Source organism: Morone saxatilis, unplaced genomic scaffold (genome assembly GCF_004916995.1).
Source record: "Morone saxatilis isolate NCDOM2014 unplaced genomic scaffold, NCSU_SB_2.0 Contig19, whole genome shotgun sequence".
NCBI classification, from domain to species: Eukaryota; Metazoa; Chordata; class Actinopteri; family Moronidae; genus Morone; species Morone saxatilis.
In genome coordinates, this window is record NW_023339751.1 from 13,983,333 (window position 1) to 14,040,046 (window position 56,714).

The window sequence follows — 56,714 nt, forward strand, 5'->3', positions numbered from 1 at the left end:
TGCAATATGATTCATGATTAGTGGGAATGATAATTTTTGCAATCACAATTTTGAATTCTTTAAAAAAAAAAAAAAGACATTTATTGGGGTCTGTATCAAACAAACATGTTTTCCTACATCTGGAGAACACCATTTTAAGGCCAGAGAATCTCTACTACTTTATCAAAAAATATCGCACATAATATTGCGAATAATTGTGCAGCCCTAGTTAGAGTCACATTTACAGAAAGTTAAGAACCATAATTATTATGCCACAATTTTAATAAAACCTTTTCTCCTCCCTCAGTGGTTGGCTCTTGTGCATTTAGTAAATATAACATGAGCATGTGGGAAAACACAAAAAGACACACAGTGGCCTGAAAGTATTTCAGTGGGGACTTTTTCTTGGTGCTTTATTCCTGATTCCTTGCTGCAAGTGTGAAATCAATAAGGTTGGCGGTTCCTTTTAATTTCGGACAATGTCCAGTCATATCCATTTAAGAGCAGTTAATGACCCAAAGCCCCCCGGCAGTTGATCCCCAGTTCAACTCGCCAGAAATATTGGTGATTCACGAGAAGTAATTTTGAGTATTTAGTGAAGAATTCTTAATGTGCATTGACTTCTGAAATTCTGTAAACTCTTTAACCTCTTTTCAACAGCATTTATAATTTTATTCTAGTCATGTGACCGGACCCCCCCCCTTTTTCTCCTTCCCCACCAGAGTCGGTCCTTTAACGGCTGGATGCTCACATGGCCAGTGATGCCTGCAGAGCCAGACAGGCAGGACGGACGCCTTATGAAAGCCAGCGACTCCTCCCCCTGGGGGATGAAGAGGACCCACACCGTTTTACTAGCACAGAAGGGCAATAAGTGCTAAAGGAAAACAATTATACCCCAATCATTTCCGATTCTTTGGCAGTCATGGGCTGAAACAGCCTGAGGATGAAGGTTACAGGGCAACATAGGGCAACTATGAACAGTGACCAAAGTGTTCAAAAGGGGAGTTATGCTTAAAAACTGAACTTACAAACACAAACATTAGGCACTAATGAAGAAAATGATGCTTTTTACATTTCTGTGTTTTGGAGGACCATGTTATATGGCAAGATAACAAAATCAGAAACACAAGTCTCCCAGTAGGGGAACAAAAATGGCTCAAAATGATAATGCTTCCTCCAACAAAATATTTTCCCAGCTGAGTAGTTGTTCGCTCAAGCCAATAGCTGACTAGTCATTTATTCACACATTCATGATATTAATAAAATAAACTGTTAAATGATAACAGAAAAAGCACTAATGATTCTGAATGTGACAGAACAACCAGCAAGGAGACTGAACATGTAGTTATAATTTACGTCAACACAACAGGACACAGTTTCTTACAAATTAACTCGCTACAAACTTGCTCTCCTCCAGTTTGATGCCTCTCCTGTCCCCGCCTGAACCGCGCTGTCTTCAGAATGCTGGTTTGGGCCGGTGTACATCACCTGGCCTCCATCGGTGTCGTAGGCTGTGAGCCTGGTTCTGCTGCCCACTTTACCTTGCTCCGGTTCTGGTGCTCATTCTGGCCCCGCTCCCTGGTAGCATTCCCCACTGAGTCCTCCGCCCCAGGCCTGAAAACCCCCTCTCGGCAGCCCAAAGCTCCTATGATAGTAGTGTAAACAAACCTTTAAGAAAAAAGCATTTTAAGAGGTTAATAGGAATCTCCTTTTACTTTTACTATCCACAAATGCCAGTACATTTATACAAATATATATAGTTGTGGCTAATTTCAATAAAGTAATTATAAAGAGCATATTGGATTCCTGTTCATTGTGCAGGGTTAAAATAAAACACAGGTGAGCTGTCGCCTGAACATATTTAGGTCTTTATTTGAGTCAGTGGTCACGCTCAGTGTCAGGAGTGAAGCTGCTCTGGGGAAGCTCGAGCGTGGATCAACAGTAATCCTCCTCCCATGGAGGTCACAGTCTAGTTATAGGAGGCAAAGGTTCCCTCCGCTGTTTTCAGCCCAACTTCCATTAGCAATCTGTTAGTCGCAGTCCATTGAGAGGGAGGACTGGAGCACGAGCTCCCGGGAGCACACAAACATACAAAGACACACACACATGCTCACGGCACAGACCTTGTTTGATGAAAAAGAACAATTAAGGGAGAAATGAGGGAGAATCATCAGGGGAAATGGCTGATGAAGCCTTTATTGATTAGAGCAGCTTCACTGATCCAGCTCTCACTGTAGCAATTACCACCAGCCAGTGGGGGCTTCGTGGTGCAGGGCCCCATTTGAAGACCACCACTTCACAAGAACTGAAGAAGCATTTTGGACTATATCTGACAAACCAACAAGCCTTAACATTAACTGTGTATTTTTTATTGCACTAAAGCACAATTACATGATTGTTAGACTAAATATTCAGCTTTTTAATAACATTGTATTTGAATACCAGTATCAGCTACAGAATAAGATTCAAATAATAAAGACAAAATGGTAATGAATGCACCTCTGGGCTCAGGGGAAATGACTTTTCTGTTGATTCCTGTTCTGGTGGATGGAGGGTAGCATAATGTATACTGTGTAGGATCTGCTCTTTACTATCATGAATAATTATTGTTATCCTGTTTTCACCACATTTGACTTGACCTTGTATATACACATACATACACATGCAGCAGAGCAGGCTTAGATCTTACATCTTTTTGTCTCTCTCTCTCTCTCCCTCTGCTCTTTTCATCTCTCTCTCTCTCTCTCAACACACACACACACACATCAATGATTAATTCAAATCCCTCGTGAATAAAGCAATAAAATCTAATGGGGGCACATCTGAGTCAACATACCCACATACCTACCACAGAGGCCAGTCTGATCATTCGTTTGTTTGCTCAGCTAAAACAGCTTGGTATTTGTATTTAAATCAGACTGTTGACCAAAGACGCTGTTAGGAAATTGATTTTGAATTGAAGTTGACTTATCAATGCAGTTGTTTGGATTGCAGATAATCGCATGTGTGGGTGACTTTACATGGTGTATGTTGTTAAATTGTATTTAGTATAAATGTAACCGTTGCCTGCTGACAAGACATGACATAGTCAGAATGTCTCTATGAGAGGCAATCGGTTGCATGTCATGTGATTTAGTCATCATGCACTGAAAAGCAAGTGATTGATCTTGATTAAAACATGCAAGTTCTTCCCTGTGGCCGAGTTACCAAGTTCAAAGGTCAGATGTGGTGACCTTGGGAGAACATTCATATAATTAAAGGTGAAGGGCCAAGATTTAATCTGAAATGTGGCCTAGTGCTCTGTATAAGGGGGTGTAGACTGACCCCAAAAACAACGTAGTTGTAGTAGTAGACTAAAATTAAGATTTTTTGGTATACCTGAAACACATCAAAACACAAATTATATATTATTATATAAAACTAGAAATTAACTAAAACAGTTCACTTGTAAAACTCCCCCAAAAGTTAAGTTCTGATTTTTCTATGTACATGTAAAAAAATGAGTTATTTTTACTGAATGGTAACTCCTGTTTTTTAACTTCAACATATTGAAACATGGCCTGCAAGGCCTCTATATGAGCACCTCTTACTCACGTTAAAAATAAAATCGAATGTTAAATATTTTACTAAAAAGTTCCTGGGGAAAAAAGTTACTATTTAGGATTATTATGGGCTAATTGGTTTATTTTATATGTGCGGTATAAAAAAACCGTCTCAGCTAAGGATGCGTTGTACAAAATATATACTGTAACTACATAAAAACATCCATTCTTCACTTAAAAAAGTATATCTTCATATCACATCATTTTTCTACTGAACTAGAAACGAAACAGATAACAACAAAATATCTATATTAAAACTAAAACTACCAAACTCATGCTGATAATTGATCAAACCTAAACAGCAACAGACATTTTTAAATCTAAGATCCAAAAAAGAGATCATTGCTCAGTCATAAAAGGAGCACCTCTGTTGGGCTTTAATGTTATCATTTCAGACTGGGGGTGGATGACAAGAAACCAGTCCTCCCAGTAACATCTACCATTGCGGAGCCACTGTGCTCTCATTCTGCAGCTCACAAACTACAGCCTCACACTTGCACAACCTTGTGCACTATTTGGCAAGGGCACAGAAATGAAAAAGAGATAATGGTCAATGGAGAAATATAAAGGGACAAACACAATCTGTTTCTGCACTAGATGGAGATGAATGGGGCATAATCCATTGCCTTCCATCACACCTACCCAGCCTGCACCATGGCTGCTCCCCGCTTAACCGCAATGATGATTAATCCTACACCCACTATTTATATTTCCTAATTGTAATTAGCACGAATTATCAATTACGGTTAGTGCCTAATTGCCCTTCATAAAGACAGCTCCCCAGGTTTAAACGGGTCCATTTAAATAATGTAACTAATAGCTCTTGCCTTTACGTTGCGGATACATCTTCATTGTTCCACGCGTGAACCGTGATGGTTGCTCGTAATTTAACAGGGCAATCGAGAGAAGGAGTGCAGGTGGCACTGCGGGACTAATTATTGTTAATGAATTATGATGTGACCTTCTCAGAACAATGGCTAATCAATGCTCACGTTGAGTGACAGTGCGCTCTGTGCAGATGCTGGAGACCACAGAGCCATTACTAGCAGGGCCTCAGTCCTGTGGAAAACAGGCAGCTGCAGCAGTTTTCTCTTGGTTTCTCACAATATGTACACCACAACACTCACCTCCCTGTGGCTGATATTGTTTTTTTTTCTTCTGTGGAGAAGACAGGCTGGCCAAAATATCTGTGTCGCCTAATTTACAGACAAAACAATTTGAAGCTATAGGCAGGGCATTAACCCAAGAGCTTTAACTACACAGTGCTTATACCCTGGGAAGACAAAATGCTGATTGTTTTGTAGTCTTTCACTAAGAGTAATCCGTGCTATTAGCATTTAATGGTCTTTATGATTTTAACTGAGCCCCCAGTTTACGGAATGGAAATGAGATCAAATGCTCTGATCCTTGGTCCATCACCCACAGCTATCTCACAACTGAGGATCGTGATTTTCATTGATTTCTGGACCCATGTATACCTGCAAAGCCATGTGAATGCCTGGGGAAACTAATGCATATTGTGTGTGTCATTAATAGGACAAGATGCAGGACAAATCACTGTGTTCCTTTTGTGCTGACATGGAAACCGAAAATGACTAAAGCTCTGCACTCCACATCTCCTCTGATGCACACAAGACAGAATTGTAGGTTTGCACAAGTACATCCAGCTTTAAGGAGGGTTTTCACATGAAGACAAATTGGAACAAGGCTCGAAGAGATGCGATAAACTTTGTACTAAACATCTCCAGTCAGTATGCAGTAGAAAGTTTGTGTACTTTACTGACACGACCACACTGTGCTGGTTGTTAGTTGACAGCTCAACGTTTGAACTGACCTTTACCTTGTTGTGACAGGGGCGCAGTATGACTGACAATGTCCCTCAGCATAATTTACCCCCACCCCACATTGCCCTCCATCTCCTCTGTGATGCAGTTGACCCCTTTACAAATCACCCCCAACTTTACACATCTGCTGCCTGTCAGCATCTGCCAGGCGCACTCACCCGTCCCGCCCATAATGAAAAACTCTCATTACTCGCCTCCACCCAACAGGTATACAGGCCGTTAGGACAATTACTGGGCAATGCCACTGACCTTGTTGTCAGAGAGAGTCAAACAAACACAGAGGTCTAACTGAAAGGAGGCCTGGCAGCAAAAACCCCGTAGGCATGCAGTGCAGACAGGAGACTTGGCAAAATGAGGGAAGCTTTATGCCCGTTAAGAAAGATTGTAGTGTATTGATCTACAGCTGCACTGGCACACATCAGTGCCAACTGCCTCTGAGTGCAGAGTAGAAACCCAGGTAGTAGTACAGAAGTAGTGTTAAACAACCGAACTGGAGGTTTTGTGTGTTGTAGAACATTAACAACAAGTGCAGGTTGTAAATAAAAAATATATTTTGTGTGCCAATTGAGTATTGTATCAAAGGTTATAATTCTGGTATTGTGACAACCTTAGTCAGGAAATCAACTCGCAGAGACTAAAGCTGTGTAAGATTGTTAATGCAAGAGTTTTCCTTGTCTTTGTTTTTTGTCAAAGCTGCATGCAAGTTTTACATATTAACTGCCAAACACAAGCTGCGTGAGAAAGAAACAAAAGTGTGAAGTCAAGCAAGTTGTAGATCTCTGCAAGTTGATACTCATCCTGGAATTAATGGAGACAAACAGAAAGGTAGAAACTCAGCCTAGTTTGGTAATTTTTTTAGGACAGGCAACCACCAATGGAAAGTGTACAATTACAATTATGAGCCAAAACATAGTGTGCTGTTCACTGGTGTCACTGTATCTTAGAAACCCCTACAACTACAAAGTTTAGGAATCTGGCACAGAGGATCTAACAGCCTCTCTTAATGGTTCACCGGACACTTGCTGATCCTTTGAGTCCCACTTTACAGGAGAGTTAGGGAGACAGTGGAGGACTTTAGAGAAAACAATAGACACTACAGTCTGTGAGTAGAACTGCAGCTAATAATGCCGCTCCAGCCATTAGACAAATTATCTGACGTTTAGCAGACTGGGGGCAGCCTCCCCGTGAGGTGATGACTTTATTGACCCTGTAGGGGGGTCTTGGATGGAAGTGTGTCTCTTTGGCTCCCTGCGGTGTCCGACATGGAACACTCCTCCTCTCTCAAATCTTGCTTGGGCCCATGCAGACTCCGAGCTGAGCCAGCTGCTGTTCCCGCTCTCTGAAGTCTACCTGAGGGCCTCTTTGTCCTCGGGGCTTGTCCCTTTGTCCCTCTGACCCACACAAACAGATGTCCAGCCACTGGGCTTTCTCGTAGGAAGTTGTAAACCTCCAGCGTGCACTGGGCTCTATTCATATGGAGGGACTACAGTAATGGCCGTGCAAGTACCATACACATGCAAATGTAGACATGCAGACACCCTGTAGGGGCGTCTTTAACAAATGTTTGACTATGTAACTACTGCAGACCATGCCAGTCCAACAGACTATGACTAGGTAGCAATGAAAGCTCCATGTAGCAGAGTAATCACCCTGAACTGTATAAGTAACACAGGAAATTGTGTAGGGAGGCCTTTAACAGTGTGTAAACATAATCGCATCCCCCATGTCACTTACACCAGACACAACTACAAACAGAGAAAAGGCCCTCATGCCTTCTGTCTGTCTCATCCACATACAATGTAGACCTCACAGACTTAGATGGTAAAATATGTTAATGCAAAAAAAAGCACCACACCACAGCTATCCTTAGAAAAAAAGAACATTTTTACCACCTATTTGAAGTGATTGTAGTTCTATAAAAATGTAAATTATTAATCTGATAAGAAACAATAACTGACAATGCAAATAGTTTAGCAGGTTCAAGGACTGAGGAGGTAAAGCAAGTGTCAAACAAGCCCTCATGTTCTGTTGCAGTTACTGGTTTGGCCTTCCAGTATCCAAAATGACTGTCTGTAGCCATCAGGTTTTATCTGTATTGGACACCTGCTGAGAATATTGATCCTGTGCTGGTTTCACCATTTTAGCCATCACCAGGCATCAAGCTTTAAACAACCCTATGTCACTTCATATTGAATACTAATAGCAAAGACTTGGGAGCTGACTGATTGTGAATATAAATCTATCACCTTAGGTGAGAAAACAATCAGTTGCTTTCATTGTACCCCTGCAATTTAGCTGTGAATGCTTTAAAATAGCATCTAGAGTAGTGATTTATCCCGAATACTTTTAGTCCTCCTTATTTAGTTCTCTCTAATAAGCAAGTCGAAGTTATTTGGTATCGATTGTTACAATGCTAGTGCAAGCAGATGGGGAATTGATGCCTTTTTCCATATCAAAATATTGCAAACCTTGCCATTCCAAGGATTATTTTCTGTTATTTAACTGTATGAAAGTTGCTGCTGCATAGTGCAATGCAGTGCAAATAATATTAGAAATGTTATACTGATATTATTATCACGGTTTCATGAAAACAACAATTAATGAATAAAATGAACAACAGAGGACATGCAATTATGAGTAAGTAGAACATCTAAAAGATAGAGGGGCCATAAGCACTAGTTGTCTTCATAGCTGTATTTACTGAATTATATTATAAATGTAGCTCCCACCGCATCTAAAGTGTTAATGAAACACCATAGCTTCATAAATAATCATACAATGCTTTTCTATTTCAGTTATTGTACATCTACTAACATCTGTGTTTAATATTTACTGCTGCATTCAATATTGTCGCCGTTAAAATGGTGAGAGTGTAATTCCAATGCGTTTATATTTTTACATCTTAATATAAAACGTTTTTATTTGTACTAATAGGAATCGTTATGCTGCAACATTCCCATGAACAGACAACAGTCAATAGGCATAAACCGTTTGGTTTCGATTAAGAGAAAGTTTTTCTGCAGCTCAAGGGACACGAATATTCCCTTCTTGACAGTAACGCTTCTAAAAGAGTCCAATTTGGGGAGACGGGGCGATCTCCGATATGGATCAAGTGCCATCTGTGCCCAATTTACTCTCGGGTCGTGGATTATTGAATTTAATGATATGGGTGATTATCGACAAATGCTTTGAGCGCATTAGGTGGTCTTGTGAAACACTAATAGTGTTTGTGTCACGTGTCTGGCTGAGAGACTGGGGGGACAGATGCTTTAAAGACCGCGCTCCGGTCATCTCATTCACGCTGCAAGACTGACAGACAGAAGCAGAGGAGTCCACACTCCGAGGGATCATCAACACTGATCCGGTCTGATGAAGCTCGAAGACAGGAAGTAGGCTAAACTATGAGAAGTTCCTCTCCACACGCGTAATTACGCACGTCAGCCCTTTCCCCTTATTTAAAGGTCTTTCTCGATAAAGGATGCTGGACCCCAAGGACTGTGGAGTGACAATGACGTCCAGCCATAAGATTTCCTTTTCTATAATTGATATATTGGATCCGAAGAAATTCAACAGCAAAAGGGTAAATGAACTTTCAATCATCGCGGAGAAGTTTCCTGTGCCAAATGCAGAGGGAACAAGTCTGGACTCGGACAGCACTGCAGGCGGAGACTTCAGAGTTGAGCGCACGGAATCAGGTAGAGAAAACAGACAATTTTAGAATATGACTCAGCCTGTAAAACAAACGTTTACGTGTCATTATTTAGCTTTTTTATTGCATATACAAATTATTTCGAAACATCCAGACTTAAATAAATGCGTATGCATACATTCTCATATCTTAACATTATAAACTAAGAGCGCATGAATAAAATAAAAAATCTAAATTGTGAAATCTCACCATAAAACCTTTGTAGCTCCAGGCTACACACCAGCAAGTGAGACGCTATTTTCTATCAGATTTATTGTCATCTCTGTATGACCTTCCCTTAATTTCCAAGGCTGCGTTTCCTTTCAAGGAAGCCACAAAGGCTTGCTCCCAGAGCCCCAGCGTGTGATTGGCACTGGGACAGGCAGGCTAGATAATTGTTTAAATCGTCCCATTGAGGATGCCTCTGCGCGCTTTGATCGATATCCCATTACTGCATCCTGCATATCTCCCTCTAGCACCTTGCAGGTACAAACTTCACACCCCATCCATGTCTGATCCTAAATATCGTTCGATTAAAACTTCCCTTTAAATAGATGACATTTATCGACCCACCCGCAAATATGAAACTCCATTAGCACGTCATGGCTGAGGTGGCGGAGCTGGATTTAGACGGGATTTCTTTCCGCAACATGACATTTGAGGCGCTGTGTGGTTTATAAATTATTTAAGGATTAGTGACCAAGTCTCCCTCTCCTCTGAATCTATGCTCCGCTCCGCTCCAGCGACCTCCGGATCCTAATCAAACACTTTACAGATGTCAACTTTAGGCCTTCTGTGTTTGGTATTTACACTGCAGTTCAAAAAGGAACATCACTGCACAATGAAGGAAAAACTCTCTTAGGCGAGGGTGGGCCCTCCACCTTTTGATATTTGACACATGACTTCTGTCTTGTCAGGAGCTGTCCTTTCAGCACCACGACCAATTTAGTCCATTTAGCAAGCTTTTAGGCTTTTTGGCCTATTACTCAAAACACACTCATCAAAAGGTCCAATCAAATATTAGATATCTCTTCAAAAATGTAGTTTTGGAAATTGCTGTGAAAATTCAGTCAACTAGACAGTTATATTTTTAAGAACCATCAGGGAAGCCAAGCCTTGATGTTCAATAGTTGCCATTTGGATATGAGTGGATAAGGACAGTTTCAATGTTTTACTGGAAAATTAATTAATATGACTCTAATATGACAATTCCTTATATTATACGTTAAATGCTGCAGAGGTTTACAGGATGTGAGCTCACTCTTCTTCTTTATTCACAGGAGAGGAGACAGGAGATGAACCCTCCTCAGCCTCCAGGCATCACACAGTTGATACAGACCCCCTTCTGCTCTCCCCTCTGGCTGAAACAGAGCCCTGTCTCACAGGAGAGCAGGACGATGGAGAGTCAGAGTCCCTGCAGGACCCATCACCGCACAAGCGGCGGCGCCCAGAGCAGGCCTGTGCCAAACCACGGCGTGCCAGAACAGCATTCACTTACGAGCAACTGGTAGCTCTGGAAAACAAGTTCCGCACAACTCGGTACCTGTCCGTGTGCGAGAGACTAAACCTGGCCCTGTCCTTGAGTCTGACCGAAACCCAGGTGAAAATTTGGTTCCAAAACAGGAGGACCAAATGGAAAAAGCAGAACCCCGGGGCGGACAGCACCTTGCAGCCCGGCTCCAACTCCCTGGTCAATGTCAGTCCAAACCCGCCCACGTGTGGGTCAAGCCCCGCCAGCTTCCACCAAACTTTCCCCAACTTCACCTCTGGGAATGTGATCTTCCACACAGCCGGTGCTGTTCCGCTTTCATCCACTGGAGGGCTCTTGCATCCCTTCATGTCCAGCGGTTTCGTCCAGCCGACTTATTTTAATCCACATCTATGAAAGAAGCCAAGACTGATATGACAAATCTTTACGGGAACAAAAAAGCAACTGAACATTAAGCCTACTGCCCAGAATCATTGTAACTGTTGCATTGATGCCATATCATGTTCTACCAACTGACGGATAAAGGAGGCCCCTGTCAGTTACCATTACCATTTTCCCTACTGGGGTACCTTTAAAGAAGTTGAAAGCTTCCTTATAAACCTCCCAATAAGCTGTTGACTGTCTTTAATCTTTTGTCATAGACTTTTTCCAAAACTTGAATATCATAACAAAAGGCCAAATAAGTGATCTGTGACTGAGCCAAACAATTATTTAAACATTAGTGCTCCTTAATAGCTCTGTTTAAAGACTGCACCACTATGCACTGATTGTCTGTCCTTGTGTTTGCTGAAACACCTGCTCACACTGTGTATTTGACAGCTCATACAGTATCATTTTCTGCATCTCTGTATTGTCTTTGTGTCAAATTGTGGCATATTGCAACCATCCAATACCCAGCTGTGTTTCTACCTCTCCCGGGCTTGCACAGCTTATGTCTGCTGCCATTTATACAGCATTATCAGTGTAAGTTAATTAAAAAAAACATAAAACATCTGTGTGTGTCTCATGTATTACAAAGTAAAAACATTTCATTTTTTTCAATGAATTGCGTGACATTTAAATGTTGCATCAGTAATAGGTTTGTAATCGTGGTAGATCATTTTCTTGTCAAAGGGCCCATTGATCCTGCATCTCCTGGGCAACAAGGCTGAGATTCTACCAAGAATTAGTGCAAGAAGGATCTTAATGACCAGAGACAGAAGCATATATGAGAGGAAGTCTAATATTTAAGCCTTAACAGAGACAAGAAACCTTCAACTACACATTATTTCATTTTAGAACAGCACCATAATTGTTCTACACACTGGCTAAGTACAATTCCTCAAGTAAAAGTTTGAATATCTTCTACTTTACCAGAAGGTGCTACTAGGTATATACTATATTGTACTTTTTTATACACTATATTTATGTGACAGCTGAAGTTACTTTGCAGGTACACAATTTATATATATAAGTTGATGGTGATTTGATAATATGCTGCATCATTATTGACTTAACTACCCAACATTATATAAATCCAAGTTGTATCCATTATAATAATCTTGTAATACACAGGTACCAATTTGTATATATATTTTTTTAGAGAGGATGAGAGGATGATGATTTCAATAGTTTATAAGCAGCAACCAACAGCTTTATTAAAGGATAATAAGTCAATTACAACTGTTTTATAGATCCCAGCGAATAGGCTTGCCAGATTGGAGAAAATCCTCTTCCAGCTGGGAATTTACTTTGTCTTTTTAGCTAGCTCTTAAACCTACAATAACAGATTTTTTGGGGCCAGTGGAAACAAGGTACTGAACACAACAATTACCTTATTATCACCTTTAAGCTGATAAGGTGAACTTGTTGGCAAACAGTGGCACATCCAGTTACGGAGCAACATTAACTTTACTTGCAGTCATGTTAATGGCCACCTAAGAAAAGTCAAATATTCACTCTTTTTTTAGCTCTGTTAACCAACCTCTGAGGTAAAAATGTGTTGATTTAGCTGCTAAATGCTTGAGTGTGTTTACCAGCTAGTTAACTAACTGTATGTTTGAGATTTGAGATTTGAGTGACAATTCTCTGTATTAATCACTACAAGCGACCCCTTTAACATGGTCACATATTTTATTATTGTCATTTGATACATTCTTATTGTAAATATACCGGTTCTAGCTGACCACTTACTGCAGCATCTGGAGCTAGATTTATTAACAACCTATAAACATTATTAATTGGTTGATTAGAGCTAATATAAAAACGGCTCATTCTAAGGTAACCCACAATCCTTATTATCAGATACACTAATAAAACATACCTATGATTATTATATTAAATGTCTGCCAATAGATCCTCCACAATCTCCACAAAACAATATTTTGTCTTATTAATGGCATATTACTGATCTATAAAGCAATAGTAATAATAAAGCCATTAGTTACATTTTACAAACCCTTAAGTTCCTTATTAGAAAGTGGTACCAATATATGAATAATATAAAGGGGCTGTTGAGTAAGGAGCTACTTTTTAATACTGAAGTACATTTATACTAATATAGTAATACTAATACTCATGAATGTTACTTAAGTAAGTCACTTTTAAATGCAGGACTAACCACTGGTTATAGTGAGTCTATTACCTGCACTTACAAAAAACAACCACACAGTGTCACCATTCCCTTTCTTTTTGTCTTTCTTTCTACATAATCTCAGTTTATATGCAGACAGACACTAGTGGAAGAAAACCATCATCAATGTCAATAGTTTATTTAGTCACTACTACTAGTACTCATTTTCAAAGAATTTAAACATACTGCATATCTGGTTTTATATGACTTTTTAAATATATTTTTGGGGGGCTTTTATTGCCTTTAATTGAAGTGACAGCTGGCAGACAACAGGGGACAGAGAGAGGATGACATGCAGCAAAGGGCCACAGGTCGGAGCTGAACCCATGGCCGCTGTAGCAAGGACTCCAGGTGAGCTACCAGGGCGTCCCTATATGACTTTTAGAATAGGGATCAGAATCAGAAATACTGGGGAAATTTGTTTTGTTACATTTACTCAAGGTCATAAAACGTTAAAATAGGTATTATATTACAATATCTTACAACAATTTATATAGCCTAGAAATTATAAAAAATAAAATTAAATAATATATTGAAAACAGAAAGACATAATCAGAGTCTGAAGTATGTACATTATAATACAATACATATAAGATATGTATATGACGGAAGTGTAATGAATAATGAGCTTAATCCTATTGGTGACAGAATAAAGCAGAATATTGCGCATTGACCAAAGTAGACTTTTTATCGTACATATATATATATATATATATATATATATTGTTTATGTTATTTTAGCAATCTATCATATTGGTCTTGTGAGTTTTATGAACCTTGATTTATTTTCATATTCACATCGACTGTAATTCACTGAGGTTCTTTTCAGGTGAAATAAAGTTGTATACTAGGCATTCACTCATTCCTGCTCTGGTAACAATGTGTGAAGAAAACAAAGTAAATGAAGGACAAGTTGCAAATTTGTCGAGGAGCATTTTCAGGGGGGAATGTGTGCACATATTTACAGAGAGAGAAATGAGAAAAATTGAGCTATGCAGCCACAGTTAATTGCATACCCAATGCTAATTCTGGCACTACTGGCGTAATCTGTGTATGATTCTAGGAAATACACTCTTCTGTTACACTTAATTTACATCCGTTTCTGCCTCCATGTTTAGCAGATGTGCATGACTGAATGTATCACCCACTGAACTCAGAGAAGCCAGCCAGCAGAACAGGGCAGACAGAAGAAAGATTTGGTACAACTGCGATAGGTAGCCAGGATGATCAGTGCAGAGGATTGGGATGGGAGAGCTTAAAACCCAGTGTCAAGCCAGTGTCATTAGTTGAGATCTTTCAAGAATGTGTTGTGCTTTCACTACTTTGATCTACAATACACTGGTTGAATAAGCGGCTTCTGTCTATCTGTATATCTGCAGACAGTGAGAGTGCTGCAGGGGGAAGAGACAGGAGGAGAGCAGACAGAGAATTTCTGGTAGGTAATTTTCTCCTGACATCAGTTTGACGGTTAGAGGGCTGACAAGCATCCTTCAATTAGATGGAATTTTCTCACTGCTGTCAAAACCCGGCCAATGTCAACTTGTCGCTGAAATTCTGGTGTTTGTGTAGCTACAATTTTAGCTTTTCTCCATCTTTCTTTTCCCCTCTTTCAAAAATGCATTCTTTTGCATTTCTTACAAATATGCACAACACACATTAATACAATTTTGGTATTCCATCTAGTTTTGTTTGTTCTGACTGATGCATACGAATGACCCCCTGTGATACTTTTCATTCCAACAAGGCCTGGCATGCAGCCGAAGAATTTGACAGTTTTGATCAATACTCTGGAAAATCCGGCATAAGGAACCTATTCCATATTTTGGCTTGAGGCAACAGTTATATGACAATGTGATGAATAATTTTGCAAGGCATCTGAGGGGGGGTCATTTAGGTCTGGGCGAAGAGGGCGCTTGTTTAAAATTCATGCTGGAGAATGCTCTGGGACAAGGTCAGATGTTAATAGTAACAGTGCTTTCATGTCTACGTGTGTGTGCATGTGTGTGTGTGGTATGGGGAGAAAATTCCATCTACAGCCCATGTTCGCTGTACTTAACTGCTGCAGAGAAACGAGTAGGAGGCTTGAATAAATAAAATTGAGCTGAGGATTTCCTGGTATGTGTGTGTGTCTGTGCTATCTTCAGCTGTGGTGGTCCACAGGGACCGCATCGTTTCCACTGAGGTTCACAGGTCAGATGGGAAGAGCGGGTGGTGGGGTGGGAGGTGAAAAGAGAAATAAGAAGAGAGGTTTCCAGGTAGATCATTGTGTGAGTGTTTTATAAAGATACAACCATGTGTACTCACTGACAACAGCCAGTTTCTTATTCGTTCTAATAATTTATGAAAACGTTTTATCTATCTTGATATGTTATTTATGATTACTCACTTATATTAGACATCAATTAGCAGTTAGTCCTTGACTCAGCTTGATGAAAATCACGCTAATTTAATCCTAAAAAGGTCAAATGCCTGATTGGTTGCTCATTTAAAATTTATATCTAAACCATCCTAAACCTGCATAACACCAACACATAATTGCCTTGTGAAGGTGGTATGGTGACTTATTTATACATGCAGCAAATATGAAGCAACTTTGGTGCTTATTTTGAGGCATATTCCAATATTCACACTTCTTTTAGCTTTATTTTTGGTCTCCACCCACTCCTGAGACTGCTGTTTAGCAGCTAAATGTTCCAGTACTTTCACCAGCTAGTTTATAACCTCGTCTGTCGTTTGTTCCTGGGCAGGAAGCGAGACTTTTCACTGAAAACAATTGCTTGCTGAAAATGACGCAGAGGAGAGTGCTGAGACTGAGATGAGGGTGTGGTCTGTAAAACAAAAACAATGAGCTGAAAAATGCTAAAATGCTTCATGGAGCTGAAAAATGCTAAAATGCTTCAATCAGAGAACAGCAGGTAAATAACAGTGGAAGTTTATTGTTGACCTTGAGAACAGGGTCTAAAATGTCCCAACAAAACCTCAAAACAAATAATGAATAACTCCATTAGCTTTAACCGGGTCTGTCAACCACAACTCAAAGTCTTCCTCTGCAGTGGACTGAGTTGTCATGGAAACAGTTATTTTGTCATCATGACCTTGCCAATAACAACTGAGCAAACTCCATCTACTGAGGAAGACTGCAAGATATTATTAAAAGCACAGTAAAAAGCTTTTAGGTGGATCTCGACTCAAGAATTTCATTTTTGTCATTTTGTCACTTTAATTTATAAAATCCAAAGTAGGGATTTTATTGTTCAATCAAAACAAACCAAAACACAAAAATTATAAAAATCTAAAAACAGCACATAACAAGTGATACAATTGCAAGTGCAACATTTTAACCACATATCTGTCTTATATCCAGAGCATCTTTGTGCTAGTGGTGGTAGTGAGGATCCAAGTTAGTTTATTTATAAGCCACAATGGCAGCAGTTCAGATATTTGCACCTACACACACACAATGCTACTGCTGCATACTCAAAGCTTCTTTCTCTTCATTACAATGAGGTGTTCTGAATAAGGGCTGTACAGTCAGATTTTTAGAAAGCAATGATTCCATTCTTCAGTGGAGTCAATTCAACAAAAATCACTCTGAGCTCATTATGTGTAATATCTGAAAGGGTGTGTTTGATTGGGGAACAAACTTCCTCAAATCATTGTGAAACTGCACTCCTGAACACAGCCCCAGGTTTTATTATTCACTTTTAACTGCAGCCAATTACCTGTGAGCTTTGGCTCTGGTAAATTTTATTATATTGTACCAACTTCACCAACTTTATGATTCAAGGGGTGTAATAAAGTGGAATCAAATACTTTTAAAAACATATATAGTATGCATATCTGTCAATCTGTGGGCAATGTTACTGCCTTGCTGTGTGTAATATGCAGGCCAAGAAAAAGAGAATGACAAGAACACAGAAGCTGGTCTGGGAGAGTTTGCAGACATCCTGCGTTTGCTTGAGTTGTTAGAGTTTAGCTTGACATCTCTAGTAGATGCTTTGTATTTCAACTGCATCCTCCAGCGTGCTGCAGCGCAGCAGGGACCCCGGCCAAGGCAGGAGGAGATAAAACTGATTTCTTCAGTACCAAGCGGCAGTCAGCTGGCAGAAGGAGCCAACTTGTAATGGTCTTTTAATCAGCTGTAGAGAGTGAAAGTCAGGTTGAGGTTTAAAATGGGGGATGGGGATTTCCTTGGAGGTTTGCCTGTTTGGGAATTCAGACGTGAGCTGTACCACCTCATCTTCGGGCCAGTTCAATGACAAACGTCGGAAGTCATAAAAATTTTAACAGCACCATTACCATAGCAAGACTTGTTGAACATCTTTGCACAATTGTTTTATACTACATGCAGAATATTTACATTATGATTTTAACACCAGTTGTTTTCTTTGGTTAAATTCTGTCTAAATCCCTGGAGCTAAAACACAAACGTCAGACAGCTACTGTGCTTGAAAAGGAATAAAATGCCAAATGCTTGACAATCCAAACGCTCCCCTCTGTTTGCCTGCAGTCTGTCATTATTTCAGCTGTCTTCTCCAGCTGTTACCCACCATTAGGAAATGATGTAATAAAAAGGGACTCTCCAAGTGTTAAAAGTAAGTAAATATATTCTTTTCCATATTCATAATCAAATCTGTTTAATGATTGACTCATTTTTCTTGGTGTAACTGATTCTATTTTGAATGGGTTTTTTCTTTGGATTGGCTTGAGAGTGTAAAGTGTGTTCAGATTTTCAGAGAAAGTCAATATTCTCTCTCATTTAGTCTGACTTTGCCCTCCCTCATTGATTTGTTCCTTCTATGATGTGGTTTTGATAAACCTATTTCTATGCAGAAGTACCTTGCAGAAGCGAAAAAAGTTGCCTGTGAGAGACAGAAAAGTGGCAAAACAATTAAGGCGGCCAAATTGAGCTACAGCAAGAGCAATTATGATTTAGAGTGAGACTACAGGCCTAATCTGACTTCTGGGGAAATATTTGGATAACTTCCCAGTTAGGGTTTTTGCTCAAGAAAGTCCGGAAATGGCATGCCAGTGTATGAGCGATGTCTTGGATAAATCTCTGGCAGGCAACAGCGATTAAGCTCGTCTGGTCCATCTCTTCCCCTCCCTCACAAATCTTTTGACTACGTGTTTTAATCTTTGCGCACAGGCCAACGTGGACACACTGATGTGATTACAAGACCACTAGCTGGCACAGGAGTCAAGTCCTAGATGAAAAAATATTTTTCCAGGGAAGAGGCTTTATGGCTTGGGAAATGAGTGTAATGTGATTTAATCTTGAGTAAAATGAGGGGGGATTCCAGATCCCTAAATCACCTTTAACTGTGGGCTGAACTCAAGCAGAGCAACAGGAGTGTGTTTCCCATTGTCACTCTGAGAGGAACCTGTTCTGCCAAAGGCCCTTGAGTATATAATCATCTGATCAGCTTGGGTCAGTGACAGACAGTTAGTTAAATCCTCTATAAATATATTGAAAATCCTTTGAAAAAATGGATGATCAGGCAGAATCTTAGTATTGATATTGCCCTTTGGTCAAAACAATGCAACAATAGTTGTGAAACTTCCTCTCATTCACAATTTCTGTTTAATATTCTCTTCACCTTTCCTCTCCCCAAACACTGCAGCTTTACCAGATGTGTTGTTTCACTGATCTGATGCATTCAAAGGTCAGCTGTGCTAATAACACAGAAAAGGACAGAGCGCTGTTAATTACAGTCTGTCTCAAAGTCAAAGACCGCAGTGTTGCAAGAGCGCTTGTCCTCACTGGCACACACACATTTATACACACACGTAGCTCCAACACGCTCATTAGAGGACATTATCTCGCAACGGCTGCTGCATGAACTAATGGCAGTCTAATGAACTCTGTACTGCCGTTAGATAGGGAACGAGATGCAACAGTCTGCCTCTCACCTCTCATGCACAGATTCTGCAAAGTAAAATTTCTCAGTCAGATGCTAAGAGACCTACTACGTTTACTGTTGAAATCCTGACGTCTCTGTGCTGGATAGTAAACGCTCCAAGGTGAGCTGACATCCACATATTTGACTCAGAAAGACAGAGATGGATGCAGCACGCAGAGAGGAAAATTTCAGCTTTTTAATGAGCCTGAGTTTCCTTCAAGGATCTCCAATAACAGTATAAAAACACACACTTTTAACTCGTAGAATACTTCTGCAGGACTTTGAAGAAAGTGTCAACTTTCCAGAGATGATAGAGGAAGCTTGCAGACCTCTGTTATGTGGTTTTGGTCTAATTTGGTGGATTCCATATTGTATGCGAATGCCTGTCTTAAATGGCACAAAAGATGAGGATTAAAAGTAAGTAAAATAATTAAATAGCTTTTGTCATAAGGTTCTTCACACAACAGTGCTAATATAGAACAACAATGTTATAAAATTATGCTACAAAGGCATTCTTATCAAAGTTTAAAACTGCAGTATTAACCCAATTATTATTCAGTAGGAATTTAAAAAAAGCCCACCATAACAGTTCAAATAGCCAAAGTTGTGATTCCTAGTTAAAAAGGTGAGTATTAAACCTGCAATAACTGATTTCTTTTCCCCATTGAGGGAAGGGAAGTGGAAACAAGTTATGAACACAGTATTGACATATAATCATCTTTTGAGTTATTATGGCTGACTAGTACATAGTTGCTAATTTACAAGCCCAGCAATGGGAGCAACATTATCATTCATTTGGAGTCATGTTTGTGTCCACCTGGTGGATGTAAGTCCAATATTCACTCTCTTTTAGCTCTCTTTTGGTCTCTACTGGCTCTCTACAGAGTCCGATAGTTTCTAGGGAAAAATCTGACTATTTGTTATTATAGCTGCTTTAAGGAATAATTTCTTAGTTGCACATACTCTGTATGTGAGTGTATGTGTGTGTGTTTTACAAGACTACAGCCAGGTTAGCAGCTCTGTAAGGCTGCACTTAGATTCAGCAGTGTTTTGAGAAAAATGCAGATGTCATCATGCTAACATGATCACAATGAGTAATACTAATATACTGATGTGTCGCGGGTATAATGTTTACCATGTTCACCATCTTAATTTTGAGTGATAGCATGCTTATGTTTGCTAGTCAGCAGCATTGACCCCAAAAGTGAAGCCAAAGCATCTTTTTCGCCCCCTGGTGGCTGATTGCAGTCTAGGTCATAAAGCCCATTGCTTCTATGTTAGCAGATGGGACATGAGCAAACTAAAAAAGTAGATAATTAATATTTCTGATAAATTTTGTTTTATTCAGTGATGCTATAAAAGCCAGACTTGAATTGGCCGGGTTTATAGGTAGGACTTCGATACTGCGTCTCCAACAACATTCACTACTGTGCAAACTTTGGCTCTGAATGACGTCACCAGTGCAAGATGACAGTGCTCGCATCCGGGATATTTTGGCTTCATTTTTGTGCAGTCGCAGGAAGTGGTACCACAGCGTCCACGTTTAAACACTGATGGCCAGCACTAACGACAAAGTACAACTGAGGCTGATGGGAATTCCTTTAGTTATGCAGGTATTTGGTCATAAACCAAAATATTACACACATTTAAATTTTTACCTGAGGCCGATAGATAAAATGTTACGGGTCCACCAAAGTTGTTACATCAAGGTGGGAACCAAATTGTTATGGAAATTCATCCACAAATATCAGCCTCATGGTGGCGCAAAAGGAAAAAGGCATCACCAAAAGTAAAATGATTGATCCTGTGGAGAAGAACGAACCGACTGACATTGCTATCTACAGAATGATATCCTAATTTAATGGTGTGTTTGAATATTGAGTTCATTTATTAACATGAGCCACATGTGATACATTCAAACTGATCAAAACTGATCCAGGTGACTCTGTGGGGAAATCTATCTGTTAGACTCCCTTCATTCACACAGCTTGAGCATCTCTGTGAGATGTGAATAAATCACAATCAATTTAACAGGAATTAACAGCAATTAGACTCGGAGTCTCATGCATATGGATATGCTCTAGAGGGGAGGCAGTTTATTCAAATGAGACTTTATCTTCATAGAGCAGCGTCAGTTTCCCAGGGCAGGCTCTTTCACTTGTCAGAAATGAACCATCTCACCTCTTTAAAGTTGCAACCGGTGGGCGCTCCAAAGATGAACATCACAGCAGCCCTCAACATTTCATTTCGTTTTGCTAATTTTTTTCTGTTTATTCCCGCCAAAAAAACAGATGTCATGATGAATGGCGAGTGAGTTGGCTCTCGACAACAGAATTAATTTCCTTCCTGTAAAGAGGAGGAAATGTGTCAATGACAGGGCTTACAGGGAACACTCCAGCTTGTGTCATGTAGAAGGAAGTGAAAGGATTTAATTTAATCATGATAGGTCTTTTCACAGTGTTAAACCCATCCATGCTGATAAAAACTGTAACTAGCAATGCACTTTGCATTTGTGGACGTCTTTTTTGTTTACATACAATGACAATGTTGACAATATGATCTCACACTTTAAATGCACAGTGCTGTTGCAATGGAGATTGATAGTACGGATACATTTTCAGGTATGTATGTATAAAAGATGGGATAATGTGTTATTAGCAATTATTGTGCATCAGTGGTGAAACACAGAAATAACTTGATATCAGTGTCAGTGATATTTATGTCTTCAACAGAAGCCTGTGTTCAAAATGTGGTTAAATAGCTTGCTACAGCACCTCTCCATTGCATGTGTTCAACTTTGATAACTGTCCTCAAGAAGATGAACTCATTTAAAGTTAAAGGCAGGTTGTGGAATAATTACAGCACCAAAATAATTTACTGCAGATGTGTAACTCCCATCTTTTTTTCTGAACATTTCTCATAAGATCACCATTAACAACGACATAAACCCACAAGACAAACAACGTGACAAACACCATGGTGTCATCTGCTGCTCAGTTTCGTTTCAAAGGAGCTTGTGGTTTTACCATTAGGGGCTGTGGTGCTGTTGTGAAACATCCACACTGACTCCCACTCATACAGAATGAGTCACGGTAGCTAATGAAGAAAAACATTCTCCTTTACTTCAGAATAACTTTACGAACTAATTCCACCACATGTGCACGTGACAGCTGTTCCGGTAAAAATACGATATCCTGTAGATATTACGTAACCAACAAATGTCCCTGCTTGCACAATATTGATTCCAAAAAAAACCCACAAATTAAAAGCTGGTAAATGAACACCACGTCTATTCTCCAAATCGCTCAAGGACATACAATTGTTTGCTCTAATAGCCTACCTTGGAATTACTTAAAGGTTGGAGAGCTGATGTGTGTATGAGCTGATTTATTCGTAAAAACGAAACTTCCAAATAAAATAAAATGGACCATTTAGAGGCAATGGTGTGTCAGTGATTTCTTAAGAACTTCACGAGGACAGTGATTTATTGTGTATCAACGTTGGGTCTTGAACACTAGTATCTGATACAGTAGCTTCAGTAATGGGGTTTTGTAACATTAAATCAATGCAGGAAATAACACAAAAGTGCATCTTTTATGTCAAGTTTTTTTTTTTTCTTTTGGAACATTTCCCCAATTAGGTTAACTTTTCGTGAGGTGAGGTAGGTGCACTACTTTCTCCACACAGCGACTGCATCTATCGATTTGCGTTTAAAGCGCTGTGCCCATTCATCATAACGGCTCGTCAACCCGAGTCAATAAAAGCATCGGGAGGTTGAAATGTAGATAAGACTGGTCGCCGCCGGTGACTCCCCTCTCTCCTCTGCACTCCGGGTTGAGCGCGGGGGGAGCTCACTCAGATGGAGTCTCCGGAAAGTCTCGCATTTCCGCGACAGAACCCAGTCGGCGTTTGTTGTCAACATGAACACGGTCCACGCTGAGGATACATCCCCATTTCTTCCACTTAACGTTGCTTACAAACACCTGTCGGGTCGTTTCAGCCGCCTGGAGTGGTGGTCATCATGGCTCGTGAGCTGCCGCACCAGAGGCGCGTGGATTAAACCGACCCAACTCCAGTGTGAGTAGCTTGGTTTATCAGTTACATCAAAACATGGAGGTTTTTGTTACATTTCTGGTCTACGTATAGGTTATTCCTTATATGAACGACGCATTTGCACAATTATTTAAAAGTTAATTTTCCTGATACAAAAAAATCCTTTTTGTTTGTCGTGTCGTGTTTTTTCTTATTAGTTCATTTACGTCAGAGGAAACGTTGTGGTTTTGAATTTGACAGCAGAGCGGTGTAGCTATTTATCAGTAGACATCTGTATATGCAGTATCAGCCAACGGTAGCCTAAACATAACTGCAACACCGCACGCAAACGGTGAAAACGATGATGTATAAAGTCCCCCAAAGCGATACTATGTGTCTGAGACTTTGTAATTCATAAAACTAACATCCTCCTGGTTGGATTTTCTCCCTCAGTGAACAGCTGCAGAATATCTCAGTGTCATGTCTCTGGGGGTAGACTCGGACATTCAACCACAAAAAGAACTGTGTCATGAGGCAAAGATAAACTGCTGCAAACATTTGTACACATGCTCCCAACATCTTGTGCTTATCTTGTAATTATTATTCTGTTTATTGTAACGTAACAAACTGGAACGCTCTCTGCCTACATCTGAGTATTTGACAGATTGATAATAACTAACTCCTTCCATTATGCCAAAACGTGTTTTTCTCATGAGTCCCAGTAAACAAGTCAAGGAGTGACTTGTGTATTCTTTTTCCAGCTCATTGCCAGTGGTTTGGTTTGAAGTCTGGGGCCAGAACTGTTGTTGTGTGACATGTTTGTGCACTCACTGTTTCTGTTTGACATTTAGTTCAATTTCCTCTCCTGCTTCCCCCTTCTAGTCTATAAAGGGGGCTGCAGCTCCTGCTCGGGGTGCAGAGTGGAGGTCCTGACAGGTAGGCAGATGACCTTTGGACAAACCCGCCTCTGTGGACTCTCAGTGCAGCTTCTAAATCACTAAAGTTGTATTTTATTGTTAATTGGAGGGTGAGAGAGTGGGAGTCGGGGCGTGAAAGGAGGAGGACATATATATAAATACATATATGTGGAGTGTCAGTTTGTAGCACTTCTCCACGCCCCATAACTCTGCACACACCCAAGCCAAACCTCACTCCGGCTGCTGCACCCACTCCTGCAGTCTGTCCGGTCGACTGGGCAGGAAGGTTTTAGGTTGCCCCCCGAGTTTGTGGAACAAATGTCTGGAGCTGCTGAGATGTCAAAGCCATGCTCCTTTTGGCAAGGGCTGATGTTAGAAGGCTTAGGTAATGCTAAAAGTATGAGAGGGGAGAGGGAGAGAGAGAGTTGTACCATATCAGATTGTTTAGACTGGACTCTGGGGGTCCACCACAAATGGAAGAAAAGGATTCTGTAACAGAGCACATTAGGAATGTGGGTGGACTGCATGATACTTAAGTGTTTTGGCAACAGCTCAGTGTTTCTATTTCAAGAGTTGGTAGTTTTTAACTTGTGATGAACAAGTCTCAGCAATCCACGATTGGCTCTGCATTATTTCTAAGATGAAAACTGTTTTAGAGAGGATTTAATGTAGTCAAACTTTTATCTGCATCCGTCACTCCCTTGTTGTTCTGCTCGAGCTGTCCTACTGTTAAATGGGGATTTTTTTTGTTTTCCTTTTTCATCTGATAACGTGTTTTTTGCACATGACATGTTCTGCAGTTTCCTTCCCTGCAGTTGATTTTAAAGTGTCATTTTTGTCCTTTAAGATTGAGCTGTTTGGCTGAGTTTGAAGAAACTTTATGTATGAGGTGTGTAAATCCTGCTCAATTAAATGTATCTGTTCTGATGCATTTAATGAGCATATGTATATATTACATATTATGTTAATTTACACTGTAGTGTGCTGTTATAAGTCATATTGCTTTAGAAGCCGAGTTTATTCTGAAATGACCACAAATTTAACACAATTAAAACCCATTCAAACATTTTAACATTACTATTTAAACACTAAACGCAAACTTTGCTAAGATAAGATTTTACCTTAAATCAAAACAGTAAAGATTCAAGAAATGTCTTCAGTTAAAAATAAAATGTCTTTAATTAGCTGCATACATGCTGTAGACCTGAAAGCGATCAAGTCTGAGTCACCTGCCAACACAAATATATTCCCCTAAAGTATAAAAGTATTACAGTGTGGGCTCAAAGCGAAACAGAAGTCATGAGTGATTTATACAATATAATTATTACCTTCATGACGCATAATAATTGCAGTCCGATTATAAAGGTTTAAAAATTAAAATTATTTGTATGAACTTTTTTGTTTTACCTCTGACTACTTGTCAAATGTCACATTGAGCGTGTGAACGGCTTTTGGCTCACATTAGTCAATAAAGAAATCCTGCAAGTGCGATCAAGCTGCTACATGGCAGTGTTTTGTGTGTGCAAACAGGATTAACAGTGGTAGGTCCTCACACACAATCAAAAACAGCAGCAGTTGAACAAAGCTGACAGGTTTTTCATCAGCATAATCTCCAGCCACATTCACTCCTGGTTGCTGTTCAAGAAGATACATGTGTCAGGTTTGTGGAGAACATCAAGCTGTGGGTGCCACCCGAAGGCCCAGCCAAGCTTCTGCCACTTTTGTGAATAACGTGATCAGGCAGAGGGTTTTAATGTGGTTCATCATCTTTGAGCGACACTTAATAAGAACATGCTGTTTTGTTACCGTTTTAGACTGAAATCTACAAGCTCAATCAGGCTTTCAATTATATTCTTCTTTTATCTTATGTTAAGAGCATGTGTTCCTGGTAGATTCAGGTCCACTGTGGTCAGATTGATTAGTCCCATCATCATTTTGTAATCATAAGAAAATAACAAAATTAGATGATATATTTTTGTAATATTTAGAATGATGTAATCTGAAGGGCCCAGGGCACATCCGCAGATCGTTCCGGTTTATTACAACTTTGATTTGGAGTCTTTTGGTAAGCAACATACTCACCAAGTTAAATGCTGAGATCTGGGAAAACAGATGAAGCGAGAAACATGAGCGAGGAAAAAACATTACATTATGACCTAAACTGTCTGTTGTGAACATCCATCACAGTCCCCAAAAGCAGTGCTGGGCTGTGAGGTGGTTTCGGCTTAGTGGCTACAGATTACATTTCACGTCACATGACACCCAGTGGCCAAGAAAGACTGCACAAATAAAATAAACTAATTTATCATGAAGACACTCGTATGAACTAACTATGAATTATATTTTTGTTTCAATATCCGCCTACTTCATAGTCTCGTTCAGGCATGCATACATCCATGATTAGTTACGAGCTAAAATGTGATGGCGGGATTGTGAGTGAAGGTAAAATGATTGGTTCGGAAACACCACAGTCATGGCTCCAAATTGGAACTGTTCTGAAGAGACATACGGATCAGGAGTGCCCCTTTTCCACCAAATTAGCTGTGGTTCTTGACTAAGGGGTTATTACCAGCACTTTCCCTTTCAAAACCATCTTTTTTTTTGCCATCTTAGGCTTTTCCATATTACCTAAAAAGCACTTTTGCTGTTGCGTTGAAACTGAAAGTGAGGGCACCCAAAATGCTGCCAATATTCCCTCAGTGCACAGGAAAACACTTTGATGTCGTGTTACAGATCTCAGCAATCCCTTTGATGAGCACATTAATCGATAGAAGCGATGATCACAACTGCACTGCCCACCCAGGCAGACCTCAGATCCACCTCTGCCTTAAGAGCAGCCCGTTCCTTCTCCCTCGCACTCATTAAACAGTGGGACGCGCGTTTCAGATGTTCTCAGCTTGTTATTAATGTCGCCTTGGTTTTAAAGTGCTGCTAAAACTAACAACCTGTTGCTATTTGAAAAACATATGCATGCTTACACGCAAGCAGAGTTTAGCTGAGGACCACATCTGTGCTCCAGATGTCAAGGTGGACTGTGGTGACCTGTCTGATCAAGACAGACGTTACTGTTAAACAGAGGCTTAATATTTCTAGTGCGTGTCTGTTTGTTTAGGCTGTACTGTTGCTCCTATAGCCTGCTTGTTTAACAGATTAAGGGGTCAGATTCCTGTGAAGGCAAACATCATTCTCCAGTGACAGAAAATCCACCCGCTCCTCATTTCTGTGAGCAGTAGAAAGGGGAAGGTAGGACTAGTCCAGCATCATGAGACGGATGAAGCTCCTTTCCTGAGATATTTGTGCTCTCAGGGAGCTGTTAGATTTCCTGCCAAGATTTCCTCCATAATCTGATTGTGAAAAGGGCCAGAGAAAGAAAAAAAATCTGATACCTCCCAGCAGGGAGTGATTGGCTGTTTTCTGTCCTTCAGATTACTTTTACTTTTGATTTCTTTTTCATCCACATAGAGAACGTTTTATTTTACAGCAGTTTGGTATCCCATCCGTCTTTGTTTGACTTCCCTATCAACAGGGAGGCTGTTTTATTTCCTTTTGTGGCATTGGTTATTCTTGTGCCTCCCATTTCCCAGTGCTGGGATTTGGCCAAGTCCTAGTCACAGAGTGTACTGTACGAGGTCAGAATGTGTTTACACAGTTATAAACATGAAGACATGATTAAAACATGTTTCAGGAGAGGCCAGAGTATGTGTGTGTACCGAGTTCTGCCTCTCGGAACTGACGGTCTTCCGCTCTTTAGCTGATTTTGTGATCACAGTGGATCATCTTTCTTTCATAATGTTGATGCTTAACAGAGCTGTACATCTCCATACAGCATGCAGCATTTTGTCTCTGGAAGAGCTCTGCAGGGATGCTCATTTTCATTTGCTATTATAGTTGTTATCTTGATATCTGCAGCACGGAATGGGTTGAGGCTGATTGGCACCACTTTTAAATTAGAGGGTGCAAGACAGGGAGGCAGTGTGTTAGGGCCCTTTAACACCTCAAAGAGATGCATAGGAGCCCATCTGAAATCTGAAATGTCATAGAAAATGCTATCAAGTGTTAATATACTGTCACCTTGTCTTTTATCTGAGGGAGGTTAGACTAGAAGGGACAAGACACAGGCCTATAGTTTGACAGTAGTAACTGTTAATATTTATCAGCTGCACTGAAGGTTGAACTCCAAATTAGACACACAGGAATCTGTACAGCTGGGGCTAATTAAAAATAATGAGCTTCATGGTTTGTCTATGTAACAGCCTGAAGCTACTGATATGATGGACCTTTATCACAGCTGAACATATTGTTATTACAAATCAGTTCCCAATGTATTTCACTGTAGCCTGTGAGGTTCAATAAGGACGTATCATCTCAAAAGTGAACAATGTCATTTTTCTTATTTGCGGTTCTTGAAGGTGGCCTATTCTACAAATTACATTTACGTGTGCTAAAGACATGATAATTAAAGCCACTATGTGTAGAATTTGAATACGTCCATCCTTGGCGCTCCCTAGTGCCAGTATCAAAAACAACACAGTGGCAAAACACCAGACATAGACTCAACCAGTGTGGTTCAGAGAGAAATATCTCAACAACTACTGAATGGCTTTACTGGGAAATTTGGTACAGACATGCATGATCCCCAGAGGATGAATTGTCATAAATATGATTGCCTGACCTTTCACCTGTTACCTTCTGGTCAACATTTAAATTTTTCAAATAGCCTACCTAAATAAAACAAATAACTCCCACTTCATAATTACATAATTGAAACATTCTAGCATTGTTATTGTGAGCATGTTAACATGCTGGCGTTAGCATTTAGCTCTGTGCCTAAGTACAGCCTCTTCAGAATAATTGCATCAGAATAATATGAAACATGCCAAAATCACGTATGCGTATTATTGTGTGTCGTGTCGGGTTGACCATTATAATGGTATGGAAAATTAATTTATTCATTCAATCTTTCATTCATCATGTCTTACATGAATTTGAGTGAATGAATAATCATTAGTAACTTCCAGAAATGTAAAGAAGAGGTTTTACATAGACAAAATATTTTAGCGGCACTTGATAAACCCATTAACCTGGGACCCAAGCTTGTACTTTATCCAGTAGGTTTGATGATATCTGTATGATAAATAATGTTAAAAAGATTGGATAAAGACAGGACAAAGATTCAGAAGTTAGAGTTAATTTGAAGATGGCTGAAGAGGCTGGGTTTTCAAAACACTGATTACAACACAGGGTATAATTTCCAATTGGATTTTGTTGGTTGTGTTGGAAAAAAACAAATCACAGTCATGATCTGACAGTATGTGCCAACAGGAGAGGAGTTTATAAGCTTATTAATAATCTAGAAAAGAGACCTGTGTTTATAATTGAAATGTAAGAAATAGTAACTCTTCTTGACCGCAAGTGAAATAAAACGCTTTGGGTTAATAAATTCAAATGATTTCAGCCACTCAGCCTGAATAGATTCAACACATTTCATGGTTGTCAGCACATTATTTTTATAGGATATTTTGTGCCAAGTTGATATTTTGACCTGAGGATGGAGAAAGAGAAATACTTACTGTCCAAAATGGAAAAAAAGTTCATCCTGTGGGAGCATCGCTGTGCTCTCTAAATTCCATGGCAATCTGCCTATTTAATTTTGAAATTTATTTTCTACAAGTGGGGAATTTTGGTCAGAGAGTCCCACTAATGGAAAGGTCAGTGGCTCAGCAAACAGATTAGGATTAATTGTCTGGGGAGCGTCAGTATCCGAGCCATCAAAACATCCAGCTAGCAGTAGTTTTGATATAGGGTGTGATGTGGGATTTGAAATCACCGTAGAGGTGAGAAGAAATGTGTGTGCATATGAGAATATTTGTGTGGGGTTTTTAGCCATGCTTGCCGTAAAGCTCTATGGATGTCAATGATGGGATGAACTGATATATCTCATCAACTATATAATGGATTGTCAGGCAGTTTTGTGGAGACAGTCATGGTGTCTAGAGGATCCATCTTTTTAATTTAACTTGAACTTTGTGAAATATCTCAACAACTATTGCATGGATTACCGTGTAATTTGGTACACGCATTCATGTCTTCCTCTGAATAAATTGTAATGATGTTGGTGATATTCGGGCTACTAATTCAAGATCAAAAATGTTATTTCTCCAATACATGTACTTTAGTTTATTTAGTTTTAGTGCCAGAAAACTAAAGATATTCCCATCAGCATCAGCTGTACTTTGTGTTTAGTGCTAATTAGTATATGTTAGCATGCTAACTCACTAAACTTTGTGTTAGCATATTAGGATCCTGATGTTAGCATTAGCTCGAAGCACCACTTATTTTTGTGTGTGCTATTTGCACAATGAACTAGTACAAAATCTGCACAAACCCAAAGAAAAGTTAAACAGATTAGACACTGTTTTTTTATGAGAATAGTTATTATGTTTGTCTGAACTATTGGTATTGTAAAGAGAAAGATATTGCCAGTATAGTAGTACACCATATAATAATATTAATAATAATAATAATATCAAAAAAACACAATACACTAAAATCTTGTAGGTGGTAGTGTGTTGGCGTTGTGTAGCCTTGAGTCTGCAAGATTTCAGATAATCTGACAAATTCACAACCTACAACCCAACACATTGCACCATCATGAGTAATATGCCGTTCTGGCTTTGATACCAGATCCGTCTTGACATTTTGTGCTTTGGACAACAAAGGCATCTAATGCAATGATGAGTGCAGGTTTTTATTTTGAGTCAGCAAGATTTTGATGATGGGGTTTCACCTCAGTCAATCCTACCTGCTGTTTGCTTCCCGCCACAGATCGATTTTCAGACCAAAGAGGTCTAAAGGCTGTCTTTCCTGTTCTTTCTCACACAGTTTGTCTCATCTCTGTGGCTTCATTTCCCCACTCCGTGCTTTACCCTTGACTCTCACTGTCCTCTTTATGGTCTGTCACATTTCCAAATCTCTCTCTTCTCTCACACTTTGAATTTTTGCTTGAACTAGACATTAATCTTTAATGAGAATAATAGATTAATAGTTACAAAGAACAAAGAGGATAACAATTACCTGGATTTGTAGAATTGAAGATAGGCAGAGGCGTGAAGAAAATGAGATCCAGAGAACCATATCATTTATTGATGTCATACTTTTCAAAACACAGCTAGAAAGGGCTTTACACATCATTAACAAGCATAAAAACAGCATCAAAATACGGAAATGTAGGACATATAAAGGTAAGGCAGTAAACCGGATTAGTATGGTTTAAACTATTAACTACTGTGGATGTGAGAGTTTGTATTTAGCCCACCTCCATCTATGGATATTTCATTAAATGAGGCCCATATCACCCCGAGAAGGATTAAAAATAAGTTCTTTGCGTAACCCCAGCATCAACCCACACAGGCCTGCAGACTGCCATGCATTCCTCAAAGTCTGCAATTGCTCAGAGCTGTCCCATTATGAAATCTGGAAGTGTGTGGGGGCTTACTTGTGGACTCTTCAAGCCCTCTGTGCACACATTCAGCAAGTCTGCACTGATGCAGACACAATCAAAAGTATTGTTGCAACATTAAAACAACGAGGGAAAGGCTGTAAGCATAACAAGCGACACTGGGTAGAACAAATTTACATGTACATAGGTCACAAGCAAGCTGTGTGGTAGTGGAGTATCCTAGTCCAGAGCTGCAGAAGACACAGTTCAACTGTTTGTACAGGCTGAGGAGAAATCCTCATGATGAGTAAACTGAAGAATAGAGGAAACCTTTAATTTAGCAACAAAATAAAAATGTTGTCCCCTCCTCATTGCACTATTGCACTCATGCAATTACACTTTGATGACTTAGGGGGTGAACATTTGAGTTTTCTCTCTTCTATCCCAGAGCCACTCTCTCTCAACGCAACCAATCACTTCTGAAAACCTCCTCAGGCTTATATATAGTTTGCAGCATTGTCCAATAATTGATGATTTTGCTATCAGTAACAGCTACAGTAGGCTAAAAGATAGACTTTCCCCACAGTCATGATGGCAACCTGCCAATCACATCTGTGGGTGGCTGCACTATCTGTGCAAAGAGTAAATGGTTGTGAGCTAGTTGGAGTTTATAATTTACTTACAGTGATCAAATATTATTGCTGGAATTGGTTGAATTGCTTTTATGGACTGAGGTGGAGACACCTTTCATTTTCCTCTGAATTTGCACCTTCAATGGCGTGAACATGTAGATTCACATCATGTTTTTGTGGCAGGGTTTTAACAGGCCCATGTTGTGTTAGAGAGTGCTGTACTTCGCTAGAACTGGTGCAGGATTTCATTCGCTGGTCCAGTGGGATTGTTAAATTTAACAAACTGCAACAAAAGAAAAAGAAAGAGGCTGAGGAAGTGTCAGAGAGGTGTTTTAAAAACATTTTACACTCAGGTGTCTGGAATGTATTAGCACTGGACCCTAGAAATAATAATGCCTACTTTCTTATTATTCATGTGGAGGGAAAGAAAAACAAAACAGTGTATCCACCTGTATCAATACCTTACTGGTTTCTCTCTTTGAAAAACCATGATCTTGAAAATGATATTTCCAGGTTAAAAAAATAGAGCTCTCAGCGGGCTGCAAGCTCACCGAGAATAATCGTGTGTTTTTAGTTTTGAATTACAGAGTAACTATTATTCTGACCTTGAAAGTCTCTTAGTGGAGCTTGTCTTTGCATGTGCTATACAGCCCTCATCATAAAGCAAGGCTCTTCATCTCAGCAGACCACACACACTCTGCAGCTGACCTCGAACATTTTAGAGGTGACTTGTGCTATAGAAGGGAGTATTTGACATTAACGTACTGATGCCCCAGAGAGGCTCCCTCAAATTCCCTAATATTATAAATACCACCTTTCTTGGAATTATGGGAGATGACTGAAATACTTCAAATGAAACTACGCTGCTGCACTTTTGGTGAAAAGAAAACTGAAGTCATATATAAAAGCTACGTGCTGTGTTTTAACAACTGTTTCTGATTTACAGAAGGCCCTGCTGAAGACCGGGGAGCATGTAAGAAATGAAGCCAAACGACAACCTGCCGATTAAAAACAATGATGAACGGACACATCGGGACACACAACCTCCTGTAGGTGAATCTTTGCAAGAATAATTTCTCGGCTCCTTTTTCTACATGCCTACTCTGCTTTTATGTCAGCATGCCACTATCAGACTGCAAATATGGGAGAAACACCCAAACGGACCACAGTTACATCCTCCACAGCTTGCCCATGGCTGAGAACTATGGGAAAACGCCTGTCAAGACGTTGTTTGATTTCAAGCACACAAACTTGCCCGACACTCTGGATGTCAAGTGGGTTTCCTTGTTGACACTGACTAACCTGCGGAGCATCTCAAAAGTCAAAGTGGTTAGCTTCCTGATGGGCTTGACACTGATGTTCCTCATCATGGCCTCCTACATCCTGACGTGGGACAAGAAAGGACTTTTTTTCACCCCTTCACCTGATCAGTTCAGACCTGTGGTCATCCCGACCAACACAACAGCAGCTGAAGCTCCCTCTGAAAAGAATTTAATAGACATGAAACTGCTGGTGAAGATCATCAGCTCCAAGCTGGAGTACAAACCGAGGAAGGTGCCGGATATAAAGGATGTCACTGAGACGGACTCCCATGTAAGTCTGCAGACAAACAATGGCAAAAAATATGCTAGCAAATGGCAATTCAGTCCACACAGGAAACTCTTAATACTACGATTGCTTCATTTTTTGTTGACAAAAGTGAATTGTTGGAGACTGACAAGTAACATACACCTTATAATCATCACTGCAGTAAATGCCTGTTTGGTGAAGCTCATAATGACCAGTGAGACTGATAGAGGTGTTGATTCAACATAGTGTTTTCAAAACCAAAGTTTCTAGGGCTGTTAAGTAAATATCAGGTTACATGTCTTGCTAAGTGTTGCTAAGGGCCTACTGACAGCTATGTGCTAAAGTACTGTCATTCTCCTGTGTTTGGTGTATGTTCTCATCTTACTTTTCCACCTTACCCTGCATCATTTTGCAGTGTTTGTGGCTAAAGCATCAGCAACTCAGCTAAAATCACATTTTACAGCGGTAGTGAGTCAGTTGAATAGCAATTATTGGCATGTGTCAGTGTTAGACATATGAATATCTAACTCTATAATTCAACTAACAGTACAAAATGACCAAATACTAAAGGTGACGATGCGTCAGTTGCAAAGCTGCAAAATCATGTCATATGGCCCTAAATTATGGATGTTTTGATACTTTATATAACCACTGGCATACAAGGTAAATTACATGGATTAAAGGTGAAAATAGTTGCTGTTCTCTGTGAAAGACCTTTCAGATACTGCAGGAGTAAACTGTGGAACACAAATTGAACATAATATCTTCTCCACATCATGATTTACAAAAGGGGCTACACTGTATGTTACAGTATTTCTGTTATTTTGTCCACCCTATTAATTTCCTAATGTCATTTTGTTCCTCTGTGCAGTTGTTCTCTGTAATTCCTCACCATTTCCTGCCCGGCATTAAGAGCCCTTGCTGGTATGAGGAGTTCTCCACTGAACTCGGCACTGATCTGTACAGGAGGAACCTCTTCACTCTGCGCTCAAAGAGCTTCAAGACTGTGTGCGACCGCCTGAGGACCAACTTTCACCAGCACTTACACCACAAGGACGGCAAACTGTTTCGTCTACGCTGCTTGCCGTTCTTCTACATCATCGGCCAACCAAAGTGTGGCACAACTGACTTGTTCCACAGGCTGCTGTTGCATCCAGAGATCAAGTTCAACACGATGAAGGAGCCACACTGGTGGACCAGGAAACGCTTTGGTGAGTCATCAACTGATCACCCTAACCCTAACCCTTGACCAGGGCTCCTCAAAGGTTGAAATACATATGAATTCATTAGTAGTATTGTATATAGTAAACAGAAAAACATTGTATGACTGCAGTCAGTGCAAGGTCCTCAGGTCAAGCATTTCTTGCTGTCTGCCATTTTAACTCGTCTTCTAGGCTTTGCAAATGTGAAATCACCTAATTCAGTTCATCATTTAAACTTCATGTCAGCCTTCCACTGATTTTCTTTTTACGTCCATATTTGGATCAGATTTTGTCCTGTTAGGATGCTTCTATATTTCAATTCAGCAATGTATAAATGTTGAGAAAAACTGCTAGTCTGCAAGCTACAAAACTAGCTGATTATAACTGAAGACCTTCTGCTGCTGCTTAATAATAAAATACTCCATTTATTCTCTTCACTGGAGAGTTTTTACTGTGAGCTGCTTGCAGGAAGTGCTGTCTTTTAACAGCATATGCAAACTGCAAAAAGAGAAGAACTATGTGACTGTTGTCTGCCAGTTTGTCTCATATTCTTTGTATGTGCAGACCAAAATACTGAAAAGTGTATAAAAGCCTTATTTCGGTGTACCTTGGGTTGCAGGTTATATCCGTTTCAAAGATGGCTTCCAGGAAAGTTTCCCTGTGGAAGATTACCTGGATCTGTTTGACTTAGCAGCCCACAACATTCAAGAAGAAATCCGTGGAAATTCATCTGGAGTCCACCGCGCACTCCAGCTCATAACAGGTGAACACATGTGAAAGTGTTTGTGTGCGTGGGTGGGTATGATTTGGTATTGTTAGAGTCCATTATGCATCAGATGGAAGAATCTCCAGCGTTTATAGTTTTCATTTGGTGTTTTCGGAGGAGCTTGAACTGCGAAACAATTGGATCCGGACCATGATGATTGAAATGACAGGTTAATTAGCATTACTTTTGCTTTCCTTTCCTTTATTCATGGAATTTGATCATTTTTAGTGGGTTTTCCACAAGTGGCTCTGACCTCAGGAGCCCTACAGTGGCACTCGAATCATTCTAGATATTCTGTGGTCTCGGAGAGCAGCATGGTGTAAACAAAACCTCGAACGCCCCTGGGTGCTGTCACAACCACCTTTATTCACTCTCCATGCTATGAACAGAAATTAGTGTGACTCAAACTTTGCTCTCCTGGGCCTGAGAGACAGTGGAGAATATCCCCCAGTAAACAAGAAATCAAAGTAATTACTTTTTTGGAGTGAAGTAGTGTTGATCTTTTGAAGGGAATCCTTAATATTAACTTGGTTTGGTAGGTTTTTTTTCTATGAAATGTGCCAATAAGATTCTGCTTTGTTTGGTTTTTGCATGGTTACTGATAATAAATGACACAATTCATTTTTAAATTCTAAAAAGCTGCAACTGCATTGTCACAGATCTGTTCAGGGAAGGTTATGAAGGCGTAATGGTCCAAGATAATGATGCATATTTTGGCCTAAAATTCAGCTACATTATTATGCCTGAGCCTCGCTGCATTTTAAATGAACTGTTGTTACCCAAGGTGATGCTAAGACTGTCAATGTCGTGACAGGTGAAGCCAGTGCATCCACTATGTGGGACAACCAAGCCTGGAGCTATCTTCACGGAGACATGGAGGAGACAGAGCCCCCGTTCCTGGCCCAGGACTTCATCCACACAGTCCAGCCCGGTGCCAAAATCATCATCATGCTCAGAGATCCAGTAGAGAGGTATTGTAGAGAAATCCATCTGCCTGTATACGTAGATACAGATGTGATTTTCTGAGGTGGAACAGTTTGCTTTGGATTGCTTCTGAGGGCTTTTCCTTTAATTTGTCATTGTTGCAGAACATTGTTTTAAATCATAACTTCTTTTGTAAATCCAGAAAAATGTTCCTTCATAGTTCCAACTGGCTTACACCTGGCTGTTTCTTTCTGTTCCCAGACTTTATTCTGATTACCTGTACTTTAAGATGGCCAACAAGTCAGCAGAGGATTTTCATCAGAAGGTTGTAGAGTCTGTACAGTTGTTTCAGTCCTGCCTGTCTGAGAGGTCACTTCGTTCCTGTGCCTACAACACCACCCTCTCCAACACCATGCCGGTTAGCTGAAATGATGTTTACACTTTTAACTGTCTGAATATTAGATGACTTAAAGATAATCACAGCTTCTATAACTATATTTATTGCTACTTAATGACAAACACCTAATTCCTTTGGGAATTACTACCTGTCCTCCAGGTGGTTGTAAATGGATATTACTGCACTGAAGTGTGTCTCGTTCTGTGCAGGGAAAAATATGACCAACTAGTTGCCCAGAGTCACTTCAGACCCTTCAGTATATATCCTATCAGGCAGCGCTCCCACAGGAGTAAGCTGAGTTATGAGCTCTGTCGGTTGTCACCTCTAATCACAACACGTGTGTGACAGCACTGTTATCCTGGGAGATTTACTACACTAAAAAGCAGCAATCAGCTCGACCTGAAACCACTGGAACAGAAACAGAATCCATCTAACAAAAAACATTCAGAAAAACATCGCTGTATTCTTTCTGCTTATATGACTCTTCTTTTATGGATGAGAGGAAGATGAGGGCTTTCGAAGTCTGTTAAAGCTTTAGCTCTGCTTGGGAATCACAGCACAGTAGTTTAGTTTTAGTGGGTGCTGTTGTATTGTGGTGCCCCCCTGAGGACTCGTTGTGTCTGTGCATGTGAACAAAGAAAAAAAACCTGTCTCACTTCATTTCAACAGGAATTCAACTATTACTGACTCAAAGTCACACAATTGTTACATTCCAATGACTGCTAGAAATGTGGGTCACATTAGTTTGCTTTACAGTTTAAAGTATTTTTTATCCCCATTTATACTATAAATCTATCTATATATAAATATGTCCTATCATAACCCCTGTTGTTTGTTTCAACTTTTGACTGCTGTTCAGAGGAAAACAATTTGTCTGGTCTGAAATGAGCCAATAGTTTCAGTTTCTATATGAATATGTTATGTATCATCACCTGTGCACTACACTGAAAAGATTTCAGCTCATAGTATTGTTTCTGCTGAACATGTAAATCTTTAAATGTGGCTCAGAAATATGTACTTTCATTTGAATAATTTCATAAATAAGCGGACTACTGTAGCTTTTAGCAGGTACTCAAGCAGGAGTAAACAGTGCATTTGTTGGAAACAGTTTGTGTGGATTTATGGCAACAGGTGTATGTGTTGACTCCAAATAATAAAACTCAAACTACAATTCCCATGTTCATCATAGTGAAGGAACATGTCACCCAGTGCAACAGTGATGAGTTAGAGGGGTGCAAGCTATATCAGGCTTTGCATACACAGAAAATACTTGTTAGTACAATCAGTTCATTGTTGTTTTTTTTGCCTTTTCAGTGGTTTGACAAAAACAAAAAGAATTTCACCAGCTTCATCATTTTAAGTTATTCTCACCACAGGATACTTTAAAGACGTTCATGTTTAATTAACAGTAGAGATTTTAAGTTCACCTTTGACCTTGAAAAGATCAGCTGACAATACAGTCTCACCACAAGGGACTTGTGATGTTAATTTGATTTGATTTTCCACACAGGTGAGGCTAAATTTGGGGATGTACATCGTCTTCTTACTGGATTGGCTGACAGTTTTCCATAGGGAGCAGATTCTAGTTCTTCGACTAGAGGACTACGCAGCCAACCTTAAAGTGACAATCAAGAAAGTTTTTGACTTTCTGGGTGTAGGTACGTATCCAAAAAGCCACAGTAACATGCTCTTCATATTAAAGTCTTTTAAATATCAGGGGAAAATAACTTATATCTTCATTATGTGTTTATTTATCTGGTTGTTTCTGCCTTGAGCCTTTACTTTTGTATTGATAAGGACTCTGACATCAAGCTCTCATCCTCCCTGCAGGTCCTTTGTCGGAGCATGTGGAGTCAGCACTGACCAAGCGGCCCATGTCTAACACCCGGCGAGCGGCAGACAGAAACCTGGGTCCGATGTTTCCAGCCACCAGAGACCTCCTCAGGAAATTTCACCAACCCCTCAACTGCAAACTGGCCAGTGTGTTGGACAAGAAGACCTTCCTTTGGAGTAACACCTGAAGCATGGATGAAATGTGGACAGATGTGAATGGACAAACTGAACAAGAGAAAGCCTATTGATGGAAAATAATTTACAGTGTGAGGACTTATCCACGTGTGTATAGTTGTATATGTTATATGAAGCACTGAATAAGTGTATTGGTTTTGTTTGTGGTATTTATTTGCTTTTGAAAGAATGTGACTGACTCGATCAAATCAAGATGATAATAATAATAAAATAAACAGATTTTTTTTGGATGTTATTACAGTGTTGAAAAGCTATTTTATTCCTGTTAAAAAAACAGCCCCACAAGATGTACTGTTAGAGTCACTATACATTTATCAATTACCTATGGGTAAGTTTTCATTTCAATTATTGCTTAAAAGGATATGACGGATATCATGTGGTGATGGGGGTGTGATTTGGCTATTATATGAACATCCCATGTCCCATTTTTATTGTCCATTTCCACCCAAATATTAGACAGATACACAAAATATCTATACTTGTAACAGATTTTAGAGAGCCTAAGAGAAAGTCAGTCCTTACATGAAAGGGATATGTACATACATTATTATAATTACAGCACTGGTGTGTGCACAAAGTGAGTTTGGGAAAAGTCATGAAGGAATATTTCGAGAGATGTTTCAATACCAGCAGTGTTTTTACCTTTTAACCTCACTGACCCAGGGTCAGTCACTACAAACTCTTAAATTCTTTAGAGGAGATCTCAAAGTAAGTCATTTCTCAACAAAACATTCTCTGGTTCTACTTCCTCAAATATATCATTGTAAATTGAATTGGTTTGGGTTTTCTTGCTCATACTAAACATGTAGTTTGAAGACCTTGGATTCTGTGAGATTGTAATTTGGGCTTTTTTCTGGCATTTGAAAGGCTAAACAATTAATTAACCGATAAATTGGCAATCATTTTAATTTAACTATTGTCTCAGATTTCTAAATGTACCAAACAGCTCATGAATTCTGGGGAAATGTGGCTGAGTTGATGCACATACTGTATATATTATATTTCCATGTGATTGAATGTTGAAATCATAAAAACAAGGAGTCTTTGGCTTAAATATTTCACTGTGTACATTCAAAGAATAGATGATGAAAATGATACAGAATAGACATAACAGACAACATTGAAGCTACTTAAAGGGAAATAAAATAACAAAAATAAAAACTGGATGATAAGGACTTAAAAACATACAAAAATGGCTAAAGATTTTTAAAAAATAGTGGTGTTGGAGTGACGTCATATTCATGTTTTGGGATTAATCACAAGAGGGCACTAAAACACAGATCATGACTACAATAACCTAACATCCAAACACGCTCCTGTGATATGTCACAGTGTTATATTTAGGATACAATACATGTGAATACAACCATGGTTGTTTAAGCCTCCCCATATAGAATTATAAATTATATTGTCCTTTCTCATGAGGATTTCATGTGGCTGTGATTAAGGGCTGGGGTCACGTCATAAGCTATGTCTTTAGGCTGCTCAATCATTGCAATTATAAACATGGTTATGTATGTTACATTTAACAAACCAATTGCAGTATAATAAAACCAAAAGGATGGAATTAGAAAGGGAGTTTAATAGTATAGCAGACAGGATAAGATGAGAATAATTTCCCTGATGACCACAATTCCACCTTCCAGGCACCAGGCTGAACCCCACAATCAAATTTCTCCAAGTGATCACGATAATTATATATATTTATAATCAGTTCCAAATACACAGAAAACCACACAGACAGAAAATATAAATAAGTGTCATAACCCAGCCTGAGGGCCATGACGAAAATGGGAAACAGACACACAAAAGCTAGCAAACTGAAATGATTTATTGCAATAAATAAACTAAGAAGTAGGTTTGGATGGGATGTAGTGTTAGGTGTTGTGAAGTGCGAAAACAAAAACAAAAGGAGGTTGCAGATGGAGGTGGGGAGGAGAAGTAGTCATTCTAAACACTGGAGCTTATGAAGCCTGTAGGAGTTCTGGGCCCAGGTGCTCCAGATCTGGTTGGCCCCTGTAATCAGGTCCTTAGTGCACTTTAAACACAACATATCAGCAGACTGGACAGGGGGCATCCCAATGGCTTATTTTATTTCAGCAGAAGAGTCAAGAGAGCTGTACTGTGACAAAGGCAGAGGAAATAAAACTATTTTAGCGTCATCCTCTTGCCTGTGATCCCCAGCACTCACTAAGTGTTATATAATGAACTGCTTCCACATTTCTTGTTTTAAGGACTAATTTGCTTTCATGTAAATAGAATTACTATGTCATTATGTAGCACTAAGCATGTGAAATACAATGAAAGCTTTGCTTGCTTAAACTGATACTTTACACGGATGAGTAGCTCATGTAAACACTTTTCTACAGTCGCGTCATTATTCGCTGTCATTGGAGAAGATTACAACCCTTAACTGTGCCTGACTTGATGAGTTGATGGGTTTTCCTTGCAAGTGACATTTTCCCTCTGTCATTGTCAACATGCACTTAGTGAGGAAAGAAAATCAAAGATTAGAGATTGAGGAGAGCCTGTGATAGAGAATCACCTTGTTTAGCTCTTTGATTATGTGCATTTACAATGTGATTGGTCTCATGGATGACGCCAGAGCTGCAGGAGCCACAGGATGGAAGAGAAAAAGGTACTCAGACTCGGCTGATTGCCTTCTTCATGTGATATTGATGGTAATCCTCTCCAGGATTTCCAAAGGCGGGGAAAACCGATAAGGTGTATTTTGACATTCCTTCATTTTGTCAAGGACAGAAGGCATTGAATTGTGCACATAGTAGTGTCTGTGAATGTGTGTGTGTGTGTTTGTGGATATTTTAGCAGCTAGAATGTTGTGAGAGTCAACTGAGCACCCATCCCTTTTTCTTGCATCATTCCTCTTTACACCCTGTTTCACAGTTTCAGCTCATTCACACCTGGGAACTGATGAGAGAAACCAACATCACCATCATCTAGTGTCCACTGAGAAGCTTCACTACAGCAGTCTGATGTTCAGTGCCTTGCTCCAGGGCACATTGTGACGTTGGTCAGTCAGTGAGATATGCATATGCAAATGTAGTGTCCAAAACAAAGTATTCATTTGCACAATATAGCTGAAAAAGTTGCAAATGTTCCAGAAAAAGGTCTCCATCAAACAATTTCAACTCTAGAATTTCCTGATGCTCCATTCTACAGTCAGTTATGATCGCTAGATAATAGTATATTGCTGGTTTTACCTGTTATCATTAGTAACTGCTATTAAGTGTTTATTTCCAATATCTAACTGATATTTCTTTCTATGATGAATGAGGCTAATAGATCCAATCCACTAATACAGTGGTATTCATCTATCTATCTAGATCTATTTTCCCAGTCTGTCTATGTATTCACCATGTATTAAACCTGTAATTGACAGGCTACTTAAACCCAAACCTGCAAACTATTGATAATGGTTTGAAAAGATGAAGTTCATGTTATGGATAATTTGCATTTTTTACATGTTTACATTTCTATGTTTAGTCACACATCTCATCCTTTGCTGAAATCTCCCTGCTCCTTTTGTTCGGCACTTCTGCACGGCTCATCTGTGATGACCTGAGATAAATGACTCATGTTGGGGAGGGAAGAGGCATTTGAGACTTTGGAGCATTCTCAACTCATTGATTAGTGAATCAATTTGGGCTGTTGCTCATACTAAACATGTAGTTTGAGGACGTCACCTTGGATTCTGTGAATTTTTCACAATGTTCTCGCATTTGAAAGTTTAGGCAATTAATTAACTAATAAATTAGCAATAATTTGAAGTGAAGTACCACTGGTCCAAATTTCTAAATGTACCGAACATGTCATGAATTCTGGGGAAATGTGTCTGAAATTAAGCACATATATTTATTATATGTCCATGTGATTGAATGGTGCATTTATAAAAAGAGAGTGGGAAAGAGAATGAACATCCTAAAGGATATTATTAGAATAGTAATGGGTCATGTTACCTGTTCACCACTGAAGTAATGCTGTTAAAATTGTATGCGTTTTTATGCACAACACTAGAATCTTTATCTTCATAAAGTTTTCACTTCAACTGCTCATTTTAGTTTTAACCACTCTGTTTGTTATTATATTTTAATAAAAATTAGCAGCTAAAGTTGACATTTTGTGAAACATACTTAACTAACCCCATAAAACCTGTGGTTTTTACACTTTTTTAAAGGATTAAACAAACAACATGTTAATTAATGAGCTTCAGAGGTGCTGGTAGGTGGAATTTATTACCTTATGATAGAGCCAGGTTATCTATAGCATTTAAGGTTAGCTCACTGAGGTGAGAGTGGTATCAATCCACTTATTACGCTATCCCAAAATGCCAAACTGTTTCCGTCATGTTGATAGTTTTGATTTTGATAATGAGTTTATTGTTTAGATTTTGAAAATGATTTTATTGTTTAGATTTGATCTACAAGTCGATGGTATGAAAAAAAAAATTGGTGTTGTTACATTAGCTGACATATAAAATGACATATACACTGATCAGTTATAACATTATGACCGCTGACAGGTGAAGTGAATAAAACTGATTATCTGGTTCTCATAGCTGTCAGTGGGTGGGATATATTAGGCAGCAAGTGAACATTTTGTCCTCAAAGTTGATGTGTTAGAAGCAGGAAAAATGGGCAGCGTTAGGATTTGAGCGACTTTGACAAGGGCTAAATCGTGATGGCTAGATGACTGGGTCAGAGCATCTCCAAAACCTGCAGCTCTTGTGGTGTGTTCCCAGTCTGCAGTGGTCAGTACCTATCAAAAGTGGTCCAAAGAAGGAAAAGCAGTAAACCGGCGACATGGTCACTCACTGATGCACATGGGGAGAGAAGGCTGTGTGGTCCGATCCAGCAGACCGACTACTCTAGCTGAAATTTCACAGAAGCTAATGGTGGTTCTGATAGAAAGGTGTCAGAACTCACAGTGCATCACAGTTTGTTGTGTATGGGGCTGTGTACCCGCAGACCAGTCAGGGTGCCCATGCTGACTCCTGTCCACTGCCGAAGGCGTCTACAATGGGCACAAGAGCATCAGAACTGGACCCCGGAGCAATGGAAGAAGGTGGCCTGGTCTGATGAATTACGTTTTTTTTTAAATCTTGTGGATGGCCTGGTGCGTGTGCATCGCTTACCTGGGGAACACATCGCACCAGGATGTACTATGGCAAAGCAAGCCGGCAGATACAGTGTGATGCTTTGGGCAAATAATGTGCTGTGCCACAAAGCAAAAATGGTTCAGGAAGGGTTTGAGGATCACGACAACAAGTTCATGGCATTGACTTGGCCTCCAAATTCCCCAGATCTCAGTCCAATCGAGCATCTGTGGGATGTGCTGGACAAACAAATCCGATCCATGGAAGCCCCACCTCACAGCTTACAGGACTTAAAAGATCTGCTGCTAAGGTCTTGGTGCCAGATACCACAGCACACCTTCAGAGAGCTAGTGGAGTCCATGCCTTGACGGGTCAGGGCTGTTTTGGAGGCAAAATGGGGACCTACACAATATTAGGCAGGTGGTCATAATGTTATGGCTGATCAGTTTACATTACCATAGGTGTTCGGTGTTGGTGGCATACAAAGTGCAGGAATTTGACATTGGAGACTGGAGTTGGCATTCTGAGTCCCATCTGTGGTTATGGTTTATGCAACAAAGGCCCTTTGGCTTAAGTAAGAGAAATAATTGATTGTGGTTAAATGTTGATAATCATGTTATATCCTAATCTGTGCTTTACTACAGTTTCTTTTTTGTATTAAACCAAGACCATGATTATTCCCTAAACTTAACCAAAGTGCTTTTGTTGCCTAACATAACCATAAAATGCGTAATAATGCTTTAGTCACTATGAACAGGCACTGTATCTAAAACAAATGAAATATGTTGTCAGTGAACATTTTACTCATACGCTTAGTATCAACATTTGTGACTAAACCTAGGATAAACAAAATGTCCTAATTACATTAATAATAATAACAAAATCCAATCGGAAATACATTTGTTTTGCAGTTGTAAATTGGATATAGATATGATTACTAGGACACATTGTTCCACTGATTTTAAAGGATTCTCCTTAATATATGGGCACATTTAGAGCCAGGTTTTTATCAAAACAGAGCAAGCTGTAATAGAAATAACAAGGTGAAAATCTTAGTGAAAAGCTTAATAATTGTTAATAGTTAGTTTTTGTATGCAACTTGTAGACACTCTGATAACCCTGGAGCTGCATCAGTGCTGAGTGGAAAACAACCCACTTATCAATAGACTTGTCCACTTCAACCACAAAAGTACTTACCTGGAAAATAAGTTTTGTGCCTGACATGTACGTAGTAGGAATAAATCACGATGTTGTCCATTTAACTTTTGTAACTTAATTCAAACTAGAGAAAAAACCCAGAAAAAACACTTTAAAACCCATCTTTACTCAGCAGGAGAACAATGACGTTGTTGCTGACGATGTTATAAAAATAGGAGTAAAAGAAATATACAACCTTATTTAGATTGGGCAAAAGAGGTAGTTTGAGGGATGCACATTAATGTCCAACATCAAGCATCGATGATTTTGCTGTGACATCAGCTGTACTGAGAACAGCAAATTGCAAACATCTGGCTGATGATTCAGATAGTGCTCAGCCCAATTAATCCAATTACATGACGGTTCATCTCTACTCTGCTCAGACAGAAGATCAGACCTGATTCTGAATCATTCTCGTTATTATAACGCTACAAACACTTGAATTCATTCAATTCAATTAATTTTTTTGAATAGGTCTGTGATTACGACTTATTATACGTCCTCTGTCATTACATTTATTCTTAGAATTAATTAATTGAGATGTGTCCAGGCTACATTTAAAAGAACACTTTTCAGCCAATTTTCATGTTCATATTAGTCATTATCTACATACACATTAGATGTGTCATAGATAGATGTGGCATGTGGAATATGGACTGAATATCCCTAGTAATACTGATGTTAACATACATCACTGTATGACGAAAGCCAAGAACGTGCAAGGCCTACAGGGAGATTTTGTTGCAGTTCATTGACACAGAGTTTCACTGAGGGCTGTGAGTGTGTACCAGTGTGTGTGTGTGTGTGTGTGTGTGTGCGCGCGTGTGTGTGACAACAGGGTGCTTGCAACTACAAGAAACCTGCTAACGCTACCTAAAATGCTAACAGTAAAGGACTTTCACACACATACGCACACACAGAAAGTTCTATAAAATCTTAATCAGTTTATTTACAAAACACCAATTTTTCTTTACATAAAAACCAAAGACAGCTAGAAATGGCAGCTCAGGAGAGATCCAACACTCAACACAAACTAACCCCAGAACCCTCAGCAGGCTGGACAAAGCCTTAAAGGTCCAGTGTGTAACATTTAGGAGGCTCTATTGGCAAAATGGAATAAAATATTTATAGGTATGTTTTCATTACTGCATTATCACCTGAAAATAAGAATCGTTGTGTTGTGTTTATCTACAGATGCCATGTTAAACTGCCATGCTTTTACAGTAGCCCAGAATGGACAAATCAATTACTGGTTTATGTTTTTTGTGGATTTTGCAGCAACTTTAGTTTCTTTTTTGTGCTTAGAAGGGGAGGCTGAAGAGTGAGTGCAGCTAAACAGCTAGAGGCCACCAGATTTTCCACACTGGTCCTTTAAAGGAAAAATCTACCTTACAACATATTTTATGTTGTGCTATTCTATTGAGGTTCGGACAATCAAGTCAGTATCTACAAAAAATATTAGGTGCAGTGGTAGAAATCATACCATCTAGACATGATTGATTCTCTAGAGGCTCAATTCAATCATTACCATTTCCCATTGGTCAGTCATTAAGAAAGAATGTTAAAACCATGTTTTAAATGTTTGTGGAGATCCCTGAATTTTGGAGAAATGTGTATAAAACAATGCACAACACACTGAGAATATCTGACTTTGATCGAATAGTGCAGCCATAAAAAGCAGAAAGTCTCGGATTAAAAGATTCATCAATGAAAAGCTGGAACAAGCTGATACAGAATATATTTGAGATCAAAAACTGCACGTTGAGAGGTTGAAATAATACACCCAATATAAATATTACAACCAAAGGAATTTAAACTGAACACAGGACCTATGGGTGTTGTCCCAGAGTCCCAGAAGGATTTCTTTGTTGTTCATATAAAGAGGCATTTACAAATTTAAACTCAACTTGATAAATATCATGTGAATTATATTTTCAAGGGGATTTTCTTCCTTGATTTACACAGAACAAAATACAAACATCTAACCCTCTGCTGAACCAGTCATGTGTTGCAGAGGTATATGTCCTGTGTATTGGCTCTATTTCCTCATGGCCACCCATCAGCAGCAACAACAGTCAGCAACATCAAAAGGCGGCTTGTCTCGTTTTACGCTTGCAGAGACACAGAGTAAAAGAATGATAGAGATAAATCTCTGTGTACTACTGGGCCTGAGCAGAGGCAATCAGTCATGGTTGAACTGTGCTATGACTTCAATTTCAGTGAGAGGAAACCCATCCTCCTATCTCATTTGATTGCACAAAAGATGGGCCCATTGCTGGGGCTCTGTTTATTTCATCCTAGTAAAATGGAGAAATGAAACATTTTTGTGAATGTTTTTTTTTTGTGTGTGTTACAAAGAAACACACGCTATACTTTATTCCTTACCTTTTATATTGCAATAAAGAGAAAATTGATTTCACAGTAAAACACAATACAATTAATACAGAAACATGAACATCTTTTTTAACATGTTTCAGTCTGCATTATCTTTTGGTCAGATGTGTAGGCTACAAGAGTACAAAGGTTTAATTCAAGTAACCTTTAACTTCTTGAACTCAGATTTCCCTCTTAAATTTTCCCTTATTATAGTTTTTAAGTTAGGCAGAAGCTTCGTTCCTCATTGTATGAACACATTACATTTATATTCTGTCTATAATATTACACCGAAACTACATTATGTTTAAACTAAATGAAATTTGTACTGCACCAAATGAAAATGTTCTTAAAATTCTCAGTTTTCCTCAAATTCAACTTACAACTAACAGTTAATATCTGTATTTAACAACCTGGGAATGAGAACAGGCTGTGAAGTGTGTATGAGAAAGTATGGTGATTGCGAAACACACAAAAAACATGAAATCTAGAGCCGGTGTTTGGTTTGTCCATTGTGGGCTACTGTAGAAACATAGCGGTTCAACATGGCAGACTCCAAGGCAACCAGCGGCATCTCTAGATAAATACTGCTCATTCTAAGGTAACTAAAACCCAACAATTCTATATTCAGGTACACTAATAAATTAATACCTATCAATATTACATTTAATTACTGCCAATAGAGCATTAAATTTTACACACTGGACGTTTAACACGGGTATCTTGGAACTGAGATGAGAATTTAGAAGATCATCTCTAACATTTGAGTTTTGTGCTTAATAGACTTTCTATTTTTTTTGTCTATTTCATTAAATGACCAGTGAGTAGGATTTACCTAGCGGTGAGATTGCAGATTGCACTCAACTGAAACCCTCTTGACACAACAGAGCGCGAAAGAGAAACTATGGTGGTTGCAAAACATACAAAATGCCCTATAGAGCCAGTGTTTGGTTTGTTCATTCTGGACTACTGTAGAAACATGGTGATTTACCACGGTGGGACCAGCTCTCTCTGTAGATAAAAAAGACTCATTTTTAAGTAACAAAAATCATAATTTTTCCATGACAGTGTTAAAAAGAATTACACATATGCTTAATGACAGTGATAAGTGATGACATTGTAATGTTCACAAGAAGATTAAATCAAGATGTATACGCCATGTGTTGTTGTGCTCTGACAACGTGTCACTCAAAGATGCTTATAGAAGACATCTGCTGTCTTCAGAGGTTTATACCAGGGCCATTGAAAATAGTCCGTTATTAGGACATAATCAGTCATATTAAGAAACCTCAAAAATAGTTCCAGTCATCTGTTTATCCACTGTTCTAAATGAATCCGAGCTGGATGTAATTAATGAAAGTTAACCAGGGAACCGAGTGGGGAAAACAATATCTTAGCCTCATGGTAATTTCTGCATACAATTAATTTTAAGCCCTGAATCTCTGCAATAGTTAAGGATGATATAAATGTTACAAACCATGTAAATCATGCCTGGCTGCCTTTGGTAACAGGTTTTTATGTAATATTTATGCCAAGCCTTCTTCTTGGACTTCAACGTCCGAGAAGAAGTATCTGTCAATCTGCATCTGTCATCTGTGCTGCTGTGTTGGTTTGACTCATTAATCTGACTTGTTCCAAATAGTAATTTTGTCAAACTGAAAATGCAACGATAGTCACTTTTGCAATGTGATAATGTGACAAACTGTGACTCAGATTTGTATGAAATATTAATTAATATTGTTGTTGTTTTTACATGTCACTTTTGCATTTCAAATTTGACATTTCATAATAGCAGTTATTAAATCTGAATCACATTTTTTATTCAGGATTATAACTGAAGAATATTAAAGTATCCCTGGAGAAGATTTATATAAAAGTCCTGCACCGTGTAAATGACTTTGAAGACCCTGTGCCTTATTAAAAAATCTAACCTACACAGGCATTCAGTATGTCGTCTATTTCTTGCCTCATGGTTAACGAGTACATCAGATCAGGTTTGATCGTTCCCACATACGACCATACATATCGTCATTCCTCTCTCTCCTTATTAGTGAGAGATGTGGCCACTGGATCAGTGGAAATGGATAAGGAGCCTTGGTAGTTCACAGCAGGTGATGATGTTTCCCTTCTGTCAGGTTTTATGTCACGCCAGTCCTGTTATTCCCCTTCGCTTTTGGTTCTCTCTCTACATGTCTACACAGACATACACACACATTCACACATGCCTGCTAATGAATGTCCGCGGCTGTCAGCGATGGCGTTGTTTGTATTAATTGAGTGAAGGTTCACTGGTTTGTCTGTGTGTGTGTGTTTCATGTGCATGCTTGCTGTTGTGCACACGATTCAGAGTTTCCAAGAAAGGCCAAAGTAGTTAGCACAACACACACACCATAAACTCCATAGCCTTGTCCTCTGCTATAGTCAGTACTCTCCAGCATAGACTTGTACTGTGTTTTATTTATAGCACGTTTCACAATCACCATTTTTTTTACACCATTAGCCTGCTGACATTTTCTAATGAGTGCTAAACACAACATTTTTATTTGGTCATAAGTATTGGACAAATTGAAAATCTGTCCTCATGATAGACCTATAGATAAAAAATAAGGGGATTGTTAAGTTGATTAGAATTCATCAGGGATCCATGAATGTCTATATCAAATCTCATTGCAGTCCATCCAAATGTTGTCAAAAGATCAAAACTACAAATGTCAACCTCATGGTAGCGCTAGACAAAAGGTCAAGGGATCACTCAATACATCATTTGGAAACCATGAATATCTGGACAAATCTTTGTGTCAGTCCATCTAGTACATGTTGATGTTTTTCAAGAAAAGTGAAAGATTTCATCAGCTGTTGACAATAGAGAAAAATTCTGAGGATCACAAATGTCATTAGAATTCGTCCTCGGGTCACAAAAATGTCATGCCAATCCATTAAATACCTGTCCACATATTTTATTAAAAGCCAAAAATGGACCATAAAACTGGTGGACCATAGAGCCATGCTGCTAGCATTCAGTGAGTTTCAAGCTGGGCATCCTGAGTCCCAACAAATATCTAAATAACACTAAAATTTCCTGGTTTTGAACATTCACTACCAAATTGTAGTTTTCACCACAATTAAAATAATTATTTTTAATCTATGTCTGTGATAGCATTTGGCCGCTGTGCCATTGATGAATGATGATTAATGAATTGTTTATGAAAGTAATTGTGTGATCAAATACCATCATCTATTCATTCATGCCGTGCAGGCCTATGATGAGTTGCTGTGCTTTTCTTGATCGCTATTTGTTCTGTGATTATTGACATACTGTGTAAGCTACTTTGTGTTGATTTGTTACTGTAGGCTGGCTGAGGCTATTTTCGGTTGTTTGCTAGTCGGAGACGGCAGGCTGTGGTGGTTTGAGTCCAGGGCCAGCTGTTAGATGTTGATAGATTTGGCACTTTGTCTGCTGCCCGTGGTGCTGATCAAAGGTTGCAGGTTTGCAATTGCATGGAGTTGCTGTGTGTCTATACACCCTTGTGTACACAAGCGTGCTCTTTATAAAATTATTTATAGAGACCCAACAGTGCCCACCATGAGCAAGCACTGACGACAGCAGCAAGGAAAAATGTAATTTTAACAGGCAGAAACCTTGAGCAAACCCCGGCTCTAGGTGGGCAGCCACCTGCCTTGACCGGTTTGGGTTGGAGAGAAGGGGGTAGAGGGGGAGCAGGCTGGGGGATAAAGAGAGAAAGACAGAGAGAGACAGAGAGACAGAGATGCACATAAATAACAATAGCAACAACTATACTATTAGAAATTACTGATTTTGATGATGATAATGCTAATGATAATGATAACAGCCATACTGTCATGCAAAGAGAAAGTTGGTCTTTTTTAAAGAGCTCTAGGAGGCTTACTTCTTCCTTTGTAAAGTATCCGGAGACAAATATGCATCCATGTTGTGTTTGTGTTGAAAGGTGTGCTTGTTCAATGTGTTAAGTGCTCAAATAATTGTACCCCAACCCTTATAATTGTGCAGTACACATTTGAAAATATAGTAACCACATGCTAACATGACTAAAAATATGTAAGAAGATATGATGCACCAACTACAGCTTAGGAAAAATAATAGTAGAACTAAACCAGAATTGTTTTTTTGGCACTGGGAGATATTTTCAAACTTGGGAGTTGGAATCTATCCAAGCTCACACTAGGTGAGAGGCAGCGTAAACTTTGGACAGGTTGGCTGTGTAACAAGGCTGACACATAGACAAAGCAATCACACCTACAGTTTCTAGTTCATTCTGCCAGCATGTGTTTGGACTGTGGGAGGAAACTGGAGCGCTCAGAGGAAAAAACAGACAGACACTGGGGAAAATGATGATGCAGGGTCAGGGGATGATTCTTCTTGCTGTGAAGCGACACCACTAACCTCTGCACCACATGGTTCCACGGGTGCTGAAAACTTTTAACTTAAAGTCGCACCACAGCTGCTTTAAATCAATACCTGCCTTGCATAATTTCCTGATAGCAGTATGCAAAGACCAAAAAAAACATTTTAAGTACTTCCAAAATAAAAATAGTATCGTTTTTCTTTCCATTTCTCATCAGATCACCTACCGTTTTTGTTTTATAGTTCAAACATATTTCTTGTGTGTACTGTAATTAAAGGAAAGGCATCTGCAATTCCAGGTCTCCCTTGGTTATTGTTATCAAGTGTTTTCACTTGACAGTAATTCTCCTTTTCACAGGACATGAGCTTGCTTGTTCATTTGACCTCTGTGAGAGCGGCTTATTCGTGTGTAACCACCATTCTCCAGAAAGTGGCACCATTGTCTCCAGATTTATTCACCGCTGAGGTCTCTCCTAATGAAATGACTTGATGGATTTTCCCTAAGCCATGGGCTTTTAGCTGGCTGAAACAATGATGGTGTGGATCAGTTTTGTTTTCTGTCCTTTTGATAGATTCCCAATCCCTCCAATTGGCTTTTCTCAGTCCCTTGTAATGGCAATCTCCTTACATTTACTAGATCGTCTCTGTGGTTGATGGTATTGACTGAGTGGAACAGGGATGGAAAAAACATATATGGCCACTGAGCTATAATCACATCCTGTTGCATCTGAACGTCACACACTCCTCACCACATTGTGCCACTCAGCATTAGCAGATATTCTGTTTTTTCTCCCAGGGCATGAAAACTGTGAATGCTATCTGTTAAAATATAACACAACCCTGAGTGGTGTCCCCACTTCTGCTTCACCTTTAACCTTTTCCAAGCTCTAATGCACCTTCAAAAAAGGATATGTCCTCCCGGTGTCAGTTTAGATGTGCCCCTCTTTGGTCTCAATTATTGTCTGATGGGATTTCTATTGGTACCTCATGTCAGAGTGGGTCTTTTTGGCACATTTTTATCGCACACAGCCTTCACTGCACCTGTCAGCAGGGTAATGAAAAAGGTGGAATCACCTGTCAGATGCATTTCATAGCATCAGCTCATAGCTTTAGGTTTATTTGAGGGTTATATAGCAAAATGACAAAAGGCAAAGGTGCAACAGTTTGTTTATTTGATATTGGGGAAATAAATAAAGTGGCTGTTAATGGATATAAGATTGAAAACAACAATTTTCATAGAATAATTTGATTATTGTAGTGTCACTGTAGCACTCATTATGGCAATTACTAGCTGTGAAAAATGAAGCCACTGACTTTAAAACACGAAAGAAATGGATTTAATTTCACCGTCGAGTCAAGTTAATGGATTTTAGCAAGTTGGGAGTCTGCGTGCAGCTCTCCATCAATGAAGTAGGAGGCGGCTGTGTGAATATGTGCCTTGTATACTGGGCAGCGCTGGTAAACATGGGCAGCATGCTAACTGGAGACATGAAGGTCAGAAAAGACTCAGAAAAGACCAGACAGCATTCGTCGCACATAGCTTGGATATACTTAGCTTAGTATGTGTTATACTTCCTCAGCCCACTCCATATGACATGTACAGCTAAGAGCCTTTTTTAGGGAAAGATTTTTTTAAATAAATAATTTCAGGACAAACTGATTTTGCTTTCCAGACTAGAGTCATCTTAGCATAGCAAATTCTAATCTAAGTACATTTATTCATTCCTCTGTATGGCATGCTACAGCAGAATATGTATCTTTCTGCCACCCACACAAGCCCTGCAAACACTGACTTTGATAAATGAAACAGTAAAGCTTTTTTCCCCCCTACATGAGATGTATATTTCACCAGGGAAAGTCTTGTGAATAATACAGGTCACGTAGTCTATTATTTACTTATTTATCATCCGTTTGTATTATATTTGCTATTCCTTCTAAGCATTTTCAAAAGAGAAATCAAATCAAATAAATTAAATATTAGACTATGAATCATAGTGCGTTAAGTATTTGATACCAATCAAAACTTTCACTGCGAACCATCTGTTGTACATCATAATCACATATTCACCAAAACTTTCTCTAGTTATTGTATCTTCTGATCATTAAACAGATGGTTGGAAATGATTCACTCTGAAGACTGAAGTCACATACATCACACTCTCATTAACTGTCAGCAGCACAGCTCTCAGAGCAGCAGGCACAGTTGAAGTCACCAAAACATTACCACAGCCACACTGGGCCTACAGTAGTAAATGCGGCCATGCAGGATATCATTGAGTACTCTTGACCATTATTTAAAAGCACCCCTGATACCCGTGGCAAATCGATTCACTTGGTATTCACATGCAAATAAAAGCCTTGTGGTTACACCTTAATGTCGCTGCTGTCTTCTCTTGAATTTTTATGAGGTATGAGAAAAATTAAGCATTTTTTTTACCCTATGATCTATTTTTAAGCACAAAGTGTAGAAGAATTCCCTCCCCTGGAGTTTTGCTGTTGTTTGATTCAGGGCAGCATTATTCAGCTGTGGCTGTGACTCAGACATGAAGCTACACTTCTAGGAGCAGCCAGTTTTTGTGCTTCAGCTGAAGGATATGATGCAGGAGGAGCAGAAAAACTCTGTGTGTATTTTTTTTGTGAGTAAAATGTGTCTGTACAGCCTCATCTTTTCTGTACTATGCATCTGTGTGTCTCTCATTTTACTCTCTCCCTCTTTCCTTTTCTGTTGCATCAACATTCAGAAATGTACAGACTAAAAGTTGACTACATTTGAAGAAGACATACATCTCTAGCACATGCACATACCTGAGATGGTGTTATTAGGATGAGCACACATTTATATTAGCACATATGTTCTAACCCACCTGATTATTCTGAGGCAATTGCTGGAAAGGTGGATCTTACAGATCTTATAGCTGGACACTAGTCTAATCTGTTCACACAAAGGCCTGATTGGGTTAAGTGCCTTTATTGCTTTGAATCTGGACCAGTGTGGTGCTTTGGTTATGCAGAGTGCTGCTAGGTGATTATCTATTATTGCAGAAGATAAACCTAACACATCTTGATTGGTGCTTGTGTGGAGCATGGGAAAAGTCAGATCACTGCTCTATTAAATGAATGAGAGTACCATGAGCGTCTGTGCTTATTTCAACATTTCTGTCACTGAATGACAGATTTGTTGAATCAAGAAATCAAACAGCAATCAAAATTCATTTATATAAGTTTTAGCTGTAATATTACTGGTGTATAAATGACATTACATTACATTCATTTGGCGGATGCTTTGGTCCAAAGAGACTTACCATTAACACAGTTGTATAAACAGAAGTCAAACATGGCATAGTTTCTTGATGCTATTCATCTTATAACCAAAAAACGGAGAATAATTATTATTATTTGATGGATTGTTTGAATTAAATTATATACAAACACGAGATCAGATCATGTTCACCAAAGGATAACTAGTTATGTTTGTGATCTACTGATCCCTCCTCTAATGTCATCAGCACATTGTCATTTGTGGTCCAGAGTGAAATATCTCAGCAACTGTTTGATGGATTACAGTACAATCTGATCCAGACCATTATGGTTTTTAGTCATGATTTTGGACAAAACAGGTATCACTATTTATAATAATAATAGTAGCAGAGCTTATACCGGCTAAACAGGTAGCTTAAACATTATATACTTGTAATGATCTTACCATAATATTAGCTTGACATTTTGCTTGTCCTTATGGTGGATTACACATAATATCAAAACAAACAACTTCCACTATTGCTGCTAATTAATATTCTCCTATGGAAACCTTCTGAATCAGAGTTCAACTGCATTATGTCCTGTTTGAACTGACACAGTTTTGCTTATGAAACCTTCCAAACGTGCTGGAGAAAATCAAAAGATTAAAATGAAATCTGTTTTTCTCAAGTGCTTGAGGGTCCTCAAAACTGCATATTTGAGGAAGGAGATTTTCACTTTAAGGCAATGTTACTCTTTAAACACTGCTGCAAATGCATTTAAGACCAAAGAAAAACACTTTACAGCCCACAGCAAAAACAAATACACCATTCCTGGACAGAAATAGATGGTCTTTTTTTGTTCATTCTGTGAGCAGTGCAGACTGTTTGCTCGAGGGCATGGGGAATACCATGACATCTGGGTCCAACATTCCCATGATTCCCATTATAGCAGCATACCAGAAACCTCATCCAAGCCTGTTTTTTATCATTTAAGAAAAATCTCCAAGATAAGACACATGCTCAAGTTTAATGACACAGAAAAAGTCATATGTGCTTTTATATCCTCAAGCTTAGACTACTGTAACTCTCTTTTTACCTGTTTAACTTTAAGACCGAAAAAGAGACTGTTTTGCGATTACCACAGTTTTGGAATAGCCTTAAAGGTATAATGATTTCCTTTTCCATTATTGTACCACCTTCACATTTCCTCTTTATATTAATATTTTATGTTCTTTTTATTTTTACTTTGTTGTCATTACATTACAGTCCTATAGTTCCACTGGTAGAGTTATGGAATAGCCCGCTGTACAAGTAAAGCTCTGAGACTAAAAGTAAGTGAGACAATAATACATAAGGTAAGGCATATCCACATTATTCATTATCAGTA

At 39.2% G+C, this 56,714-nt stretch overlaps 2 protein-coding genes across 3 annotated transcripts; both read left to right on the forward strand.

Moving 5' to 3' along the window:
* The first annotated feature begins 8,892 nt into the window (after positions 1-8,892).
* Positions 8,893-11,482, forward strand: nkx1.2la (NK1 transcription factor related 2-like,a). The gene is made up of 2 exons (XM_035663892.1): positions 8,893-9,120; positions 10,394-11,482. The coding sequence occupies exons 1-2, from the start codon at positions 8,904-8,906 to the stop codon at positions 10,996-10,998; spliced, it is 822 nt and encodes a 273-aa protein (XP_035519785.1). The 5' UTR covers positions 8,893-8,903; the 3' UTR covers positions 10,999-11,482.
* Positions 11,483-22,896: 11,414 nt separating this feature from the next.
* LOC118329291 (carbohydrate sulfotransferase 15-like) lies at positions 22,897-39,256 on the forward strand. Of its 2 annotated transcripts, XM_035663387.1 has the most exons (9): positions 22,897-23,193; positions 24,031-24,084; positions 33,082-33,728; positions 34,576-34,915; positions 35,526-35,669; positions 36,487-36,643; positions 36,858-37,014; positions 38,504-38,651; positions 38,824-39,256. In XM_035663387.1, the coding sequence occupies exons 3-9, from the start codon at positions 33,255-33,257 to the stop codon at positions 39,012-39,014; spliced, it is 1,611 nt and encodes a 536-aa protein (XP_035519280.1). In that variant the 5' UTR covers positions 22,897-23,193; positions 24,031-24,084; positions 33,082-33,254; the 3' UTR covers positions 39,015-39,256. The 2 variants fall into 2 exon arrangements, with proteins under 2 accessions (XP_035519280.1, XP_035519279.1); XM_035663386.1 differs by lacking the exon at positions 24,031-24,084.
* The last annotated feature ends 17,458 nt before the right edge of the window (positions 39,257-56,714 follow it).

Bases quoted from the DNA above. Each gene is read 5' to 3' on its own strand.
- nkx1.2la (XM_035663892.1), top strand. From the start codon at position 8,904: ATGCTGGACCCCAAGGACTGTGGAGTGACAATGACGTCCAGCCATAAG. The intron at 9,121-10,393 runs GTAGAGAAAACA...CTTTATTCACAG, and splicing joins AGTTGAGCGCACGGAATCAG to GAGAGGAGACAGGAGATGAA.
- LOC118329291 (XM_035663387.1), top strand. From the start codon at position 33,255: ATGCCACTATCAGACTGCAAATATGGGAGAAACACCCAAACGGACCAC. The intron at 37,015-38,503 runs GTTAGCTGAAAT...TTTTCCACACAG, and splicing joins CCCTCTCCAACACCATGCCG to GTGAGGCTAAATTTGGGGAT. The intron at 38,652-38,823 runs GTACGTATCCAA...TCCTCCCTGCAG, and splicing joins TTTTGACTTTCTGGGTGTAG to GTCCTTTGTCGGAGCATGTG.